The sequence below is a fragment of the Rattus rattus genome, chromosome 14 (genome assembly GCF_011064425.1).
Source record: "Rattus rattus isolate New Zealand chromosome 14, Rrattus_CSIRO_v1, whole genome shotgun sequence".
NCBI lineage: Eukaryota > Metazoa > Chordata > Mammalia > Rodentia > Muridae > Rattus > Rattus rattus.
The window spans coordinates 41,480,967-41,553,055 of record NC_046167.1 but is presented as its reverse complement, the minus strand read 5'-3'; the positions used below and the strand labels follow the sequence as shown (position 1 = coordinate 41,553,055).

General features: G+C 42.4%; 1 protein-coding gene and 3 non-coding genes across 4 annotated transcripts; 1 reads left to right on the top strand and 3 right to left on the bottom strand.

Annotated features, from left to right (window-relative positions):
* Positions 1 to 38,994: 38,994 nt before the first annotated feature.
* Positions 38,995 to 39,067, top strand: Trnam-cau. The gene has a single exon. It is a non-coding gene; the product is annotated as a tRNA-Met (tRNA).
* Positions 39,068 to 42,705: 3,638 nt separating this feature from the next.
* On the bottom strand, positions 42,706 to 42,779 carry Trnat-cgu. Its single transcript has one exon. It is a non-coding gene; the product is annotated as a tRNA-Thr (tRNA).
* A 2,849-nt stretch (positions 42,780 to 45,628) lies between these two features.
* On the bottom strand, positions 45,629 to 53,434 carry Gpx6 (glutathione peroxidase 6). The gene is made up of 5 exons (XM_032885009.1): positions 53,303 to 53,434; positions 51,723 to 51,876; positions 48,244 to 48,361; positions 47,678 to 47,777; positions 45,629 to 46,565 (listed from the first exon to the last, which is right to left on the bottom strand). Exons 1-5 carry the CDS (start codon positions 53,387 to 53,389, stop codon positions 46,359 to 46,361), a joined length of 666 nt encoding a protein of 221 aa, XP_032740900.1. The 5' UTR covers positions 53,390 to 53,434; the 3' UTR covers positions 45,629 to 46,358.
* Positions 53,435 to 70,723: 17,289 nt separating this feature from the next.
* On the bottom strand, positions 70,724 to 70,864 carry LOC116884067. The gene has a single exon (XR_004385815.1). It is a non-coding gene; the product is annotated as a small nucleolar RNA SNORA48 (small nucleolar RNA).
* Between the last annotated feature and the right edge of the window lie 1,225 nt (positions 70,865 to 72,089).

Below are 72,089 nucleotides of genomic sequence, written 5' to 3'. Positions count from 1 at the left end.
AGATCCACAGTGAAAGAGAGTGGGATCATTTCACAGTGATGCTCAATTGTAGATCCAGCCTGAAGAGAGAAGCAAACACTAACAGGAACCCACAAGTGAAGATACACAGTGAAGAGATCACCATCACTTCACAGTGAAGCTCAATTTTAGATAAAATGTGAAGAGAGCAGCCTCACTTAAATGTGAGGTTCAATTGTAGGTCCATGTTGAACAGTGCATCATCAATTAAAAGGAATGCCCAACTGTAGATCCACAGAGAAAGAGGCATGCAACACTTCAGAGTGAGGCTCAATAATAGATCCACTGCCAAGAAAGCAGCATTGCTTAACAGGAAGTCTTAGGTGTATGTCCAGGGTGAAACAGATCAAAATCTTGGCAGAGTGAATTTCAGCTGTAGATCTATGGTGTAAAGGAACAGCATTATGCCACACTGGGTCTCCTTTGTAGATGCAAAGTGAAAATGAACAGCTTTAGGTCACAAGGAGTCTAAATTATATATCCACAGTGAACAGATAAGTATCACTCTCAAGGGAAGCTCAATTGTAGATCCACTGTGAAGAAAGCAGCATCACTTAAATGGGAGGCTCAATTGTAGATCCAAGGTGAAGAGAGCAGCATCACTTAAATGTAAGGCTCAATTGTAGATCCATGGTGAAGAGAGCAGCATCACTTAACAGGAAGGCTCAGCTGTAGGTCCATGGTGATGGCAGAGAGCAGCATCAATTACCAGGAACACTCAACTGTAGATCTACAGGGAAGCAGAGCAGCATCACTTCACAGTGAGGCTCAATTATAGATCCACAGTGAAGAGTGCAGCATCACTTGAAAGTAACCCTCAACTGTAAATCCACAGTGAAACAGATCAGCATCACTTCACTATGTGGCTCAATTGTAGATCCAAGGTGAAGAGAGCAGCATCAATTAGCCGAAACCTTCAACTGTATATCCACAGTGAAACAGATCAGCATCACTTCACAGTATGGCTAAACTGTAGATCCATGGTGAGGAGAGCAGTATCACTTTAATGTGAGGCACAGTTGCAGATCCATGGTGAAGAGAGCAGCATCACTAGAAAGTAACATTCAACTGTAGATCCACAGTGAAACAAATCAGTATCACTTTACAGTGAGGCACAGTTATAGATCCAAAGTGAAGAGAACAGCACCTCTCAACAGGAACACTGAACTGCAGACAATAGTGAAACAGAGCAACATCACTTCACAGTGACACTCAATTGTAGATCCGTGGTGAAGAGAGCACCATCAATTAACAAACCTTCAACTGTATATCCACAGTGAAATATTCAGCATCACTACAGAGTAGGCTCAATTATAGATCCACTTTAAAAAAAAAAAAAAACAGGATCACTTAACAGGAACGCTCAACTGTAGATCCACAGTGAAACAGATTAGCATTACTTCACAGTAAACTGTAGATCCATGGTGAAGTGTGCAGCACCACATAACAGGAAACAACTGTAGATCCACAGTGAAAGAGATAAAACTACGTCTCAGAAAGGCTCAACTGTATCATTCATGGAAAAAGGGATTAACATCAGTTCACATTCAGACTCAATTGTAGATCCACAGTGAAACAGATCAGAATTTTTTCACAAGGAATCTAAACGGTTGATGCAGAGTTAAACAGACCAGTAAACCTTCACAGGAAGCCTGAATTGTAGATCAAGGGTGAAGAAAGGAGCATTACTTAACAGAAATGATCAACTACAGATCCAGAGTGAAATACATCAAAATCAAGGCAAAGGGATGTATAACTGTAGATCTAAGGTGAAGAAGACCAGCATTACATCACATGGGGCCTCAAATGTAAATCCTCAATGAACAAATCACCATCACTCCCCATAGAAGCTCAATTGTAGATACAGTGAGAAGAGAGCATCATCACTTAAAAGAGAGGCTCAATTGTACATCCATGACAAAGAGTGAAGCATCCATTAAGAGAAATGACCATTTTTAGATCCACAGAGAAACAACAGGCATCACTTCACAGTAAGGCTCAATTATACATCCACGGTGAAGAAAGCAGCATCGCTTAACAGGAAGGCTCAACTGCAGGTCCAGGGTGAAACAGATAAAAATCATGGCAAACTGATGTTCAACTATAGACCTATGGTTGAAAAGACGAGCATTACGCCACACTGGGGTTCAGTTGTTGATCCACAGTGAAAATGACCAGCATGATGACATGGGATTGCTCAATCACAGATCCACAGTGAACAGATATGCATCACTCCCCACTGAAGCTCTACTGTAGATCCATGACTAAGATAGCAGCATCACTTAAATGTGAGTTACAATTGTAGACCCACAGTGAAGAGACCAGCATCACTTAAAAGTGAGGTTCAATTATAGATGCATATTGAAGAGAACAGCAATACATGACAATAACACTCAATTGGAGATCCACAGTGAAAGAGAGTGGGATCATTTCACAGTGATGCTCAATTGTAGATCCAGCCTGAAGAGAGAAGCAAACACTAACAGGAACCCACAAGTGAAGATACACAGTGAAGAGATCACCATCACTTCACAGTGAAGCTCAATTTTAGATAAAATGTGAAGAGAGCAGCCTCACTTAAATGTGAGGTTCAATTGTAAGTCCATGTTGAACAGTGCATCATCAATTAAAAGGAATGCCCAACTGTAGATCCACAGAGAAAGAGGCATGCAACACTTCAGAGTGAGGCTCAATAATAGATCCACTGCCAAGAAAGCAGCATTGCTTAACAGGAAGTCTTAGGTGTATGTCCAGGGTGAAACAGATCAAAATCTTGGCAGAGTGAATTTCAGCTGATGATCTATGGTGAAAAGCAACAGCATTATGCCACACTGGGTCTCCTTTGTAGATGCAAAGTGAAAATGAACAGCTTTAGGTCACAAGAGGCTAAATTATATATCCACAGTGAACAGATAAGCATCACTCCACAGGGAAGCTCAATTGTAGATCCAAGGTGAAGAGAGCAGCATCACTTAAATGTGAGGCTCAATTACAGATCCATGGTGAAGAGAGCAGCATCAGCTAACAGGAAAACTCAACTGTAGATCCACAGTCACAAAGAACAGCATCACTTCAGAGTGAGGCTCAATTATAGATCCACAGTGAAGAGTGCTGCATCACTTGAAAGTAAACCTCAACTGTAGATCCACAGTGAAACAGATCAGCATCACTTCACAGTATGGCTAAACTGTAGATCCATGGTGAGGAGAGCAGTATCACTTTAATGTGAGGCACAGTTGCAGATCCATGGTGAAGAGAGCAGCATCACTAGAAAGTAACATTCAACTGTAGATCCACAGTGAAACAAATCAGTATCACTTTACAGTGAGGCACGGTTATAGATCCAAAGTGAAGAGAACAGCACCTCTCAACAGGAACACTGAACTACAGACAATAGTGAAACAGAGCAACATCACTTCACAGTGACACTCAATTGTAGATCCGTGGTGAAGAGAGCACCATCAATTAACAGAAACCTTCAACTGTATATCCACAGTGAAACAGATCAGCATCACTACAGAGTAGGCTCAATTATAGTTCCACATTAAAAGAGCAGGATCACTTAACAGGAATGCTCAACTGTAGATCCACAGTGAAATAGATCAATATCACTTTACAGTGTGGCTCAACTATAAATCCATGGTGAAGTGTGCAGCACCACATAACAGGAAACGACAACTGTAGATCCACAGTCAAAGAGATCAAAATTACTTCTCCGGAAGGCTCAACTGTATCATCCATGGAAAAAGGGATTAACATCACTTCACATTCAGACTCAATTGTAGATCCATAGTGAAACAGATCATAATTTTTTCACAAGGAGTCCAAACTGTTGATGCAGACTGAAACGGACCAGTAATTCTTCACAGGAAGCCTGAATTGTAGATCAAGTGTGAAGAGAGGAGCATCACTTAACAGGAAGGCTCAACTACAGATCCATAGTGAAATACATCAAAATCAAGGTAAAGGGATGCTCAACTGTAGATCCATGGTGATGAAGACTAGCATTACATAACAGGGTGTTCAAGTGTAGATCCACAATGAACAGATCACCATAACTCCCCAGTGAAGCTCAGTTATAGATAAATTGTGAAGAGAGCAGCATCAATTAAAGGTGAGGCTCGAGAAAGAAATTAGGTAAAGGACACCCTTCATAATAGTCCCAAGTAATATAAAATACCTCGGTGTGACTTTAACCAAGCAAGTGAAAGATCAGTATGATAAGAACTTCAAGCCTCTGAACAAAGAAATTGAAGATCTCAGAAGATGGAAAGATCTCCTATGCTCATGGATTAGCAGGATTAATATAGCAAAAATGGCCATTTTACCAAAAGCAATCTACAGTTTCAAGGCAATCCCCCATCAAAATACCAATCCAATTCTTCAGAGAGTTAGACAGAACTATTTCCAAATTCATTTTGAATAACAAACAATCCAGGATAGCTAAAACTATCCTCAACAATAAAAGGACTTCTGGGGGAATTACTATCCCTGAACTCAAGCAGTATTAAAGGGCAATAGTGATTAAAAAAAACTGCATGGTATTGGTACAGTGACAGATAGATAGACCAGTGGAATAGAATTGAAGACCCAGAAATGAACCCACACACCTATGGTCACTTGATTTTTGACAAAGGATCCAAAATCATCCAATGGGAAAAAGATAGCATTTTCAGCAAATGGTGCTGGTTCAACTGGAGGTCAGCATGTAGAAGAATGCAGATCAATCCATGCTTATCACCCTGTACAAAGCTTAAGTCCAAGTGGATCAAGGACCTCCACATCAAACCAGATACACTCAAACTAATAGAAGAAAAAGTGAGGAAGAGTCTCAAACACATGGGCACTGGAGAAAATTTCCTGGACAAAACAATGGCTTATGCTCTAAGACCAAGAATCGACAAATGGAATCTCATAAAACTGCAAAGCTTCTGTAAGGCAAAGGACACGGTTGTTAGGACAAAATGGCAACCAACAGATTGGGAAAAGATCTTTACCAAATGCAATATATACAAAGAACTCACAAAGTTAGACTGCAGGAAGACACATAACCCTATTAAAAAATGGGGTTCACAGCCAAACAAAGAATTCACAGTTGAGGAATGCCAAATGGCTGAGAAACACCTAAAGAAATGTTCAACATCTTTAGTCATAAAGGAAATACAAATCAGAACAACCCTGAGATTTCACCTCACAACAGTGAGAATGGCTAAGATCAAAAACTCAGGTGACAACAGATGCTGGCAAGGATGTGGAGAAAGAGGAACACTCCTCCATTGTTGGTTGGATTGCAGACTGGTACAACCATTCTGAAAATCAGTCTGGAGGTTCCTCAGAAAATTGGACATTGAACTACCTGAGGACCAAGCTATACCTCTCTTGGGCATATACCCAAAAGATGCCCCAACTTATCACAAAGAAACATGCTCCACTATGTTCATCGCAGCCTTATTTATAATAGCCAGAAGCTGGAAAGAACCCAGAAGCCCTTCAACAGAGGAATGGATACAGAAAATGTGGTACATCTACACAAAGGAATATTACTCAGCTATCAAAAACAAGGACTTTATGAAATTCATAGGCAAATGGATGGAACTGGAAAATATCATCCTGAGTGAGGTAACTCAATCACAGAAAAACACACATGGTATGCCCTCATTGATAAGTGGATATTAGCCCAAATGCTTGAATTGCTCTAGATGCACAGAACACATGAAACTCAAGAAGAATGACCAAAATGCAAATGCTTCATTCCTTCTTTAAAAGGGGAACAAGAATACCCTTGGGAGGGAAAAGGGAGGCAATGTTTAAAACAGAGGCAGAAGGAACACCCAATCAGAGCCTGCCCCACATGTGGCCCATACATATACAGCCACCAAACTACATAAGATGGATGAAGCAAAGAAGTGCAGGCTGACAGGAACTGGATGTAGATCTCTCCTGAGAGACACAGCCAGAATACAACAAATATATAGGCGAATGCCATCATTAAACCACTAAACTGAGAATGGGACCCCGTTGAAGGAATCTTGGAAAGGACTTGAAAGAGCTTGAGACCCCATATGAACAACAATGCCAACCAACCAGAGCTTCCAGGGACTAAGACACTACCCAAAGACTATACATGGACTGACCCTGGACTCCAACTGCATATGTAGCAATGAATAGCCTAGTAAGAGCACCAGTGGAAGGGGAAGCCCTTGGTCCTGCCAAGACTGAACACCTAGTGAATGTGATTGTTGTGGGGAGGGTGGTAATGGGGGGAGGATGGGGAAGGGAAGCCCATATAGAAGGGGAAGGCAAGATGTTAGGGGGATGTTGGCCCAGAAACTGGAAAGGGGAATAACAATCGAACTGTAAATAAGAAATACTCAAGTTAATAAAGATTAAAAAATTTAAAGAAATATAAATAATTAATTCTCAAGTTAATAAAGATGGAAAAAGAAAATTAAAGAAAAAAAAGGTGAGGCTCAATTGTACGTCCATGTTGAAGAATGCAGCATCCATTAAGAGGAACGCCCAACTGTAGATCCACAGAGAAACAGACAAGCATCACTCCACAGTGTGGCTCAATTATAGATGCACAGTGAAGAAAGCAGCATTGCTTAACAGGAAGGCTAAAGTGTACATACAGGGTAAAACAGATCAAAACCATGGCAGAGTGAAGATCGACTGTTGATCTATGGTGGAAAAGAACACAATTATGCCAGACTTCAGATCATTGTAGATCCACAGTGAAAATGAAGCACATTAGGTCACAAGGGGTTCAATTTTAGATACACAGTGAACAGATAATCATCACTACCCACTGAAGCTCAATTGTAGATACATGGTGGAGAGAGAAGCATCACTTAAAAGTGAGGTTCAGTTGTAGATCCATGGCGAAGAGAGCAGCATCAGTTAACAGGAACACTAAACTGTAGATCACAGTCACAGAGAGCAGAATCAATTCAGAGTGAGGCTCAGTTGTAGATCAAAAGTCTGGAGAGCAACATCACATAAAGGGAACCCTCAACTGTAGTTCCACAGTGAAACAGATCAGCATTACTTCACAGTTAAACTCAATATACATCCACAGTGAAGAGAGCAGGTCCACTTAACAGGAACCCTCAACTATCCACAGTGAAACAGATCAGCATCACTTCAGACTGAGGCTCAATTATAGATCCACATTTAGAGAGCAGGAACACTTTACAGGAGCACTCAACAGTGGATCCATGGTGAAACAGATCAGTATCACTTCAGAGTGAGGCTCAACTATAGATCCATGGTGAAGTGTGCAGCACCACATAACAGGAACCAACAACTGTAAATCCATAGTGAAAGAGACCAAAATTACAACTCAGGGAGGCTCAACTGTAGCAACCATGGCAAAAGTGATGAACATCACTTCACATTCAGAATGAATTGTAGATCCACAGTGAAACAGATAAGATTTTTTTCACAAAGAGCCTCAACTGATGATTCAGATTGATGCAGACCAGCAATACTTCACAGAATTGTAGATCAACAGTGAGGAGAGGAGCATCACTTAACAGGAAGACTCAATTATAGATCCAGAGTGAAATGCATCAAAAGCAAGGCAAAGTGATGCTCAACTGTGCACCCATGGTGAAGAAGACCAGCATTACATCACAGGGGTCTCAACTGCAGGTCCGCAGTGAACAGATCACCATCACTCCCCAGTGAGACTCAATTGTAGATACAATGTGAAGAGAGAAGAATCACTTAAAAGTGAGACTCAAATATAAGTCCATGATAAAGAGTGCAGCATGCATTAAGAGGAATGCCCAACCATAGATCCACAGAGAAGCAGACAAGCTTCACTTCACAATGAGGCTCAATTAAAGATCCACGGGGAAGCAAGCAGCATCACTTAACAGGAAGGCTCAGCTGTAGGTCAAAACAGATCAAAATCATGGCAAAAGGAAGTTCAATTATACATCTATGTTCAGCAAAACATCATTATGCCAAAGACGGGGTCTCAATTGTAGATCCACAGTGAAAATGACCAGCATTATGTCATGGTGGTATCAATTAGAGATCCATAGTGAACAGATCAGCATCACTTCCCACTGAAGCTCAATTGTAGATCCACAGTGAAGAGATCAGAATCCCTGAAAAATGAGGCTCAATAATACATGCATATTGAAGAGAGCAGCATTACTTAACAGGAACATTAAACGGTAGATCCATACATAGTGAAAGAGAATTCCATCATTACAAAGTGATGCTCAATTGTAGATCCAGGCTGAAGAGAGAAGCAAAAACTAACAGGAACCCACACGTGTAGATCCACAGTGAAGAGATAACCATCACTTCAGTGAAGCTCAATTGTACATACACTCTGAAGAGAGCAGCATCACTTAAAAGTGAGGCTCAATTTTAGATCCATGTTGAAGAGTGCAGCATCAATTAAGAGCAATGTCCAACTGTAGATCCACAGAGAAACAGAGAAACATCACTTCACAGTGAAGATCAATTACAGATGCACAGTGAAGAAAGCAGCACTGCTTAACAGGAAGGCTAAGGTTTAGGTTCACAGGGAAACAGATCAGAACCATGGAAGAGTAAAGTTCAACTGCATATATATGGTGAAAAAGAACAGCATTATGCCACACTGGGGCAGATTTGTAGTTCCACAGTAAAAATGAATAGCATTGAGTCACAAGGGGGCTCAATTATAGATCCACAGTGAAGAGATAACCATAGTTCTCAGTGAAGCTCAATTGTAGATCCACAGTGAAGAGAGCAGCATCACTAAAAAGTGAGGCTTACTTGTACATCCATGGTGAAGCGAGCAGAATCACTTAACAGAAACGCTCAACTATAGATCTACAGTCACAGAGAGCAGCATCAATTCAGAGTGAGGCTTAATTGTAGATCCAAGGTGAAGAGAGCAGCATCACTTATAAGGAACCCTCAACTGTAGATCCACAGTGAAACAGATCTGCATGAGTTCGCAGTGAGGCTCAATTATAGATCCAGAGTGAAGAGAGCAGCATCACTTAACAGGAGTCCTCAACTGTAGATCCACAGTGAAACAGATCTGCATGACTTCACAGTGAGGATCAATTATAGATCCACAGTGAAGAGAGCAGCACCACTTAACAGGAACCCTGAACTGGAGACACATAGTTAAACAGAGAAACATCACTTAAAAGTCAGGATCAAATGTAGATCCATGGTGAAGAGAGTATAATCGCCTAACAGAAACTGACAAGTATAGATCCACAGTGAAACAGAGCAGCATCACTTCAGAATGAGGCTCAATTATAGATCCACATGTAGAGAGCATGATCACTTAACAGGAATACTCAACCATAGATCCAGTCTCACAGAGAAGCATCACTTCAGAGTGAGGCTCAATAGTAGATCCAGGCTAAAGAGAGCAGCATCACTTAAAAGGAATCAGCAACTGTAGATCCATAGTGAAACAGACCAGCATCACTTCACAGTGAGGCACGCTTATAGATCCACAGTGAAGAGAGCAGCATAACTTAACAGGAACTCTCAACTGTAGATACACAGTGTAAAAGATCAGCATCACATCACAGTGACACTCAATTATAGATCCACAGTGATGAAAACAGCATCACTTAACAGGAAGGCTGAACTGTAGACACTTAGTGAAACAGAGCAACATCACTTCACAGTGAGGCTCAATTGTACATCCATGGTGAAGAGAGCAGCATCAATTAAAAGGAACACTCAATTGTGGATCCATAGTGAAACAGACCAGCATACATCACAGTGAAGCACAATTATAGATCCACAATGAAGAGAGCAACATCAATAACAGGGACTCTCAACTGTAGATCCACAGTGAAAAAGATCAGCATCACTTCACAGTGACACTCAATTATAGATCCACAATGAAGAGAGCATCAACACTTAACGGGAACACTGAATTGTACAAACATAGTGAAACAGAGCAACATCACTTCACAGTGATGCTCAATTGTAGATCCATGCTAAAGAGAGCAGCATCACTTAAAAGTGAGTTTCAATTGTAGATTCATGGTGAGGAGAGCAGCATCACTTAAGAGTCATGCTCAACTGTAGATCCACAGTCATGCGGAGCAGCATCACTTCAGGATGAGGCTCAATTGTAGATCCATGGTGAAGAGAGCAGCATCACTTAAAAGGAATCCTCACCTATAGATTCACAGTGAAACTAATCAGCATCACTTCACAGTGTTCCTCAATGATAAATCCATAGTGAATAGTGCTGCATCATTTAAGAGGGATCCTCAACTGTACATCCACAGTTAAAGAGATCAGCATCACTTCACAGTGAGGTTCAATTGTAGATCCATGCTGAAGAAAGCAGCATCACTTAACAGAAACCCTCAACTGTAGATCCACAGTGAAACAGATCAGCATCACTTCACAGTGAGGCTCAACTATAGATCAATGGTGAAGTGTGCAGCACCAGATAACAGTAACACACAACTGTAGATCCACAGTGAAACAGATCAAAATTACATCTCAGGGAGATTCAACTGTAGCGTCCATGGCAAAGGGATTTAGATCACTTCACATTCACACTCAATTGAAGATCCACAGTGAAACAGATCAGAATTTTTTTCATAAGGAGTCTCAAGTGATTATGCAGACTGAAAGAGACCAGCAATATTTCACTGGAAGGCTGAATTGTAGATAGTGGTGAAGAGAAGAGCATCACTTAACAGGAAGGCTCAATGATAGATCCAGAGTGAAATACATCACAATCAAGGCAAAGGGATGCTCATTGTAGATCCATGAGGAAGAAGAACAGCATTACATCACAGGGGGCTCAACTTTCGATCCACAGTGAACACATCACCATCACTCCTCAGTAAAGCTCAATAGTAGATACAGTGTGAAGAGAACAGTGTCTCTTAAAAGTGAAGCTCAATTGTAGATCCATGTTGAAGAGTGCAGAATCCATTAAGAGGAATGCACAAATATAAATCCACAGAAAAACAGACAAGAATCACATCATGGTGAAGCTCAATTATAGATCCACAGTGAAGAAAGCAGCATCACTTAACAGGAAGACTAAGGTGTAGGTCCAGGGTGAACCATAAAAAAATCATGGAAGAGTGAAGTTCAATTGTAGATCTATGGTGGAAAAGACCAGCCTTACACCACACTAGAGATCAATTGTAGATCCACAGTGAAAATGACCAGCATTAAGTCACAAGAAGGCTCAATTATAGATCCACAGTCAACAGATAAGCATCAATCTCCAGTGAAACTCAATTTTAGATCCACGGTGAAGAGAGAAGCATCACTTAAAATTGAGGTTCAATTGTAGATGCATGGAGAAGAGAGCAGGAACACTTAACAGGAATGCTCAACTGTAGATCCAGACTCACACAGAGCAACGTCGAATCAGTATGAGGAACAACTGTAGATCCATGGTGAAGAGAGCAGCATGACTTAAAAGGAACCCCCAACTATAAATACACAGTGAAACAGATCACAATCACTTCGTGGTGAGGCTCAGTTATACATCCACAGTGAAGAGAGAAGCATCACTTAACAGGAACACTGAACTGTAGACACATAGTGAAACAGAGCAACATCACTTCACAGCGATGCTCAATTGTAGATCCATGCTGAAGAGAGCAGCATCACTTAACAGAGACTCTCAACTGTAGATCCACAATGAAACAGATCAGCATCACTTCAGAGTGAGGCTCAATTATAGATCCACATTAAAAGAGCAGGATAGGTTAACAGGAACACTCCTCTGTAGATCCAAAGGGATACAGATCAGCATCACTTGACAGTGAGGCTCAACAATAGATCCATGGTGAAGTGTGCAGCACCACAAAACAGGAACACATGACTGTAGGTCCACAGTGAAAGAGATCAAAATTACCTCAGGGAGGCTGACCTGTAGCATCCATGGCAACATTGATTAACATCACTTCACATTCAGACTCAACTGCAGATCCACTTGGAAACACAGCAGAACTTTTTCACGAGGAGTCTCAACTGTTGATGAAGAGTGAAGCAGACCAGCAATAATTCACAGGAAGGCTGAATAGTAGATCAATGGTGAGGAGAGTATCATCTCTTAACAGGAAAGCCCAACTATAGATCCAGAGTGAAATACATCAAAATCAAGGAAAAGAATGCACAACTGTAGATCCCTGGTGAAGAAAACCAGCATTACATCACAGTTTGGTTACCTGTAGATCCACAGTAAACAGATCACTATTACTCCCTAGTGAAGCTCAATTGTAGATACAATATGAATAGAGCAGGAGAGCTTAAAAGTGAGGCTCAATTGTAAATCCATGGTGAAGAGAGCAGCATCATTTAACAGGAATGCTCGATTGTGTAGGACCCACAGTCACACAAAGCAGCATCAGTTCAGAGTGAGGCTCAATTGTAGATCCATGCTGAAGAGAGAAGCAAAAGCTAAAAGGAACCCACAAGTGTGGATACACAGTGAACAGATCACCATCACTTCACAGCGAAGCTAAAGTGTGGATCCAGGGTGAAGATAGCAGCATCACTTATATATGAGATTCAATTGGAGATCCACGTTGAAGTGACCAGCATCACATAAAAGTAAAAGTGGGGCTCAATTATAGATGCATGTTGAAGAGACTAGCAAAAAGTAACAGGAACGCTGACCTGTAGATCCACAGTGACAGAGAGTAGCTACATTTCACAGTGAGGATCAATTATAGATCCAGGCTGAAGAGAGAAGCAAAACCTAAGAGCAACCCACAGGTGTAGATGCAAAGTGAATAGATCACCATCACTTCACAGTGAACCTCAATTGTAGACACACTGTGAAGAGGGCAGCATCACTTAAAAGTGAGGCTCAATTGTAGATCCAGGTTGAAGAGTGCAGCATCAGTTAAAAGGAATACCCAACTGTGGACCCACAGAGAAACAGACAAGCATCACTTCACAGTGAGACTCAATTATAGATCCATGGTATAGAAAGCAGCATCGCTTAACACAAAGGCTAAGGTTTAGGTCCAGGGTGAAACACATCTAAATTGTGGCAGAGTGAAGTTCATCTGTAGATCTATGGTGAAAAAGAACAGCATTATACCATACTGGAGCTTATTTGTAGAACCACAGTGAAAATGAACAGCATTGGGTCACAAGTGGGCTCAATTATAAATTCACAGTGAACAGAAAAACATCACTCCCCAGTGAAGCTCAATTGTAGATCCATAGTGAAGAGAGCAGAATCACTTAACAGGAACGCTCAAATGAAGATCCACAGTAACACAGAGCAGCATCAGTTCAGAGTGAGGCTCAATTGTAGATCCATGGTGAAGAGAGCAGCATCACTTAAAAGTCACCCTCAACTGAAGATCCAGAGTGAAACACATCAGCATCACTTCACACAGAAGCTCAATTATAGATACACAGAGAAGAGAACAGCACAACGTAACAGGAATGCTGAATGGTAGACACATAGTGAAACAGAGCAACATCACTTAAACGTGAGGTTCAATTGTAGATCCATAGTGAAGAGAGCAACATCACTTAATAGGAACATTCAACTGTAGATCCACAGTGAAACAGGTCAGCCTCACTTCACAGTAACACTCAATTGTAGATCCACAGTGAAGAGAGCATCAACACTTAACACGAATGCTGAATTGTACACACACACTCAAACAGAGCAACATCACTTCACAGTGAAGCTCAATTGTAGATACACTGGGAAGAGAGCAGCATCACTTAAACGTGAGGCTCAATTGTAGATCCATGTTGAAGAGTACAGCATCAGTTAAAAGGAATACCCAACTGTGGACCCACAGAGAAACAGACAAGCATCACTTCACAGTGAGACTCACTTATAGATCCACGGTGTAGAAAGCAGCATCGCTTAACAGAAAGGCTAAGGTTTAGGTCCAGGGTGAAACACATCTAAATTGTAGCAGAGTGAAGTTCATCTGTAGATCTATGGTGAAAAAAAACAGCATTATACCATACTGGAGCTTATTTGTAGAACCACAGTGAAAATGAACAGCATTGGGTCACAAGTGGGCTCAATTATAAATCCACAGTGAACAGATAAGCATCACTCCCCAATGGGGCCAATTGTAGATCCACGGTGAAGAGAGCAGAATCACTTAAAAGAACCCTCAACTGTAGATTCACAGTAACACAGAGCAGCATCACTTTACAGTGAGGCTCAATTATAGATTCATAGTGAAGAGATCAGCATCACATAAAAGGAACCATCAAATGAAGATCTACACTGAAACAGACCAGCATCACTTCACAGCGAGGCTCAATTATATATCCACACTGAAGAGAGCACCACCACTTAACAGGAACGCTGAAATCTAGACCCATATTGAAACAGAGCAATATCAAATCACAGTGAGGCTCAATTGTAGATCCATGGTGAAGAGGACAGCCTCACTTAACAGAAACCCTGAACTGTAGATCCACACTGAAACAGATCAACATCACTTCAGAGGTGGGGCTCAAATATAGATCCACATTTAGAGACCAGGATCACTTAACACAAACACTCAATTGTAGATCCACAGTGAAACAGATCAGCATCACTTCACAGTGAGGCTCAACTGTAGATCCATGGTGAAGTGTGCAGCACCACATAACAGGAACCCACAACTGTAGATCCAGTGAAAGAGATCAAAATTACCTCTCAGCGAGGCTGACCTGTAGCATCCATGGCAAAATTGATTAACATCACTTCACATTCAGAATCAATTTTAGATCCACATGAAAACAGATCAGAACTTTTTCATGAGGAGTCTCAACTGTTGATGAAGAGTGAAACAGGCCAGCAATAATTCACAGGAAGGCTGAATAGTAGATCAATGGTGAAGAGAGGATCATCTCTAAAGAGAAAGACTCAACTATAGATTCAGAGTGAAATATATCAAAACCAAGGCCAAAATATGCACAACTGTAGATCCATGGTGAAGAAGACCAGCATTACATCACAGGGAGGTTACTTGTATATCCAGTGACTATTACTACTATTACTCTATAGATCCACAGAGAAAGAGAAAAGCATCACTTCACAGTGAAGCTCAATTGTAGATCCATGGTGAAGATAGCAACATCACTTAACAGGAACGCTCAACTGTAGGCCCACAGTCACACATAGCAGTATCAGTTCAGAGTGAGGCTCAATTGTAGATCCAGGCTGAAGAGAGGATCAAAACCTAACAGGAACCCACAAGTGTAGATACACAGTGAACAGATCACTATCATTTCACAGTGAAGCTCAAATTTGGATCCAGGGTGATGATAGCAGCATCAGTTAAATGTGAGATTCAATTGTAGACCCACATTGAAGAGACCAGCATCACATTAAAGTAAAAGTGAGGCTCGGTTATAGATGTATGGTGAAGAGAGCAGCATCACTTAACAGGTACACTCAACAGTAGATTGACTGTTACACAGAGCAACATCATTTCACAGTGAGGCTCAGTTGTAGATCCAGGCTGAAGAGAGAAGCAAAACCTAACAGGAACCCACAAGTGTACATACACTGTGAAGAGACCACCATCACTAAACAGGGAAGTTCAATTGTAGATAAAATGTGAAGAGAGCAGCATCACTTAAGTGTGAGGCTCAATTATAGATCCATGGTGGAGAGAGCAGCATCACATAACAGAAACCCTCAAGTGTAGATCCACATGGAAACAGATGAGCATCACTTCAGAGTGAGACTGAATTGGTGATCCATGGTGAAGAGAGCAGCATCACTTGAAAGGAACCCTAAACTGTAGATCCATAGTCACACAGAATAACATCAGTTTAGAGTGAGACTCAATTGTAGATCCGTGGTGAAGAGAGCAGCATCATTTAACAGAAACATTCAACTGTAGATCCACAGTGAAACAGATCAGCATCACTTCAGGGTGAGGCTCAATTGTAGACCCATATTTAGAGAGTAGGATCACTAAATAGGAATGCTGAACTGTAGATCTTCAGTGAAACACATCAGCATCACTGCACAGTGAGGCTCAACTGTAGATCCATGTTGAAGTGTGCAGCACCACGTAACAGAAACCCACAACTGTAGATCCACTTTAAAAGAGATAAAATTTACTTCTCAGGGATACTCAATGGTAGCATCCATGGCAAAAGTGATTAACATCACTTCACATTCAGACGCAATTATAGATGAACGGTTAAACAGATCAGAATTTTTTCACAAGGAATCTAAACTGTGGATGCAGAGTGAAGTAGGCCAGGAATACTTCACAGGAAGGCTGAATTGTAGATGAATGGTGAAGAGAGGAGCATCACTTAACAGGAAGGCTCAACTATAGATCCAGAGTGAAATACAACAAAATCAAGGCAAGGGACGCTCAACTGTGGATCCACAGAGAAGAAGACCATCATTACATCAGAGGGGAGCTGAACTGTAGATCCACAGTGAACAGATCACCATCACTCCCCAGAGAAACTCAATTGTAGATACAATGTGAAGAGAGCAGCATCACTTAAAAGTGAGGCTCAACTGTAAATCCATGATAAAGAGTGCAGCATCCATTAAGAGGTACGCCCAACTAACAATCCACAGTGAAACAGACAGGCATCACTTCAAACTGAGGCTCAACTGTACATCCACGGTAAAGAAAGCAGCATTGCTTAACAGGAGGGCTCAGCTGTAGGTTCAGGGTGAAACAGATCAAAATCATGGCAAAGTGAACTTCAACTATAGATGTATGGTGAAAAAGACCAGCATTATGCCTCACGGTGCTCAATTATAGATCCACAATGAAAATGACCAGCATTATATCATTGGTATACTCGATAGCTCCACAGTAAACAGATTATCATCACTCCCCATGGAAGCTCTATTGTAGATGCACGATGAAGAGATCAGCATCACTTATATGTGAGGCTCAAGTATAGATACATGTTGTAGAAAGCAGCAATGCTTAAGAGGTATGCTCAACTGTATATCACAGTGAGGATCAGAGAAGGTCATTTCACACTGAGGCTCAATTGTAGATCCAGGTTGAAGAGAGAAGCAAAAACTAAAGGGAACCCACAAGTGTAGATACACAGTGAACAGATCACCACCACTTCACAGTGAAGCTCAATTTTAGATACAATGTGAAGAGAGCAGCATCACTTAAAAGTGAGGCTCAATTGTAGATCCAGGTTGAAGAGTGCAGCATCAATTAAGAGGAATGTCAAACTGTAGATCCACAGAGAAGGAGACAGGTATCACTTCACAGTGAGGCTCAATTATAGATCGAGAGTGAAGAAAGCAGCATCTCATGACAAGAAGGCTCAGCACTATGTCCATGGTGAAACAGATTAAAATCATGGCAGAATGAATTTCAACTGTAGATCTATGATGAAAAAGAACAACATTATGCCAGACTGGGGCTCAATGAAAATGAACAGCATTAGGACACAATTACAGATCCACAGTGAACAGAATGCACCACTCCCCAGTGAAGCTCAATTGTAGATCCACAGTGAAGAGAGTAGAATCACTTAAAAGTGAGGCTCAATTGATCCATGGTAAAGAGAGCAGCATCACTTAACAGGTATGCTCAATGGTGGATCCACCATCACACAGAGCAGCATCAGTTCAGAGTGAGGCTCAATTGTAGATCTAGGCTGAAAAGAGAAGCAAAATCTAACAAGAACCCACAAGTGTAGATACACAGTGAACAGATCATCATCACTAAAGAGGGAAGCTCAATGTTAGATGAAATGTAAAGAGAGCAGCCTGGCTTAAAAGTGCTGCTCAATTGTAGATCCATGCTGAAGAGTGCAGCATCAATTAAAAGGAATGCCCAACTGTAGATCCACAGAGAAACAGACAAGCAACACTTGAGAGTGAGACTCAATTATAGATCCACGGTGAAGAAAGCAGCATCACTTAACAGGAAGGCTCAGCCCTATGTGCAGGGTGAAATAGATCAAAATCATGGCAGAGTGAATTTCAACTGTAGATCTATAGTGAAAAAGAAGAGCATTGTGCCAGACTGGGGCTCATTTGTAGATGAACAGTGAAAATGAACAGCATTAAGTCACAAGGGAGCTCGAGCATAGATCCACAGTGAACAGATCAACATCACTACCCAGTGAAACTCTCAATTGTAGCTCCACAGTGAAGAGAGCAGCATCTCTAAAAAGTGAGGTTCAATTATAGATCCATGGTAAAGACAGCAGCATCACTTAACAGGAACTCTCAACTGTAGATCCACAGTCACACAGAGCAGCATCAGTTCAGAGTGAGGCTCAATAGTTGATCAGTGGGGAAGAGAGCAGTATCACATAAAAGTAGCCCTCAACTGTAGATTCACAGTGAAACAGATCAGCATCACTTCACAGTGAGGCTCAATTATAGATGCACAATGAAGAGAGCAGCACCACTTAACAGGAATGCTGAACTGTAGTCACATACTGAAACGGAGCAACATCTCTTCCCAGTGAGGCTCAGTTGTATATCCCTGGTGAAGAGAGCAGCATCACTTAACAGAAACCCTCATATGTAGATCCACAGTAAATAGATCAGCAACACTTCAGAATGAGGCTCAATAATAGATCCAAATCAAAAGACCAGGATCAAATAACAGGAACGCTCAACTGTAGATCCACAGTGAAAGGGATCAATATTACTTCTCAGGTAGGCTCAACTGTAGCATCCATGGCAAAAGTGATTAATATCACTTCACATTCAGATTCAATTGGAGATTCACAGTGAAACAGATTATAATTTTTTCACAAGTAGGCTCAATTGTTGATGCAGAGTGAAACAGACCAACAATACTTCACAGGAAGCCTGAATTATAGATAAGATGTGAAGAGAGGAGCATCACTTAACAGGAAGGCTCAATTATAGATCCAGAGTGAAATACATCAAAATCAAGGCAAAAGGATTTTCAACTATAGATGCATGGTGAAGAAGGTCAGCATTACATAACATGGGGATAACTGTATATCCACAGTGAACAGATCACCTCACTCCCCAGAGAAGCTCAATTGTAGATACAATATGAAGAGAGCAACATCACTTAAAAGTGAGGCTCAATGATGAAGAGTACAGCATCAATTAAGTGGAATGTGCAACTGTAGATCCACAGAGAAACAGACAAGCATCACTTCACAGTGAGACTCAATTATAGATCCACAGAGAAGAAAGCAGCATTGCTTAACCGGAAGGCTAATATGTAGCTACAGGGTGAAACAGATATAAATCATGGCAGAGTGAAGTTCATCTGTAGATCTATGGTGAAAAAGAACAGCATTATACCACACTGGAGCTTATTTGTAGAACCACAGTGAAAATGAACAGAATTAGGTCACAAGGAGGCTCAATTATAGATCCACAGTGAACAGATAAGCATCACTCCTCAGTGAAACTCAATTGTAGATCCATGGTGAAGACAGCAGCATCACTTATCAGGAACGCTCAACTGGAGATCCACAGTCAAACAAGGCTGCATCAGTTCAGAGTGAGGCTCAATTGTAGATACACGGTAAAGACAACATCATCACTTAAAAGTAACCCTCAAAGAAGGAATTCAGTAGCGCTCCATATGTTTCAATTTTGTGAAATAGTTTGGATAGTATTAGTATGAGGCCTTCTATGAAGGTCTGATAGAATTCCACACTGAACCAATCTGGACCTGGGCTCTTTAAGTTAGACTGCAGGGAGACAAATAACCCTATTAAAAAATGGGGTTCACAGCTAAACAAAGAATTCACAGCTGAGGAATGCTGAATGGCTGAGAAACACCTAAAGAAATGTTCAACATCTTTAGTCATAAGGGAAATGCAAATCAAAACAACCCTGAGATTTCACCTCACACCAGTCAGAATGGCTAAGATCAAAAACTGAGGTGACAGCACATGCTGGTGAGGATGTGGAGAAAGAGGAACACTCCTCCATTGTTGGTGGGATTGCAGATTGGTACAACCATTCTAGAAATCAGTCTGAAGGTTCCTCAGAAAATTGGACATTGAACTACCTGAGGACCCAGCTATACCTCTCTTGGGCATATACCCAAAAGATGCCCCAACTTATCACAAAGACACATGCTCCTCTATGTTCATAGCAGCCTTATTTATAATAGCCAGAAGCTGGAAAGAACCCAGAAGCCCTTCAACAGAGGAATGGATACAGAAAATGTGGTACATCTACACAATGGAATATTACTCAGCTATCAAAATCAATGACTTTATGAAATTCATAGGCAAATGGAGGGAACTGGAAAATATCATCCTGAGTGAGGTAACCCAATCACAGAAAAACACACATGGTACGCACTCATTGATAAGAGGATATTAGTCCAAATGCTTGAATTACCCTAGATGCACAGAACACATGAAACTCAAGAAGGATGTCCAAAATGTGAATGCTTCACTCCTTCTTTAAAAGGAGAACAAGAATACCCTTGGGAGGGAAAGGGGAGGCAAAGTTTAAAACAGAGGCAGAAGGAACACCCATTCAGAGCCTGCCCCACATGTGGCCCATACATATACAGCCACCAAACTAGATAAGATGGATGAGGCAAAGAAGTGCAGGCTGACAGGAACCGGATGTAGATCTCTCCTGAGAGACACAGCCAGAATACAGCAAATACATAGGCGAATGCCATCATTAAACCACTGAACTGAGAATGGGACCCCCGTTGAAGGAATCTTAGAAAGGACTGGAAGAGCTTGAGACCCCATATGAACAACAATGCCAACCAACCAGAGCTTCCAGGGACTAAGCCACTACCCAAAGACTATACATGGACTGACCCTGGGCTCCAACCTCATACGTAGCAATGAAAAGCCTAGCAAGGGCACCAGTGGAAGGCCTTTGGTCCTGCCAAGACTGAAACCCCAGTGAACGTGATTGTTGGGGGGAGGATGTTCATGCTTGGAGGATGGGGAAGGGAACACCCATAGAGATGAGGAGTAGAAGGGATTAGGGGGATGTTGGCCCAAAAACTGGGAAAAGGAATAACAATCGAAATGTAAATAAGAAATACCCAATTTAATAAAGATGAAAAAAATTGAAAAAAAAAAGTAACCCTCAACTGAAGATCCACAGTGAAACACAACAGCATCACTTCACAGTGAAGCTCAATTATAGATCCACAATGAAGAGAGCACCAACACTTAACAGGAACCCTCAACTGTAGATCCACAGTGAAACAGATCAGCATCACTTCACAGTGAGGTTCAATTATAGATCCACAATGAAGAGAGCAGCACCACTTAACAGGAATGCTCAACTGTAGATCCACAGTGAAACAGATCAGCATCACTTCACAGTGAGGTTCAATTATAGATCCACAATGAAGAGAGCAGCATCACTTAACAGGAACACTGAACTGTAGACACTTAGAGAAACAGAGCAACATCCCTTCACAGTGAGGCTCAATTGTAGATTCCTGGTGGAGAGAGCAGCATCACTTAACAGAAAACCTCAACTGTAGATCCACAGTGAAACAGATGAGCATCACTTCAGAGTGAGACTCAATTGTTGATCCATGGTGGAGAGAGCAGCATCACTTGAAAGGAAACCTGAACTGTAGATCCACAGTCACACCAACCAGCATCAATTGAGAATGAGACTCTATTTTAGATCCATGGTAAAGGGAGCAGCATCACTTAACAGAAACACTCAACTATAGATCCACAGTGAAACAGACCAGCATCACTTCAGGGTGAGACTCAATTATAGATTCACATTTAGAGAGAAGGATCGCTTAACAGGAACACTCAATTGTAGATCCCCAGTGAAACAGATCAGCATCACTGCACAGTAAGGCTCAATGGTAGATCCATATTGAAGTGTGCAGCACCACATAACAGAAACCCACAACTGTAGATCCACATTGAAAGAGATCAAATTACTTCTCAGGGAGGCTCAATTGTAGTATCCATGGCAAAAGTGATTAACATCACATAACATTCAGACTCAATTGTAGATCCACAGTGAAACAGATCAGTTTTTTCACAAGAGGTCTAAACTGTTGATGCAGATGGACAGAGACCAGCAATACTTCACAGTAAGGCTGAATTGTATATCAATGGTGAAGAGAGGAGCATCACTTAACAGGAAGGTTCAACTGTAGATCCAGAGTGAAATACGTCAAAATCAAGGCAAAAGGATGCCCAACTGTAGATCTATGGTGAAGAAGACCAGCATTACATCAGAAGGGGGCTCAACTGTAGATCCACAGTGAACAGATCATCATCACTCCCCAGAGAAGCTCAATTGTAGATACAATGTGAAGAGAGCAGCATGACTTAAAAGTGAGGCTCAATTGTAGATCCATGAAAAAGAGTGCAGCATCAATTAAGAGGAATGCCCAACTATTGATCCATAGAGAAAGAGACAAGCATAACTTCACACTGATGCAAAATATAGATGCATGCTGAACAATGCACCATCGCTTAAAAGGAGGGCTCAGTTTTAGGTCCAGGGTGAAACACATCGAAATCATGACAAAGTGAACTTCAACTATATATGTATAGTGAAAAAGACGAGCATTATGCCACACTGGGGCTCAATTCTAGATCCACAGTGAAAATGATCAGCATTATGTCGTGGGGGTACTCAATTATAAATCCACACTAAACAGATCATCATCACTCCCCATGAGAGCTCTATTGTAGATGCACGATGAAGAGAACAGCATCACTTATACATGTATATCCACAGTGAAACAGATCAGAATCACTTCACAGGGAGGCTCAACTGTACCATTCTTGGCAAAACTGAATAACATCATTTCACCTTCAGCCTCAACTGTAGATCCACAGTGAAAGAGATCAGCAGCACTTCACAAGAAGGCTCAACTGATGATGCACAGTGAACCCAACCAGCGACACTTCACCTGTAGGATGAATTGTAGATTAATGGTAAAGATAGGAACATCACTTAACAGGAAGACTCAACTATAGCTTCAGATTGAAATAGATTAAAATCATGTAAAGGGAGGCTCAACTGTAGATCCATGGTGAAACAGATCAGCATTACTTCACAGGGTGACTCAACTGTATGGTGAAACAGATCATCAATATTTCACAGAGAGGCTCATCTGTAGGAACCATGGGGATATAGATCAACATAACTTCTTTGGGAGGCTCCACTGTAGATACATAGTGTACATATTGGCATCACCTCATAGAGAGGCTCAAGTCTAGATCCAGAGAAAACAGATCAGCATCACTTAACAAGGAAGCTCAACTGTAGATCCAACATGAAGCAGATCAGAATCACTTCACGGTGAACCTAAACTGTAGATCCATGTTGAAAGAGATCAGCATCATATCACAGGGAGGCTCAATTTATACATCCATGGTGAAGAGAGAAGCATCAGTTCACAAGGAATCTCAATTGTAGCATCCACTCTAATGGACATCATCATCCCTTCATGGTGAGACTCAACAACAGATCCATAGTGCAATAGATCACACCACTTTACACTGAGGCTCAAATGTAAATCCACAGTGAAAAGATTAGCATCACTTCACATGGGAGGCTCAACTGTAGATCTGTTGGGAAACATAACAACATCACCTCAGAGTGGCTCAAATGTAGATACATGGTGCAAAAGATCAGCATCACTTAACAGGGAGACTCAACTGTAAATCCGTAGTGAACAGATCAGCAGCACATCACAGGGAAGCTCAATTATAGATCCACAGTGAAGATCACAGCATCACTTCACAAGGATGCTCAACAGTAGGATCCACTGTAAAGGAGATCAGCACAGCTTCCTAGTGAGTGTCAACTGTAGATTCATGGTGCAATAAAATAGCATCACCCCACAGGAAGTCTCAAGTATAGATAAAGCTTGAAAAATTCCATCATCCCTTCAGAGGGAGGGTTAAATATAGGATCAACAGGAAACACATCCAGCATCACTTCAGCATTAGGCTCAACTCTAGATCCACAGAGAAACAGATCAACATCACTTCACAGGAAGGCTCAACTCTAGATTCACATTGAAACAGATCAGCATCACTTAACAGGAAGGTTCAACTCTAGATCCACATTGAAACAGATCAGCATCACTTAACAGGAAGGTTCAACTCTAGATCCACATTGAAACAGATCAGCATCACTTCACAATGAGGCTCAATGGTAGGTCCACAGTGAAGAGAACAGCATCACTTCATGGGGATGCTCAAATGTAGGATCCACTGTATCAGCATTGCTTCACAGTGAGACTCAACTATAGATCCATGGTGAAACAGATAAACATTACTTCACAGCATGACTCAAGTATCAATGCAGGGTGAAACAGATCAGCATCACGTCTCATGCATGCTCAACTGTATATCCATGTTGCAATAGATTATCACCATTTCATAGGGAGGCTCAACTGTAGGATTCATGGGAAACAGATTAGCACAACTTCTTTTGGAGGCTCAAATGTAGATCCATACTGAACATATTGGCATCAACTCACAGAGAGGCTCAACTGTAGATCCAGAGAAAGCAGATCAGCATCATTTAACATAAACACAGGGCTCAACTGTATATTCACAGGGAAACAGATCAGAATCACTTCACAGGGAGGTTCAACTGTAGATTCAGGGTGGAAAAGACCAGCACTACTTTACAGTGAGGCTCTACTCTAGATCCAGGGTGAAAGAGATCAGGATCTCTTCACAGGGATGCTCAACTGTAGGTTCACAGTGAACAGATCAGCATCACATCATAGGTAGTCTCAACTGTTGATCCACAGTGAAACAGATCACAATCACTTCACAGGAGGCTCAACTGTAGCATCCATGGGAAAAAGAAATCAGCATAACTTCACAATGAGACTCAGCTGTAGATCCACAGTGAACAGATCAGTATCACCTCCCAAGAAGGCTCAACTCTACATCCACAGGGAAACAGATCAGCATCACTTCACAGTGAAGCACAATTGTAGATCCATAGTAAAGAGAGCATCATGACTTAACAGGAACACTCAATTGTAGATCCACAGTGAAACATATCAGAATCACTCCACAGGGAGGCTCAACTGTGCCATCCTCAGCAAAAGTGATAAACATCATTTCACATTGAGCTCAACTGTAGATCCACAGTGAAAAGATCAGCAGCACATCACAGGGAGGCTCAATTGTAGATCCACGGTGAAGAGAGCAACATCACTTCACAGGGATGCTTGACTGTATAACCACAGTGAAACAGATCACAATCATTTCACAGAGAGGCTCACCTGTACCATCCATGGCAAAAGAGATCAATATCACTACACATTGAGGCTCAAGTATAGGTCCACAATGAGCAGATCAACATCACATCACAGGGAAGCTGAATTGAGGATCCATGGTGAAGAGAACAGCATCACTTCACAGGTATGCTCAACTGTAGGATTCACTGTAAAGAGATCAGTATCACTTCACAGTGAGACTCAACTGTAGATCCATGGTGAAACAGATCAGTCATACTTCATAGGGTGGGTCAACTGTAGATCCATGGTGAAACAGATCAGCATCACTTTATAGGAAGGCTCAACTGTAGATCCATAGTGAAACAGATCAGCTTCATTTCACAGGGAGTTTCAACTGTTGATTCAGGGTGGGAAAGACCAGCATTACTTCGCAGGGAGGCTCAACTCTAGATCCACTGTGAAAGAGATCAGCATCACTTCACAATGAGGCTTAATTTTAGATACACAGTAAAGAGAGCAGCATCACTTAAGCAGGAAGGCTCAACTATAGCTCCAGAGTGAAGCAGATCAGAAGCAATTCACAGGGAGGCTCAACTGTAACATCCATGGCAAAAGCGATCAACATCATTTCACATTGAAGCTCAAGTGTAGATCCACAGTGAACAGATCAGCATCACATCACAGGCAGGCTCAATTGTACATCCATGGTGAAGAAAACAACACCACTTCCCAGGGGTGCTTAACTGTAGGATCCACTGTAAAGACATCAGCATCACTTCACAGTGAGTTTCAACTGTAGATCCATGGTGAAACCGGTCAGAATCACTTCACAGTGAAGTTCAACTATAGATTCAGGGTGGAAAAGATGATGATTACGTCACAGTGAGGCTCAACTCAAGACCCATGGTGAAAAAGATTAGGATCACTTCACGGGGATGCTCAACTGTAAATTCACAGTGAAGAGATCAGCATCACTTCACACTGAAACTCAATTGTAGATACACCATGAAGAGACCAGCATCACTTATTAGGAAGGCTCAACTCTAGATCCATAGTGAAACAGATCAGCATCACTTCACAAGAAGGCTCAACAGTAGATTCATTGTGAAACAGATCATAATCACACAGATCCGTGGTGGGAAAGACCAGCATTACTTAACAGGAGGACTCAAGTGTAGATCCACAGTGAAAAGATCAGTATCACTTCACAGTGAAGATCAACTGTAGATCTACAGTGAAGAGAGCAGCATCACTAAACAGGAAGGCTCAACTCTAGATCCAGAGTGAAACAGATCAGAATCATGGCACAGGGAGGCTCAACTGTGGGATCCACTATAAAAGAGATCAGCATCACATCTCATGTAGACTCAACTGTAGATCCATGGTGAAAAAAATCAGCATTACTTCACAGCGTGGCTCAACTGTAGATCCATGATGAAACAGACCAGTATCACTTCACATGAGGCTCAACTGTAGATCCATGGTGCAATAATAGATCATCAACATTTTACAGGGAGGCTCAACTATAAGAAATATGGGGAAACAGATCTGCATAAATTCTTTGGGAGGCTCCACTGTAGATCCATAGTAAACATATTCGCATCACTTCACAGAGGGGCTCAACTGGAAATTCAGAGAAAACAGATCAGCATCACTTAACAGGGAGGTTCAACTGTAGATTCAGGGTGGAAAAGACCAGCACTACTTTACAGTGAGGCTCAACTCTAGATCAATGGTGAAAAAGATCAGGATCACTTCACAGGGAATGCTCAACTGTAGATCCACAGTGAACATATCAGCCTCACATTAGAGGGAGGCTCAATTGTATATCCATGGTGAAGAAAGCAGCATCACTTCACAGGGATGCTCCACTGTAGGATCCACTGTAACAGAGACCAGTATCACTTCACAGTGAGGCTGAACTGTAGATCCATGGTACAATAGATCAGCATAACTTCACAGGGAGGCTCAACTGTAAGTTCCACTGGGAAACAGATGAGAAAAACCTAAAGGAGGCTCAAATATAGATTCATGAGAAACAGATCATCATACCTTCATTGTGAGGTTAAGTATAGATCCATGGTGAAATAGACCAGCATCACTTCACAGGGAAGCTCAAGTGAAGATAAAAGTTGAAAAATACAATCACCCCTTCACAGGGAGGCTCAAATTTAGGATCCACAGGAAACACACCAGCATCACTTAACAGGGAGGTTCAATTATAGATCCATGGGGAAACAGATGAGCATCTCTTCTTAGTGAACATAAACTGTAGATCCATGGTGCAATAGAACAGCATCACCCCACAGGAAAGCTCAAGTGTAAATAAAACTTGAAAAATAGCATCTTCCATTCTGACAGAGGCTTAACAATAGGACCAACAGGAAACACATAAGCATTACTTCACAGGAAGGCTCAACTGTAGATCCACAGTGAAACAGATCAGCACCACTTCACAAGGAGGTTCAACTGAAGATCCACAGTGAAACAGATCAGCACCACTTCACAAGGAGGTTCAACTGAAGATCCACAGTGAAACAGATCAGCATCGCTTCACAGGGAGGCCCAACTGTAGATACATTCTGAAACAGAAAAACATCACGTCATATTCAGGCTCAACTGTAGATCCATGATTCAATAGATCATCAATATTTCACAGGTAGACTCAACTCTAGGATCCATAGGGAATCAGATCAGCATAACTTCTTTGGGTGGCTCAACTGTAGATCCATAGTGAATATATTGGCATCACCTCACAGAGAGGCTCCACTGTAGATCCAGAGAGAACAGACCTGCATCACTTATCAGCTAAGCTCAACTCTAGATCCACATTGAATCAGATCAAGATCCCTTCACAGGGAGACTCAAATGTAGCATCCACGTTAAAAGATATCAGGATAATGTCATATTGAGGTTCAACTAAGGATCCACAGTGAACAAATCAGCATCACATCACAGAAAGGTTCTCTTGTGGATTCATGTTGAAGTGGGCAGCATCACTTCATAGAGATGCTCAATTGTTGGATCCACTGTAATGTGATCAGCATCACTTCACAGTGAGGATCAACTCTACATCCAAGGTGAAACAGTTCAGCATTACTTCACAAGGTGGCGCAACTGTAGATCCACAGTAAAACTGATCAGCATCGCTTCACATACAGACTCAACTGTAGATCCATGGTGCAATAGATCATCAATATTTCACAGAGAGGCTCAACTGTTAGATCTATGGGGAAACAGATCAGCATAACTTCTTTGGAAGGCTCAACTGTAGATCCATGGTACATTAGATCAACATCACTCTAGAGGAGGTTCACATGTAGATCCACTGGGAAACAGATCTGCATCCCTTCACAACTTGGCTCATCTGTATATCCACTGTGATGCAGATCATTATCATATCACAGAGAGGCTCAACTGTAGATCCACACTGAGCAGATCAGGATCACTCCACAGGGAGGGTCAACTGGAGATTCATGGTGAAAAAGACGAGCATTACTCAACAGGGAGGCTCAACTCTAGATCCACATGGAACATATCAGCATCACCTGACAGGGAAGCTCAACTGTAGAATTCACAGGGAAACATATCAGCATCACTTTACTGGAAGACTCAACCATAGATCCATGGTGCAATAGATCAGCCTCACTTCTCAGGAAGGCTCAACTGTAGATTCAAGGTGAAACAGATCAGCATCACTTCACAGGGAGGCTCAATTTTAGATCCATAGTGAAATCAGCATCACTTCACAGTCAGGCTCAACTGCAGATCCACAGGGAAACACAACAACATCACTTCACAGTGAAGCTCAATTGTAGATACAAGTTGAAAAATACCATCCTCCCTTCACAGGAAGGCTCAACTGTAGGATTAATGGTGAAACAGATCAGCATCACTTCACATGGAAGCTCAACTGTTGATCCATGGTACAAGAGATGAGCATCATTTCAAAGGGAGGACCAACTGTAGTATTTATGGAGCAACAAATAGGTATAACTTCTTTAGAAGGCTCAACTGCAGATCCATATTGATCATATTAGCATCACTTCTCAGAGAGTCTCAACTGTAGATGCACAGTGTAGAGATAAGCATCACTTAACAGGGACACTCAACTTTACATTCAACAGAGAAACATCATCACTTCACAGGGAGGCTCAACTGTAGATCCATGATGCAATAGATCAGCCTCACTTCTCCATGAGGCTAAATTATAGATTCATGGTGAAGAGATCAACATCAATTCACAGGGAGGCTCAACTGTAGATCCATGGGGAAACAGATCAGTATCACTTCCAAATGAGGCTCAACTACAGATACACATGGAAAAAGATCAACAAGATTTCAAAGAAAAGCTCAAGTGTAGATACATGTTAAAAAATACCAGCATCACTTCACAGTGAGGCTCCACTGTAGTATCTATGAGTAAATGATCAGCATCATTTCACAGGGAGGCTCAACTGTAGATCCATGGGGAAACAGATCAGTATCACTTCCAAATGAGGCTCAACTGTAGGTCCATGGTGCAAAAAATCAGCATTGCTTCACAGGAACACTCACCTGTAGATACACAGGAAACATCAGCATCACTTCACAGGGAAGCTCAGCTGTAAGATCCGTTGGGAAACAGATCACCTCAAGGAGCCTCAACTATAGCTCCATAGTGAAAACGATCAGCAACACATCACAGGCAGGCTCAATTGTAGATCCATGGTGCAATAGATCAGTCTCACTTCTCAGAGAGGCTCGACTGTAGATCCACAGTGAAAAAGAACCGAATCATGCCAGAGGGAGACTAAATTGTAGATACATGTTTTAAAAGACCAGCATTTCTAAACAAGGAGGCTCAACTGTAGATCTACATTGACAGTTCAGCATCCCTTCACAGAAAAACTCAACTGTAGGATCCTAGGTAAAAGAGATCAGAATCACTTCACAATCAGGCTCAAGTTTCACAGGGAAACAGATCAACATCACTTCACAGTGAAGCTCAAGTGTAGTTACAAGTTAAAAAATACCATCACCCACGCTGAAGAGAGCAACATCAATTCACAGGGAGGTTCAACTGTAGGACCCACAGTAAAAGAGACCAGCATGACTTCACAGTGAGGCTCAACTGTAGATCCATAGTGAAAAGATCAGAATCATTTCATAGGGAGGCTCAATTGTAGATCCACTGTGCCACATAACACCATCACTTCACTGGGAGGTTGAACTGTAGGATGCTTGGGAAATACATCATCATCACTTCACAGGGAGGCTCAGCTGTAAAATCCATTGGGAAACAGATCAGCATCACCTCAGGGAGGCTCAAATGTATATCCATGGTGCAAGAGATCATCACCACTTAGCAGGGAGGCTCAACTGAAGATCCACTGTGAAACAGAAGAGCATCACTTCACAGGAAGATTGAACTGTAGGTTCCACAGGGGAAAACATCATCACATCAAGGGAGGCTCAACTATAAGATCCATTGTGAAACAGATCAGCACCATCTCAGGTAGGCTCAACTGTAAATCCATGGTGCAATAGGTCAGAATCACTTAACAGGGAGACTCAATTGTAGGTCCATGGTGCAATAGATCAGTATCACTTCACAGGGAGGCTCAACTGTAGATCCATGGTGAAAAAGACCAGCATCCCTTCACAGGGAGACTCAACTGTAGGATCCATATGGAAAGAGATCAGCAATACTTCACAGTGAGGCTCAACTGTAGGTACAATGGGCAATAGATTAGCATCATTTCTCAGGGACACTCAACTGCAGATCCATGGTGAAAAAGACCAGCATCCTTTCAAAGTGAGACTCATCTCTAGGATCAATGCAGAGAAAGATCAGCATCACTTCACAGGGAGGCTCAACTGTAGAACCATGGTGAAACAGATCAGCATTGCTTCATAGGGAAGTTCAACTGTAGGTCCACAGGGAAAAAGATCAGCATCTCTTCACAGCTTGACTCATCTCTAGATCAACTGTGAAGCAGACCAATATCACTTCATAGGGAGGCTCAACTGTATATACAAGGTGAAATAGACCAGCATCATCTCAAATGAGGCTAAACTACAGATCCACTGTGAAGAGATCAGCATCACTTCACATTGGGGCTCAACTATATATCCATGGGGGAGGATCAGCATCACTTCACCGTGTGGCTCAACTGTAGATCCACAGTGAAACAGAACAGCATCACCTCACAGTGAGGCTAAACTGTGGATCCATGTTGAACAGATCAGCATCACTCCATGGGGAGGGTCAACAGTAGATCTATGGTGAAAAAGACCAGTATTACTTCACAGGGAGGCTCAACTGTAGGATCCATGAAGAAACAGAAGACCATCACTTCCTAGTAAAAGAACTGTAGATCCACTGTACAATTGATCAGCAACACTTCACAGGGAGGCTCAACTGTAGTTGAACAGAAAAGAGATCAGCATCACTTCACAGGTAGGCTCAACTGTAAAATCCATTGAGAAACAGATCAACATCACCTCAGGGAGGCTCAATTGGAGATCCATGGTACAAGAGATCATCATCACTTAACAGGGCTCAAGTGTAGATCCACAGTGAAACAGATCAGCATGACATCAGAGGGAGGCTCAATGGTAGAACAACAGTGAAGAGATTAGCCTCACTTCACAGTGAGGCCCAACTATAGATGCAATGGGCAATAGATCAGCATCACTTCACAGAGAGGCTCAACTGTAGAACCATAGTGAAAAAGACCAGCATTCCTTCAAAGTGAGAATCAAACCTGGGATCCACGCAGAGAAAGATCAACATCACTTCACAGGGAGGCTCAACTGTAGTTGAACAGGAAAAGAACAGCATCACTTCACAAGGAAGCTCAACCTTAGATTCTCTGTGAATTAGATCAGCATCACTTCACAGGGAGGTCTAACTGTAGATCCACGCTGAAACAGATCAGCATTCCTTCCCAGGGAGGTGCAAGTGTACATCCATGGTGAAACAAAGCAGTATCACTTCCTAGTGAGGCTCAACTGTAGATCCATGGTGCAATTGGTCAGCATCAATTCCCAGGGAGGTCCACCTGTAGATCCACGGGGAAACATATCAGCATCACTTCACAGAGAGGCTCAACTGTAGATCCACAGGGAAACATCAGCATCACTTCCTAGTGAGGCTCAATTTTACATCCAGGGCGCAAAGATCAGCCTGACTTCACAGGGAGGCTCAACTGTAGGTTCAACTGTAAAAGACACCAGGAACCAGGATCACTTCATAGTTAAGCTCAACTATAGATCCATGCTGAACAGATCAGCATAACTTCACATGAAAGCTCAACTGTAGATCCACTGTAAATCAGATCAGCATCACCTCACAGAGAGGCTCAACTGTAAATCCATAGTGAACACATCAGCATCATGTCACTGGGAGGCGCAATTGTAGATCCAAGTTTAGGAGAGCAACGTCACTTGACAGGGATGGATGGTCAACTGTAGGATCCATGGTAGAAGAGATTAGCATCACTTCAGGGTGAGGCTCAGCTGTAGATGCATGGTTCAGTAGATCAACATGACTTCACAAGAATGTTGAACTGTAGGATCCATGGGGAAACACATCATCATCACTTCACAGGGAGGCTGAACTGTAAGATCCATTGGGAAACAGATCAGCATCACCTCAGGGAGGCTCAACTGTAGATCCATGGTAGAGATCCATCATCCCTTCACAGTCAGGTTCAGCTATAGGATCCATGGGAAACAGATCAGCATCACTTCCTAGGGAGGATCAACTATAGATCCACAGGGAAACAAATCAGCATCACTTCACACTGGGCTGAACTGTAGATCCACAGTGAAACAAATCAGTATCACTTCAGAGAGAGGCTCAACTCTAGATCTACAGTGAAACAGATCAGCATCACTTCAGAGGGAGGCTCACTTGCAGATCCAAGGTGAAAGGACCAGCATTACTTCACAGGGAGGCTCAACTGTAAATCAACAATCAACAGTTCAGCATCACATCTCAAGTGTAGATCCATGGTGAAGAGATCAGCAACACTTCACAGGAAGGCTCAACTGTAGAATCCATGGTAAAAAAAAAAAAAAAAAGATCAACATCACTTCACAGTGAGGCTCAACTGTATATCCACGGGGAAACAGATCAGCATCACTTCCTAGTGAGGCTCAACTAAAGATCCATCGTGCAATAGAGCAGCATCACTTCACAGGAAGGCTTACCTGTAGATCCACAGTGAACGGTTCAGCATCACTTCACAGGGAGCCTCAATTGTAGATCAATGGTGCAATAGATGAGCCTCACTTCTCAGAGAGGCTCCAATATAGATCCACAGTGAAACAGCTCAGCATCACTATGCAGTGAGGCTCAACTAGATCCACAGGGAAACAGATCAGCATCTCTTCATAGGGAGACTCAACCTTAGACCCACAGTGAACTGGATCAACATCACTATGCAATGAGGCTCAACTAGATCCACAGAAAAACAGAACAGCATGTCTTCACAGGGAGGATCGAATATAGACCCATGGTGCAATAGATCAGCATCACTTCACATGGGAGACTCAACTGTAGATCCATTGTGCAATAGATCAGCATCACTTCACAAGGAGGTTGAACTATAGGATGCATGGGGTAACAGATCAGCATCAGGTAACAGGGAAGCTCAAGTGTACATACAAGTTGAAAAATACCATCATCATTTCACAGGGAGGCTCAACTGTAGGGTGCATGGTGAAACACATCATCATCACTTCACACTCAGGCTCAACTGTAAGATCCATTGGGAGACAGATCAACATCACCTCAAGGAAGCTCAGCAGTAGGTCCACAGTGAAATAGATCAGCATCATATCAGAGGGAGGTTCGACAGTAGATCCACAGTGAACATATCAGCATCACTTCACAGGGAGGCTCAATTGTAGATCCATGGTGAAGAGATTAGCATCACTTCACAGGGAATCTCAACTGTAAAATCCACATGGAAACAGATCAGCATCACTATACAGTGAGGCTCAACTGTAGATACACAGCAAAACAGATCAGAATCACTTCACAGGGAGGCTCAATTGTAGATCCATACAGAAACAGATCAGCATCACTTCACCGGGTGGCTCAACTGTAGATCCATGGTGAAACAGATCAGCATTGCTTCACAGTGAGGCTCACCTGTATATCCACTGAGAAGCAGATCAGAGGTTCAATTGTAAGATCCACTGGGAAACACATCAGCATCACCTCAGAGAGGCTCAACTGTAGGTCCACAGTGAAACAGATCAGCATCACTTCACAAGAAGGTCCCACTTTTGATCCATGATGCAATAGATGAGCAGCACTTCGCAGCATGGTTCAAATGTAGATCCTCAGTAAAACAGATCAGCATCACTTCAAAAGGAGGCTCAACTGTAGATCTACGGTGAAACACATCAGCATCACTTCACAGGGAGTCTAAACCATAGATCAACAGTGAAATAGATCAGCATCAGTTCATAGGGAGGCTCAACTGTAGGATCCTTGAGGAAACACATCAGCATCACTTCACCAAGAGGCTCAACTGTAGGATCCATGGGGAAACAGATCAGCATCACTTCAAAAGGAGGCTCAACTGTAGATGTATGGTGCAATAGATCAGCATCACTTCACAAGGAGGTTCAAATGTAGGATCCACAGGGAAACAAATCAGCATCACTTCATGGGGAGCCTTAACTGTAGATCCATGTTGTAATAGGTCAGCATCACTTCTCAGGGTGGCTCGACTGTAGGATCCACAGGGAAACAGAGCTACATCCCTTCTTAGGGAGGCTCAACTACAGATCCATGGTGAATATATTAGCATCACTTCACAGAGAGACTAACTGTAGGATCCATGTTAAAAAGAGACCAGCATCACTTCACAGGTATGCTCAACTGTAGATCTTTGGTGAAACACATCATCATCACAGGAAGGCTCAACTAGATACATGGGGAAACAGCTCAGCATCACTTCATAAGGAGGGTCAACTGTAGATCCATGGTTAAACAGATCAGCATCTCTATATAGTGAAGCTCAACTGTAGATCCACAGTGAAACAGATCAGCATCACTTCACAGGTAGGTTCCTTTGTAGTATCCATGGGGAAACAGATCAGCATCACTTCACAAGGAGGCCCTACTCTTGATCCATGATGTAAAGAGCAGGAGCACTTCACAGAATGGCTCAAATGTAGATCCTCAGTGAAACATGTCAGCATCACTTCACAGGGAGGTTCAACCATAGATCAACAGTGAAACAGATCAGTATCACTTTATAGGAAGGTTCAACTGTAGGATCCATGGGGAAACGGATCTGCATCACTTCATAGAGAGGCTCTACTGTACATCTAGAGGGAACAGATCAGCATCACTTCACAGGGAGACTTAACTGTAGATCCTCAGTGAAACAGATCAGCGTCACTTTACTGGGAAGCTCAACTGTATATTCCTGATGAAGAGATCAGCATCACTTCACAGGGAGGCTCAACTGTAGATCCATGGTGAAATTAAAAACTGTAAGTATAGCTTTTCAAAGTAACTAGGAACATTAGTTCTCTGAACATTTCTCTAATTACTAGAAGTGAAGTCTTCCTTTTAAAATATTATTTATTTGTATTTTTACTTATATGCACCTTCTTTTATGTATCTTATGTTCCACATGCATAAAGGCCAAAGGTAAGCACAGTTCATTGTGGTGTGCGTCCTGCAAATCAAACAGGAACCATTAGTGTTGTGTTGTGTTTTGTTTTGTTTTGTTTCGTTTTGCTTTGGGACTGGATATCACTCTGTAACCTAGAAATGATTATGTCGCCTAGATTGGTTTCCAACTTCTGATGATTCTCCTCTCTCAGTTGTTCAAGTGCTGGGGTTGCAGGCATGAGCTATTATACTTGTGTCCACAAAGGTTATTTTCTTTTTTGGAGGCCAGAAATATAAAAAGCAAAATCAATGTGTTAGTCAAGCTCTGTAGAGCATACTGAATTTCCTCCGAGTGCTCCAGAGACTCAGTCCTTGATCACTGTGGTCCTTGATCATTCCGGTCCCTGTGCTTCAGCAGCATCCCCATGGCAACAGCAGCATTCTTCTCTTTGCTTCTAGAGTAATTTACCTTCTCTCTTCTGTTCCTGAATAATCTCCGTGCTCCCTATGCCTGTTGTATGAGGATGCTTGTGATAGACTTTAAGTTCCATGTGGAAAAATTGGAATTACTTTCTTCTGCAGGGACTCTTTCCTTTCCCCTTTTTCTTTTTTTTCCGGAGCTGGGGACCGAACCCAGGGCCTTGCGCTTGCTAGGGAAACACTCTACCACTGAGCTAAATCCCCAACCCCCCCTTTTTCTTTTATGTAAGGTAATATCCACAGGTTTGAGAGAGAGAGAAAGAGAGAATTTCATATTATATATATATATATATATATATATATATAGTAAGTGTGTGTGTGTATGTGTGTGTGTGTGTGTACAAAAATATCTGGCTTTTAGTAAACGCTGAATTGACAATTGTCATCACCATAACATATTTATCCACTGTACTTTTACAAGGGCCTAATATTGCATACTAATGCCATGTGGATTATTGTGTGATGCTCTCACCTTCTCACCTGATAGGGAATTGACACAAAAGTAAGGATAACCCTGAAGTACAATTTGGTGAACCAAAGAGTTTTATTCAGTTTCCTTAGGCTGACAGGTGAGGTGATACTTATGGGACTACACTACAACTAGCCATCTCAGCATGGGAATCAGTAAGTATCATGCTATACAATCCACAAAAAGCTCAACAGATTAGAAGCTGTCTCAAGCAGTCTGATCCCCTTCAGTGCATCGTGGCTAATCTCTGTTTTTTTCCAGGTGTCTCTGCTGATCTAGGACTCTTCTAGACAGTTTCTCTCAGAATCTCTCAAAAGTACTTATAGCTTACGTATGCTTGGGGAAGGAGGGATCTAGTGAATCTGGTCAGGGACTTCCTAAAGTCATTGAGTTATTCCTTTTGTGAGTTTAAGGGGCTTCAAAGCAGTATGTAATATTTATCTACCTTTAGAATCGCTCATTGTTTTGCCTCTCCCCTAATACCCTGAGGCCTAATAATGGTTCATCTGGGATAGGACATTGCTACACAACACGATATGTTGCTTATTTGTCACCTGGCCTGGCTAACATAGCTCCATAAAATTGACCATCACAGAGACACAACAAAGAAGGAAGAAACTCTGGTTTGGGAATCATGGCGACAATGGGAAATGAAGAAGGCAGCAGAACAGATCTGGAAAGTGTAAAATGTGGGGAAAGTAATAGGCTTTTGTCTGCCTGTGTAAGCAAAGACAATATAGATTGACTATAACCCTGAGCTCTGACGATAGAACAGCTCCAAAGCTCTCTGCTCACGAAGGGTTGGGTGGGAATGAGTGCTCACTGAAAGGCAATATCACCACGAAGTACTTATGACATTTGCTTATTTCTTTACAAAGATTTTAAAGAATCAAAAAGGATAGATTTGGAAATAGCATTTACACACACTTGTTGCAGAACAGTATGTATCTTTAAAGTGACCTAAAGTTGGAAGTCACTGTGCATGAACGCTTACAATAAAACTGTCAGGGGTGAGATTTGCAGTTACATCCCCAAATAACTGGAGTCTCAATCTAGTATCTTAGACCCCCGTAGCCACACTACCTCACAAGCAAACTTCTGGTACCGACCTTAATCATGTCAAAGAGACAAGCACGTTTTACTATTTTTTGTTACAACACTTTAAATATAAATTATTCTATAGATGGCCCAACTACCAATCATCTACAAATAGGCTTCTTCTTCTGCTTTGACACCCTGTCCACAGTTGCTGCAGCCTACTCAAAGATACCTTTAGTAGAAGCCGGTTGCTTTGCCTTCCTCAGAAAACAGGAGGCTCTCTCTTCAAATCCCAAATCTCATGCTCCAGATGGAGTTAGTTGTGATCTTTGCCAAAAGCAAAAATCTCTGAACCAAACAGCCAGGCCTTTGGAAGGTCGTGCTCAGCTCCCACAAGTTGTGGGGTGCAGGTTCTCCCCTAAAGAGCAGCCTCTCTTACCCACACACCATAGCACTTTTCTCGCAGTGAAGCAAAGAGGACAAAATGTACCAAAACTTTTGATAACAGTTTTATTTCTTAAATTCCAGAACTTGGGATGCTGAAGCCAGAAAATACTGAGACCCGGGATAGATTGGGCTACAGATTGAAATCCTATCTCAAAACAAAACCCCTAAGTGCAAAAGATTTCATTTCTAGAAAATACATAAAACGAGTTTCCGACTGACCGAAAAGTTTAGTGTCCTTATTTGTGTCTCTTATTAGTATTTCCTGACAACTTATTTATGACAAGTGAACAGTGCCCAAGATGATACGGTGAGGTGTTTTGTTATTCTGCGGATTACAGCGCTTTTAAGGAACTTACACGTACAAGAAAACTACGCGAATTATTTTCCCCTCCGGTCGTCCCCTCCGCCCATACTTTCTTTCATTCCCCCTGTATCCCGTCATCTTCATTACTCTGTTTTGGAGCCTCGACCGATAGAGGGCGCTCAGGTGCTGTGGTTAGGGAACGATCTTGGTTGTGGCTTCTGCAGTTTCTGCCTCTGTCCTCTTAAAAAGTTCACTCTCGCGAACTGCCTTTGACGCACAGAAGCAAACAAGATTTCAGTGTTTTAATTGGTTTACGGTTTTGATGGGCTGCATTGCAGCTGTCGGTGGTCTCCTGCGTAGCGGACGTGGCACACCTCTCTTTGATTTCTGTTGCGTGGAAGGAGGTGGTGAGAACAATCTGACTTCAAAAGTACAGAAATGTGAAAAAATTAGAATCAATAGTTTTACACAAAACCCGAAACTCAGTGCCTTTTTGGCACAGTAGGCAGCGCGTCAGTTTCATAATCTGAGGGTTCTGAGTTCGAGCCACAGAGAAGGCAAGTAATTTTGATTAAGAAGCGCCAGTGGCAGAGGGATTTTCAAACCTGTAGTTTTTTCATAGGACATCTCTATTCGAACAACTGATATACACCATGAGTGTAATGAGGCCGTAGCCCTTTGAGGTCTTTCTCCTTTTGCTTTAGTACCTCTACGAGACATTTTTTTTAATGCTTATCACGGTGCATTACATAAAGCTAAAACTGCCTGATATCATAAATCTGTCAGTTACCTGGTGACCCTCTAGAAAACTGACACAAATCTAAAGGCTTCAAAGAGTTCAGATATGGTATCTTGTTCTTCTGAACTCAGAGCCTCTGCTGGGATAAGTCTCAAGTCCCTGGGGACCTGGGGTTTGGTTCATGGTTGATTGACCAGGAATTGCAAACTTAGATGTCTACAGAAGGTGGCAGAGTTTGAGAAAATAAATCACAGAACCCTTCGATCTGTAGCCAACCAGAAAATTATCAGATCCTGAATTCCGTTAACTTCTTTCATTATTGGACTGAGTTGCTAGGAGTTTTATAGCTGTTTTGAATTTAAGACGTTTAAGAGCAGAACCCATTAAAGAGGGTGTGCTGGTGCAGGCCTGTAATCTCTGCATTGAGAAGCTGAGGAAGGATTGCCACAAGTTACAGGCTGAAACCTTGTCTCAACCAAACTGATAGACAGAGCTACCTACTATCAGTTCTATTTCACTGCCACAGTTGTGGGTTATAGGAAACCAAAGGACTCTACGTCATGACATAGCCATAGCTAGTCCAAGGAAACATCTATATTATGCCCTAAGAAAATTTTGTTTTCTTAGGGCATCCTAGGACCAGCTATCAATTAATTCAGTGACACTATAATGAATAAATAGACCCACCTCGCTAACCCACCATTGGATGATCAATAGCTCTCCGTGATCTTTTGATAGAATAAGGAAGTCTGCCTTCTGACCAATACTTCTGCTGTGTACAAAACCAAATCTTTGTTCAACAGTCAACAAGTCACAGCCATTTAGTGCACTTTTATAGAACACTACACAGAAACATCTCTTAAGAATGTAACAGCTGTTCTCAGGCACACAACCATCAAAAGCATAAGACCTCAATCTCTAGTATTCCATGACAGGACAGACTCCTAATGAGTAGTCACCAGCCACTAATAAACACAGCTAACCTAGTTAATCTCACTCACGCTTTAAAAAAAGAAAAAGAAAAAGAAGCCTTTGGATTTTTAATTTCTCTCTGAGCCCTAATCTCTCCCTCAATGACACATTTCAGCAGGGAGACTCCAGTTTGTATTTGTGCCTGTTCCCTGGGGACCCCCTGGAGAAGCTTCATCTAAAATGTGACCTGCCATGCTTGTTTAGCACATGCTTCTTGCCATTCCTTGGCTCTGACAAGTATCTGCAATCTGTCTCCGTCTTCACATGATCTTTCCCTTATGTGCTTATCCCTGAATTTAATCTTCCTCTTTACCCTTAGAAAAGCTCCAAGCACTAGATTGTGTCCACTTTAATACAGGAAGATCATTATCAAAACTCAGAGCTCGTTCTTTCTACTAGATGAAGCAAACTCACACTTCCTGCTAGGTGAAGCAGGATTTGCTAGGGAGGTGAAGGCATCAGGATCAGGGTCCAAGGTCACCCTGGGCTATAAGGAGCCCCGTTCCACAACAAAACAGAATAGAACAAGACAACAGCAAAAATTGATTACTTATGCAAAGAAAGAGTTTATTTCCAAACAAAGTCTCATTAATACCAGAGACAGGGGATTAAAAACTTATCTTTGAGGGGGTGGGGGAGTCAAAACTTAGAATGCTAACATCATGCTTAGAATGTTAAAATAAGGGACATCGTGCTTAAAATAAGGGACAAGCCAGGCAGTCATGGTATACAATTTTAGTTCCAACACTAGGTGGCAGAGGCAAGTGGATCTGAATTTGAGGCCACCCTGGTCTACAGAGTGAGTTCCAGGACAGCCAGGGCTACACAGAGAAACCTGTCTTAAAAAAAAAAAAAAAAAAAAAAAAAAAAAAAAAAAGGTATGTGGAGGGGGAGGCACTGAACTTTTGCACAAACAATTACTTTAAAGATTAGAACAATTACCTTACCACATACTGAACTTAATTAACCACTTATTTATGGGTCAGGTGTCCATTTCAAATCTCTTATGTGCATTTATCCTTCCACTCCAGTAAACTCTACTTGGTGAACTAGCAACTCCTGCCCATTAAGCTAAAGTAATTTGTCAGTGGTTCCTCAACCACCATGTGCAGCAGCTGAGGTTGAAAATGGAGACGGTTGCCTACTTCAACAGGGTCCCCAACAAAATGGCCAGAGGTGAGATCCAGTCACAGCTAAGGGCAATTTCTTGCTAGTTTACATTTGTTACTTATGGTACTTACCATGATATACTGTTAATACCACGACAGCTTACACTGGGTAAAAAAATTAAAAACAAGGCCAGTGAGGTGGCTCAAAGGGTATAGGCACCAGTCTGTATGACATCAGTCTGAGCCTGATGACATAGTTGTCCCTAGAATTCACATGGTGAGAGAATTGACTCCCACAAGTTGTCCTCTGACCTCCGTATGCCCACATGCATGCACACACATGCACACACACACAATAAATGTATAAAAACGGGGTTGGGGATTTAGCTCAGCGGTAGAGCGCTTGCCTAGGAAGCACAAGGCCCTGGGTTCGGTCCCCAGCTCCAAAAAAAAGAACCAAAAAAAAAAATGTATAAAAACATTAAGAACACTTGTCAGTGATTTTTATTTGACAGGATACTCTCTAAGTACCTGCCCCACCTCATACATAGTCTATATTCCTTCTTTAGTTCATCCCTCTGCCCCAGACTTCATCCGTAGCAGGCACTCATTGTATAGGTTTACATTTGTGTATATGCCACTCCTCCACTGGCATGTAAGATTCCCCAGAGTTTTCAGTTAGCTCTGTTCACAGGTATTTTTTTCCTCTTTGGAAATATGACTACCACATAAAAGACAAACAGCTAATGTTGGTTGAGTTAGTGGATGAGACATAAACATTTTATAAAGCACTCAGTGGACTGAGCTGGCTTAGATGTTTGTCACAGTTTTCCAAGCTGCTCTTTGCGCCCTGCTTCACTATCCTTTGCTCTAGGCACACTTGAGTCTAGGAAATTTTAACTTCCAATCATCTGTAATGCTTTCTGATTATTTCCTTGAAGGGTAACTGAGGTGTTCTTCCTGGTGTCCTCTTCACAAAATCAAAGGCAGAGCTGGCCAGGTAACTCAGTGGTCAAGTGCCTGCCTAGCATGTGGAAGCCCGGAGCTTCCTCACCTACAACATAACAAGGGAGGGGATGGTTGGATAGAGTGCCCAGCATCTCCCTCCAAACGTTCTAGTTTTCCTTTACAGTGGCTGAGTGCGCTGGAGATGTTTAGGATCTGGATCGATTTTGGCCCTAAAGCTTAGTACAGTTTAATGTACATTTATGAAAAAGTGGTTGAGGTCCTGTCAGTGCATTACTCTGACCGAGTCTTAAATCCTGTTTATCTCTATAAAAACTGTGTTGTTTTAAAAAGAATGAGGACCATGCCAGGTTATGTAAATATAGTAACTTTATAACAATTGCATTTCTACTGGTAAGATGATGAAAACAGAAGGCCCCACTGGGAGTCGAACCCAGGATCTCCTGTTTACGAGACAGGCGCTTTAACCAGCTAAGCCATGGAGCCACACGGTGATAGGTGGGGAAGACAGATGAATCTATCCCACTTTCTTTCTGTTCGGTGGGGGTAAAATTAGTGTGTATTATTTAGTGATGCTCAGTTTTTTGTTGTTGTTGTTGTTGTTGTTGTTTTTAAGAGAAGTGGTTGAAAAAAGAAGCTGCGTTTTTTCTGATCAGACTGAAGACATCACACACGACGGGAGTGAGGGTCAGATATTTTTCCTTTCATCGCAGAGACAGGCATATCAGGGAGAAAAGTACGGCTATGACCATCCATGGCAAAGTAGGTAAATGTATAGGTGCGGCGCGTGGGTGAGCTCCTGTGTGCTCCTCGTTGGCTAAGGACTTGCATAAAAAGTAAACCACTATTTGTAGTGCGCTTGCTTGCCAGATCTGCTGGCTACTGGGCAGGCGTAAAGGCGATCTTCAGTTACCGGTGTCTGCAGGGTTAAAGCTCTTTGAACCTCTTCAGACTGATTCCAAGAACCATGAAGACGTGCTCACTTGGATAATCTGGAGAGGGGTTATGGGAGGTTGGAGCCTGCACCCTGGACACTGGAGGGTTGTGCTTCAGCGGGAAAGCTGGCGGTGCTGGGAAGGCTGGAGAGGGATTTGGAATAGAGAAGGGGCTCTAGCAACCTGTTAGGCTACAGAGGTAGGGTAGGCAAAACCCATCTTCTTAGGCTGGGGAGGCTGGGGAGTGTGGCAGCAGAAGGCTGGTGTGAAGGGTGGGGAGACCTTTGTCTTCTAGCTGAGGTGGTGTACACATGCACCGCCAACACCCGGAAGGCTGAGGCAGAAGGATTGCCTTGAGTCTAAAGCCAGCCTTGTATACATAGCTGTTTTAAAAATAAACCCTAGAACAGAATGCCTTGCAATTTCCAGGGATTAAGTGAGTTTATTGTCCCAGAATCTGGTTCTGAGTAAGGACCCTCATTAACGATTCTGTCACCACACTCTTAGTGATGCTAACTTCCCATTGTTTGGAGGGTAATCACGGCTTATCTAATTACACAATAGGTTGTGGGGACTTTTGGCCTAAGGGAATTTCTCCAGCAACAATACTTATTGTGATGATAACTAAGAGATAATATTAATATTCAGAGTACTGCAACATGCTGGAGTGCCTAAGACACACCTAGCCAGTTTGCCCCTTTCTAGAAGGCTTTCTGTATAATTTTTCTTGAGAACTAAGATCAGTCATAAGAATTGGGTGAGGAGAGAAATGGGGAGGGGGGAGGTTGTTCCCTTTATAAAGGCTTTTTCCAATATTACAATTGTTGTTGTTGTCCTTTGGCCCCACACCCCAAACCTACATTCACATCTCAGAGCAAGGAAACTTGTTTCTTCTTCGCCTGGCTTTGGCTATCTTATGATTTGGATTTGACATGTCCATACAGACTTGCCTGTTTGAACACTTGATCCCCAGCTGGTGTCGGTTCTGGGGAGGTTGTGGTACCTTCAGGATATAGGTCACATCAGACAGGCCTATGGATTACAGTCCTGCTGAGCTCTCTGAAGTTACTTCATCCTTTTGCTGCCAGGGAAATACTACCAAGCTGTCAGAAAGATGATCAACTATGAACCAAAGAAAATCTCTTCCTCCCTTAAGTTGATTTTGTATATTTGGCCACATTGGCAAGAAAAACAGCTAAGGTAGTTTCCTCAGGATGGTGTTTATTTTCTCCCACTTGCTAGAAGAGTTTCAGGAAACCCCCAAGCCCTAGGAGTCAAGTGTCTCAAATTCCTAGGCCAGGGTGTTGTAATATTAGCTGCTGCAAGAACCAAGGGGTTTGACTACCCATGACTCAAAAGCTGTGACTCACACTATGGGACCTCAGTATTCAAGGCTTGGGAGCTGTAGCTCATACTGACTGCTACCACCAGCTCCAGATAAAAGCCAAAGATTACAATTGCTCCCACATGTAGACTGCCAACAAGCCAATCACAGAGTAATAAGCCCCAACCCTAAACACCTGGAACAGGAGTCTCTATTCTGTTAAATTCACAGTCATACTCCCGTAGTCCTTTGTCCTTGTAGCTATGATAAGCCCTAGAGCCTGTCACTAGAACTGCCCCTGTGACACTCAAGGACCAGAACTACAGACACAAGAAGAGCTACTTCTACTAAACACTCTATCAAAGTACCAGCTGACTGTTAACACTCTATCAAAGTACCAGCTGACTGTTAACACTCTATCAAAGTACCAGCTGACTGTTACCACTCTATCAAAGGACCAGCTGACTGTTATCACTCTATCAAAGGACTAGCCGACTGTTAACACTCTATCAAAGGACCAGCTGACTGTTAACACTCTATCAAAGTACCAGCTGACTGTTAACACTCTATCAAAGGACCAGCTGACTGTTAACACTCTATCAAAGGACCAGCTGACTGTTAACACTCTATCAAAGGACCAGCAGCAGTACTTCCCATAGGACTGTGGCACCTCTGATGAAGAGCAGGTTTTGTTGCTTTTTGACATGTTGCCCTATGGTTATGTGTTTTCAGATTTGAACAATAAGGATGAGTTAATTTGAGAGAGAGAGAGAGAGAGAGAGAGAGAGAGAGAGAGAGAGAGAGAGAGAGAGAACTGGGTATCACTGCAGTACCTGTAATCTAAGCTGCTTGAAATGCTGAGAATGGAGCATTGGAAACTCAGTGTCAGCCTGGGCTATACATCGGTCTGTGTTTTAGATCTGAGCAGCAATGTGTCTACTGTACAACCTGCTAAAAGCAGTACCAAGGAAAATTCTCGGACTCTTCTGAGAAAACCAGAATGTTGAAGATGTAAGTAGAGAGGTCCAGAAAGCACATATGTACTGAAAAATATCACTCAGAGTCCAGCTGCTGTGAGTTCTTTTGTTTATTAGATTATTATTATTATTATTATTATTATTATTATTATTATCACCATCATCATCATCATTATTAGAGACAGTGATAACAGGGATGAATTTAAAGTTGAGAAGACTCTAGGTGAGAGCAAACCACATCATTTGATGCACTAACAGAAAGGCACTCAGGAAGGCTCTGGTAGGGTCTGAGCCAGAGGGACCTTGGGACCAACTGTGGTAGAAATACCCCTTCCTCCATGTGAGGTGAGCTTTCTGCTCTTGGCCCTCAGAATTCCCTAAGATAACTATGGGTCAGTGTTGTACTAAGGAGCTAAACAGAAGGAGAGCTTGACAAAGCATGCCCCGCTTGGGAGGAGAAGATACTGGGACCCAGAGGATCTGGCCACCCATTCCCACTTCTTTTAACCCACCAGTGCTGTGAATGATAGATTAGGGTCTTGATAGATCACTTTTTAGATATATGGAATTGTCTGGATCATCATTGCCAAAATATGACTTTCTTTTGGACTAGATTAGGGAAACTAGATATATGAGAGTCAGATATCTGGGTGGATAATTGTTTGTTTGTTTGTTTGTTTTTTACTTAATTTCCAGTGCATGCATATGCCTACCACAGATAAACTTCTGTTTGTACACACATTAGTAAGGACACAGGTAGTTTTGCAGGCTTTGATCATATGGAGGCTGGTGAAGGAATGGAGCAAAGGCACTATTTGTAAAACACATCCTACTGGGTACGGGTTTGGTTTAGGTACTCCATGATGTCTGACTGGACAACTCTGACAGGAGTCTGGTGGAACCAGCGCATGACAGGGACTCCATCCGGTCCCACCAGGAACTTCTCAAAGTTCCAGCGAATGTCATGGACCTTCATGGGATCCCAGAAGAGATGTTCTGGAGAGCCAAGAAGTTCAGAGGTGGGAGGGCAGGAGCTCTGGAGCAGAGATATGAAAAATGGAAAGATCATCTCATTTCTGCTTCAGTCTTGTATGTTGTTCAGTCTCCTCTGCCCACCATCTTAATGTTTTAAACTCCTTCATGTGCTTCTGGTCTGTCACAGACATGTCAGTGTATTGCCACTAGCACTTCAAGGACATTCTAGCCAGGTTAGAAGGTGACCATGAAAAGGACCCTGCTTTCCTGCCTCTCCTCTAGTCTCTTGCTTTCAGTAAAAGAATAACTTCAGTTATTAAAGGTATGGTGGCTCACACCTTTAATCCCAGCACTTGGGAGGCAGAGGCAGGTGGTTCTTCAAATTAAAGGTCAGCCATTGGGAAAAAAATTATATTTCCTGAGTGCTGAGATTCAGGCAAGAGCCACCACACGGGATAGGACTTTTGAATATTACACAGCTCTGTATGGATAATATCACTGTTTTGTTTGTTTTGAGATAGGGCCTTGTTACATAGCTGTGACTCACAGCCATCCCCCTGCTTCTGCACCCCAAGTACTGGCATTCTAGGTATGAGCCACCATGTTTTGGCATTTTCTGTGCTACAAAAAACTGCTCATGTGGTATGGCCTAGCCACAACTTATTATTGAAGTAAGTGATTCTTTTATAGTTGGTAAGTTGATCTTTTATTTCAATTCACTGTGGACAAGTGAAGATATCCACAGGGACAGCTTTGTTCTACAGACTGTTTTCTTGGGACAAGTGACTAAGTGATCCTGCTGGGTCAGCGCCATCTTTCCTGGTGATTGTGGTTGGACTACTCTGTGATTCTTATCCTTTGACAGTCTCTCTTATCCTTGTCTATGTCATCTCCTGACCTTATAATAGATCCTTCGGGCAAGAGACTAACCTATTAATAAGTGTTAACTTGTATTTCACGGTTCCTTGAATAAAGTAGGGATTTGATAAATGATTATCATATACACAAGCCATTAGCATTCAACAGAGAAGGTTAGTCTGTGCCAGAGCTACCACATATGTTTCCTCTGCTTGAAACTAATGAATGCCTCATTTCCATATGAATCCTAGCTCATCCTCAATACCAGCCCCATTGGTTCCAGAGAAGTCTGCCTGGCCATGCTTGGTCACTTACCTTTAGGAAAGAAAAAACCTTTTGTTCATTGTCTCCGTTCACATCCCCCTTCTCAAAGAGCTGGAAATTGGGAACAAAGCCACCGCCTGGGCGAACATATCTGCAGTGAAACAAGGTGTTCTCAAGAGAATCCAAATTAAGTCGAGGAGGAATAGGATATGGTAGCAATGGTCTTCACAGAGGGACAGAAAGGACTGCAGAAAGAGTGAAAATGAAGAGAAGTCTCTGGGCTCAAGATCCCAAGTGGGCAGCTTTGTGGACTTGAAGAATCCCAAGACATTAGGGAGAGGATATTTTGACTTCAGATTTCCAGGTACTTCACCATTTGCTATATTTTCTTCTTTCCCCTGAATGTCTTTTCCTTAGATCTTCCCTATTCTTGCCCTCAAAGAAGCCAAATGTGGCAAGAATACCTGGAAGTTTCTGGCAGGGCTAGGTGGGATTCAAGGCGTCATGGTAACATTCTTCAGCCTATTGTTCTACCACATTCCCTAGAAGATTCCAGAATGGGAAGGTATCTAGGCAGATGAAGAAGGAGCATCTCTGGGGCCCCGCACAGCACTCACTTGAGTCCAAGGAGGATCTCTGAGTTCTTTCCAGGTTCTTGTTTTCCAAACTGGTTGCATGGAAAGCCCAAAACACTGACATTGAATGGTCTCAGCTCCTCCTGCAATGCGTTCAGTTCTGTAAGTAGAGGATGAACAGCATGACAGACTCCCTACTCAGGACTCAAGATGTGAAGGATCCACTGTGTTGACCCTCTTGTCATGTGAATACACTGAGGACTAGGAAAACCTGCAGACAGTAAGTAGGCAGAGTCAGTCATTACAACAAAGGTCTCTGGGGACTCATCACAATGGCTACTTGTTTTGTAGCACAGGATTTCCCCAGTAATTGCTCTTCACCTTGCACACAGAGTTTACTTAAAGGAAACAGACACAGACTAACTAGACTTATGAAAAGTAAGAAAGAAAAAGGCAAACAAAATGAATGTACTCCTCCTGCCCCCACATCAAGTCTCACAATGGCACCTCTGACACTCCCAGAAGACTCTGCTGTTGCATATTAGAAATGATAGAAACAGAAAATCATATGGGCTGCATATGGTGGTGCTTAGCTATAATCCAAGACAGAGGCAGGGGCATGGTCATAAGTTGTAGGTCTGCCTGATCCATATAAGTAAGTTTTAGACCAATTAAGTCTATATGGTGAGACAGCTTCTCACAAAAAAAAAAAAAAAAAAAACAAAGCCCGAAGCCTGGTTGCATAGCATTCTCCACCCCGAGGTCTCACATTTTCTGCTGTTCCGCATAAGATCAAGAGCCTCTTCACTGTGTGCTCACCCCAGCCATTCTTCTGTCTTCAGTTATTTTGTTTGGAGTTACGCCTCAGAACCAGACATGAGCCCATTCAGTCTCAGCTCTACTAGCTGGTGTCTGCACTAAGAACCTCTTCCCAGATAGAGAGTACCTTCAAGTTTCAATATATTTCCTATATATTTTATATAAAAATATATATTTAATAAATGTTATTTGAGGCTTATCTTTGAGACAGTATGTCATGTATGACTAGGATGACTTCCAACTCACTGTGTAGCCAAGGATGACCTTGAACTTCTGATCCTCTTGGCTTCCACCTTCCCAGTGCTGGGATTAGAGATCTGCATCAGCCTATTATCCTGAGATGACCACCAGACCAGCACTGTACAAGCCGTGTGTGTGTGTGTGTGTGTGTGTGTGTGTGTGTATTTGGAAGTTTGGAGGGGTAATATAACTATGGCTAAGTCAAGCATCTTACTCTAAACGAGAACTTCAAAATGCCAAAATTTGATGACACATGTGTCCTAGATGAGACATTGCATTATTCAAATTTAAATAGTATTAGAAAGGAGAAATTCCTGAAATTTGTAATTATTATAGTTCCATTAAAACAAACTGATAGAGCGTAATAACTTTCACAGACGTAATCCCAGCATTTGAGAGGCAGAGGCAGAAGGCTCATGACTTTGAAAGTGAGATCTGTTTCTGAACAGGGCCTGCTATTTTTCATTAGTCAAATATGTAACAATGTTAATATGTAGATTTTGTAAAAACTTGTTCCTGCATTACTTTGGTCCATTTGTCTGTGGCATTTGAGTCAATAAACTTTTGAAGTTATCTTGGACATTCCTAAAACAGCAAAGTTTTTAGCACATCAAAAATTTTTCATGTAGCAATTTATATGACCTTATTTGGTTCAACAATAATATAAAATCTTCTATGATGGACACAGTAGAGAGATAGGACATTCTCCCATATTTATCACTAGCTTCTAATAGCCTTCTCACCAGTTATGGCTGCTTGAATAAACACTTCATTCTCTTCTTCTCTGTCCTTTGGGGTCACCTCCTGAAATAGAAGCTCTGTCTTCTTTCCTGTTGCTGGTGGTGGCAGTGGTAGTGGCAGTGGAAGTTTTGGGGTTGGGGGGCTGTGTGTGTGACTGTATATATGAGTGTATACACATGCACATGTATGTGTGTGTGTACATGTGTGTGTGTGTGTGTGTGTGTGTGTGTGTGTGTGGTACATGTGTGGAGACTGAAGGTAGATGTCAATGTTTTCCTCTATTGATTCCCACCTTATATTTTATATTTAGTATTTTAGCCTTTTTTGTAAAAAAGAATTGTTTCTTTTATGTATATGAGTACATTATAACTTTCTTCAGACACACCAGAAGAGGGGATTGAACCCCATTACAGATGGTTGTGAACCACCATGTAGTTGCTGGTAATTGAACTCAAGACCTCTAGAAGAGCAGTCAATGCTCTTAACCACTGAGCCATCTCTCCGTTTTTCTACCTTATGATAGATAAGATATTTTTTGAGTTCTAGTCTCTCACTGAACAAGGAGACCACTATTTTGCCTGGACTGGCTAGCCAGACAGACCCAAGAATCCAAATGTCTCCTCTCTTCTTGTCTCCAAGTTCTAGGCTTACAGGCATGTGCCTCTACCGTGTTTGGATTTTTGAAAGTTCTAGAGAACAGACTGCAGGTCTTCGTGTGTTTTTAGGAAGCCCTTTATGCATCAAGCCACCTCCTTAGTCTGATGGTGTTTGTTTTTGTTTTGATACAGGGTCTTAAAACATAGTCCAATGGCTGAGATCTAACTTGAGATCCTTCTGCCTCCAGCTCACAAAGGCTGAGATGACAGGTTTGTGCACAGTTGTTCAATGTTGAGGACCAAACCCAGGGCTTTGTGTGTGCTAGGTAAGCACTGTACCAACTGAGCCATATCTCCAGCCACATAACCTGTATTATAACTCCCATTTTTTTACTCTTGACTTAATGCAAACCAATCTCCACTGTAGCCTAGGAGAGGAATAACAGGAAGGGTTTGGTGTTCTATCAACTACACAGAATATCAACATCACAGTACACAACGATTGTCAACCATGACAAATCAGACTGCTCCACAATCATGTCTAAACACACACACACACACACACACACACACACACACACACACAAAATGACCACATATTACCCTGTTAATACAAATGACTACTGGGTTATCACTTACAGCTTCAGCCTTTCTGTTTCTTTCACCATAGAGATAGTATTTCTAAAGATAACCAATTACATAATTGCCCCCTTCTTTGTTTCCTGACAGGACAGCTCTTAATCCAGAGCAACAGCCCAGTGCCTTGAATCCTTCCCCGCACTACCTGATGCCAGTTCACATGGCTTAAGTGGTTTTTTTCCTTTTCTAAGAAGCTTCCTTGTTCTCTGTGGTAACTGAGCAGCAATGCCCACTTGTTCAACCACAGATGTGTTGTTTTTAATGGTTGCCCAAGAAATCTTGGGACAAACTTGAGAGGTCACGGATGCAGACAATTCTGGCACTAAATGTGAAGAATGGGAAGAGTTAAGCTTCCCATTCGTTCCCATCTCATAGAGTCATTGCTTGCTCGTCCCTCGGTCCCAGCAACACAGAAAACCTTCTCCAGCTGTAATATGGTGATGTGGCAAGCTAGTGCTGACAGAGAATTGAAATTTGAGTTTTTACCAGGGTACGTAGCTGTCAGGCCACAGAAGGACGCCACGTTGACAAAGAGGATGTGCTTTCCTGCATACTGCTGGAACCGGACATACTCCCCACCATCTAAGGTGTTGGCTCCGTACTCATAGATGGTGCCAGCCACCCCTTTGTTGCAATCCACCTGTAATAAAACACAGTTACTGTAATGGTATGACCGAACAGACAGGAATCCTCAACGCCTGTCAACATTCTCAAAGCACCTGAAGATGTTTCATGCAATATCTTAAAATCCTAAGAACTGTGGAGTTTCTGTTGGATGAATTCCACACCCAAGCAGGCATCAGTGATGAATAGACCTGGGTGCCCATACATGGTGTCCTCTCAAGCGAGCTGTAACCTCACTTGATAGTAAATAACCTAAAATTTTACAGCTGCCAATGAGTACTTTACATGTATTCTTACCCTTCACATGCCCAAAAAAAGAGGCCAAAGCTCGAAGGCCAGACTTAAGGATGTATACAAGCATCATGAGAGAATCTTATAAATACTAGGCCCCGAGAAGACATACTGGATCAAAAGCTCTACAAGTGGGACCCAGTCACCTATGGGCTCTCTGTTTAGCTAAGGCCTGGGAATCAGTGTGCTCTGTGATGAAACCATCCCTGGCCTTTTACAGAAGGGAGCTGCAATTGGCAAAAGACGCATACATAGTGTAAAGTTACAAGTGAGATTGAGGTTTTCAACACGTTTCTCTGATTTTAAATTTAAATATATATATATATATATATATATCAGTTTCTCAAATCATCTGCTTTAGCCCTATTTTGCCTTCTAAGATTTATGTATGCATTTTTCACAGGTATAGTTACTGACTCCTCCTGTGGATAGTTTTGGACACCAATCCCTCCTCCTGACTCCTTGTGAAGCCACAGTGTGGTGATTGTCCAGCTCCTTGGAGCAGCACCAAAATCTGAGGAGAAGACTTTATACTGAGCCAAGCACCATCTTTACTTCCCATATTCCCTCTCCCCCACCCTCACTCCCTGAATCCACTCTTTGTGTCTTAGTAGTTACTAAAGAAAAGGTCCGCTTTCCCTAAGCCCCAAGTCCTCAGAACCCAGTCCAGTGCCCACTTCTCTACTCATTCCTTCCAGGTTTGGTTCACTTGGTTTGAGAATAATCAGCCTTCCTCCCAACTCACTTGCTATTTACCTGTTTCCTAGGAGCCATGGGGCTGTTCAAAGTTACAGATCAGCATGGGATAGGGCACGTTCTAAGTTGTCAGACAGCCATCTATGGGGACTAACAAAAGCAGATGGGGACTTTTACAAAGATCTACTAGGAGCAGAGAAGCAGATAAGGTGCATGGAAAACACAATAAAGCACAATGCATAGAGGTAGGAGAGCTGCCACAGCAGAGGGCATCAGAGGCAGAAGTGTGCAATGGAAGGCTGTTAGGCAGCTCTCTCCCTTCAAGAACAGGACAGACCCCTGAAACTCACAGTAGACAAGTTACTTATCAGGTGTTTGAAATCAGTTTAGGTCCACTGGTGGGGGAGAGGAGGGGAGCCGTGTGTGTGTGGGGGGGGTGTGTGGTGTGCACTTACCTTTGATTTTTGAGGATCCAGTGTCTCCTGAGCCAATGCAGCCATAAACAATGAGAAAAGACAGGGACCCCAGAACTGCTGGGTCATGGTTGTACAAAGAAGACTGGATGAGTCTCACACCTCAGGAACTGTGATCCCTTTTGATCCCCAGCAGGTACCAGTTTGAAGATGCACAGCCAATCACAGTGCTGCTCTCACTCCCCACCTCTCTCCTTTCTCTCCTCCTCATTCTTGCTCTCCTGATACAGGAGACAGGTGGGTAGGCACATGATCTGACAGGTGAAGGTGACATGAAGGTGGATACCTTTCCTGTCTGCAACCTGAGATGCTGTGCCTCCCTCTCCCAGTGACTGGAGTAACTCAAGCCACTCAATCACAACCTATTTTCCACAAAATATTCATGAGATTTGCATGGAAACTAAAGTTTCAAAAAGCATTGGCCCAGGTTGTCAACATTTTGCCCGGTCAGGAGACATAGGTTCTTGAAGTCTGAGAAACTCTCTTCTCCCTGAGGGACCTCTACTCAGGTAAAGGCAAATCCTTGCCTATGCCCCAGAAAAGAAGTTCATGACCAGACAGAACAAAGCAGTTTGTGAATTCATCAGGTATTTAGACAAAGAGACCCATAGGAAGAAGCAGTGCACAAGCCCAAGGCACAGCCGTGCGTGCTGCTATACTCTTCCAGGCCAATTTTCAAAGCTCCTAATTTAGGTAAGGTTTAAAAGTTTAAAAATGCATGTTCTGGTTTAGCTTGTAAAGATTTAAATGCTAATCTTGAATTCTGTGTATGTTGCGTGGGTATGCATGTGGAAGTCACAGGGCAATTCTGTGGGACTGGCTGGTTCTCTTCTTCTACCTTCCATGGGCTCCAGAGATTAAACACAGGTCAACAGGCTTGTAAGGCTAAATAACCAGTATGAATGGAGTTTTCTTGCTACCCATGGTTGGACATTTTAAGGCAAGATTCCATGTCTAGAAGAAGCCCCAAGGCTGTCTTCTAATTGATTATGCAGCTGATGATGCATACCTGCTCTTCATGTCTGGGTTTATAGAGATGTTTGCCATACATCTGCTGTTCTGTGACACTGAGTATTAAACCTAGGGCTTCCTGTATACTGAGAGAGTGTCTACAAACAGCATTATACCCTCCCAGCCTTGATGTTTTAGGATTTCTATTGCTGTAAACAAAGCGACTTGGGGAGGAAAGACTTTATTCGGCTTATATTCTCACATCACTGTTCACTGAACGAAGTCCGAAGATAAACTCAAACAGCATAGGAACCTGGAGGCAGGAGCTGATGCAGAAGCCATGGGGGGCTTCTTAGCTTGCTTCTGATACCCCTTGCTCAGACTGCTTTCCTACAGAATTCAGGACAAGCAGCCAAGAGATGCACCACACACAATGGGCTGGGTTCTCCACTACCAACCGTTAATTAAGAAATACAATCTTACGAAGGTTCCCTCGTCTCTAATGACTCCAGCCTGTGTCACGTTGGCATTAAACTAGCCAGCACACCATGTACTTCTCTTGCTTGCTTGCTTTCTCCCCTTCTTTCTTTCTTTCTCTCTTTCTTGCTTTTTTCTTTCTTTCTCCCTCCCTCCTTCCTTTCTTTATTTTATAAGTGTTTTGTCTGAATGTATATCTGTGCGCCGCATGCATGCCTGGTGCCTGCCAAGAGTAGAATTGGGCATTAGATCCCCTGGGACTAGAGTTACAGGCAGTTGTGAGCTGCCATAGGAATGCTAAGAATCAAACTTCTAGAAGAGCAGTCAGTGCTTTTAACTGCTAAGCCATCTTTCCAGCCCCATCCTTTTCTTAAAGAAGTTTCCCCTCCCCACATTTAAAAGTGAAATTACAAAACTGTTTAAGGAGAATTACAGTTTATAAGGAGTCCTAACACAGTAAAGCTCAGAGTTACAAACATTCTGATGCTAGGTAAGTATAACCTAACAGTTGTTTTTAACATCCTCCTTTGAAACTCAAGAAGTTAGACTCCAGAGAATTAAATAATTTTTAAAAATGGGCTACAGAGCTAAACAAAGAATTCTCAGCTGAGGAATATCGAATGGCTGAGAAGTACCTAAAGAAATGTTCAATTTTCTTAGTCATCAGGGAAATGCAAATCAAAACAACCCTGAGATTCCATTTCACACCAGTCAGAATGGCTAAGATCTAAAACTAAAGTGACGGGCTGGAGAGATGGCTCAGTGGTTAAGAGCCCTGACTGCTCTTCCAGAGGTCCTGAGTTCAATTCCCAGCAACCACATGGTGGCTCACAACCATCTGTAAAGAGATCCGATGCCCTCTTCTGATGTGTCTGAAGACAGCTATAATGTACTTATATATAATAAATAAATAAATCTTTAAAAAGAAAAACTAAAGTGACAGCAGATGTTGGAGAGGATATGGAGAAAAAGGAACGCTCCTCCATTGTTGGTGGGATTGCAATCTGGAAATCAGTCTGGAGGTTCCTCAGGAAATTGGACAAAGTACTACCTGAGAACCCAGCTATACCACTTCTGTGCCGAAAGATGCTTTGACATGTAACAAGAACACATGCTCCACTATGTTCATAGAAGTCTTATTTATCAAAGCCAGAAGCTGGAAAGAACCGAGATGTCCTTCAACAGAAAAATGGAGTACTACAGAGCTATTAAAAACAGTGACTTCATGAAATTCTTAGACAAATGAATGGAACTTAAAAATATAATCCTGAGTGAGGTTACCCAATCACGAAAGAATGCACATGGTATACATTCACTGATAAGTGTATATTAGCCCCAAAGTTTGGAATACCCAAAATACAATTCACAGATCCTTCCAAGAAGAAGGAAGACCAAAATGTGGATGCATCGATCCTTCTTAGGAGGAACAAATACTCACAGGAGGAAATACAGGGACTAAGAGTGGAGCAGAAACTGAAGGAGAGCCCATCCAGAGCCTGTCCCACTTGGCAGTCCTTCACATATGCAGCCACCAAACCCAGTCACTATGGCAGATGCCAAGAAGTACATGCTGACAAGAACCTGATTTAGCTGTCTCCTGAGAGGCTCTGCCAGAGACTGACAAACACAGAGACAGGTGTTCACACACCCAACCAATGCACTGCAAATGGAGTCCCCAATGGAGGAGTTAGAGAAAGGACTAAAGGAGCTTAAGGGGTTTACAACCCCATAAGAAGAACAACAATATCAACCAACCAGACACCTCAGAGCTCCCAGGAACTAAACCACCATCCTAAGACTACAAAGGGATGAACCTATGGCTGCAGCCCCATATGTAGCAGAGGATGGCTTTGTCAGGCATCGGTGGGAGGAGAGGCCCTTGGTCCTGTCAAGGCTCAATGCCCCAGTATATGAGAATGTCAGGCAGGTGGGAGAGTGGGTGGATGGTGAGGGAGCACCTTCATAGAAGCAGGGGAAGAGGAGAAGGGATACTGGGTTTCTGGAGGGAAAACTGGGAAAGGGGATAACATTTGAAATGTAAATAAAAATTATCCAATAAAAGAAAAAATTCTTCTATGAAATATTTCTACAAAAACACAAATTACTTCTGCAGACAATTTTGGCTTGATCTGATGTGTGGCCATTTCTTCACTTTCAGGCACCAAAAAGGGCAAACCGGATCCCAAGGTAAGGGCTTCTTAATTTTCTCATCTTTTTGTTCTGTCTCAGAATGACTATCATTTGTTCTGTCCCTTCACATTTCACCAACTAGACAAAAAAGAAAGTCAAGTTTTTAATATATGAAGCCAGACTGTTGATGCTAAACCTCTCAAGCACTGGCCCCTAAACTCAGTCTGGCCCCTGGAGGAAGTTCCTTAATGGAGGAGAAACAAAATGAAGGGCGTGCATTCATAGAGCAAAGTTATCACAGACAAGGCTTTGGACTGTGAGTCAGGAATGGCCGTGCTTTTGTCTCCCCTTCAGCAGACACTTGCAGTAATCTTTGCAGGTTCCTACTCTGCAACCTTAGTATTGCAGCTTATCAGACTGCAACTTACTGTAAAGTCCAGGCTGTTCTCACAGCATTCTTCTGCTTCAGTGTCCCAGTTTCTGGGATCACAGGCATGAACCTCCTGATATCATGGTGGTACATTTGCTCTAGCTTTCCTTTATTTACATTTTTGTGCATGTTTTGCCTTGTACTACCTCATGTTTGAGGAAAACTCAGATCCAGGCTGGCTGTGGCTTTCATCCTGAGCTTTCATGACAGCCACTGGCCCTAACTTAAAGTCCTCCTGAGGCTCTGTTATCATTTACCAGAAATCCTACCTTCATCTGCTTCAGGAATAGTTCTAGTAGTACAGAATGGACCCTGTAAAGATGTGCCTTCCTGAGGGCTGCTCATGTCCACTGCAATGTACCTCAGCGGCCCCACCATGTGCACACATGACCAACAGCATCTGAAACACTGCAGCTGCCCAGGATTGAGATGTTCTAAACATGTGACTAAAAGGATTGAAATGTCCTCCCTAGAGTCCTGTGCTAGAGTCCCATGAAGCCCAGCTATCATCCAGAGGAAGAACTTTACTCCCAAGGAGAGATGTCACACAATACTGACAGCTTGACAGATTAGAGTTGAGACAATAATGAGTCAGGGAGGGATGTAACCACACATTGATCAGGACTTGTTTGGCACATCCCTTGCCCTCTATGTGAACCTAAAGATGCTCCTGGGGAGTCATTAGATCTCTTCACTTGTTCCTCTTCCCATGTGGCCACAATGAATAAATTCTGTTTTCACTTCTTTTCACTGTTGTCTCTTTAATTGGCCAGCCAGGGGTAGGTGGCTGAATCTATTTATTGGGACTACCAGGGCCCAGGTTTTGACACTAACAACTCCAGTAACAACGTCCATAGTGCCTGTCATAACCTCTATTAGTTTCTGCTTTACATTTTTGCCCCTTAGTTTCCCATATATGGTAACATACACTCTATAGGCGTGGTCTATGTTATGAGGTCATTACAGAATCATACCTGAGCACATCAGAACTGCTTATACTAAGTAGAATATTTTTTTCCTGAGAGAGTCTTTACCCACCACTAAGTTTGTGGCAATTTGTCACAGGAGAGTAACACAGACTTTAGTAGAAAGTGAGGTACAACTGTAACAGATTCATAAGTAAAGTCTTTAAAACTGGGAAATGGGCAAAGAGGGGAAAAAAATGTGAGAAACATGATAGAAAAAAGTGTAGTTTGCCTGACTTATGATAGACATATGGATGTTACTATGGTTCTGGGGAGGGGTTGGCAAGAAATGAGGGAAATACTATTAAAAACTGAAGGAATAAATTAAATTACCGAATAGATATTTCTCAAAAGAAGACAGATAAGGTGCAAACACGTAATCCCAGCAGTTAGGAGGTCAAGGCAGAATGATTGTTGAGTTTGAGGCTAGCCTGGGCTACACATAGAGACCTTGTCCTTAAAGGGGGACAGGAGGGGAGTAGAGAAGCTATAAGTGACCAATATGAAAAAAATCAATATGACTGATTAAGATCTAATTTCAAATTAAAAGCACAGTGAGACGTCCCTTCATACCTATTAGGACGAATATGTAGAAAAGACTGAAAAAGCATTGGAGGGGATGCATGTTTTTGTGGAAACTAGCATAGCCTTCACCGCCTGAACCTCTCCAGTCTGTATAGAAAATGTCCCTCTGCCCCATCAAGGATACATGTGGCTGCATTTAGGGATAATCCAGATACTTCAGAGTAACCCCTCCATCTCTAAATCCTTATCAAAATCCTTATCTTAATTGCTTTTCCAAAAATAGTTGCCCTATAAGAACATTTACAGATCCCAGAGACTAAACCCCTCTTTGTCCCTTGCCCAATTACCCCAAACACACAGACACAGACACAGACACACACACACACACACACACACACACACACACACACACACACACACACACACACACATTGCTTATATCTTTCTCTTTTGCTCATCCCATACATGGGTTGGAGAGAACAGAGGAACAGAGACATGTCTCTGACAAAGACTAAGAGCTAAGGGACTAGCAGTGCTAACTCCGAGATAGTAAGAGTAAAACATGCACTCTGCTCTCTCAGCTCACAGATGACACATCCATTTAAAGGCTCCCTGTAGCTAAGAGGAGTAAGTGAATCAGCAGACATAAGCTTGGATTTTTTTGTATGGTTACTTGATTGGTTTGGGATTTTTTGGTTTTTTCCTCCAGATCTTATAGACTAAAGGCTTATTGCTGTGATATTCTCCTGTTTTAGGAGGTAGTCTTAAGACCCAAGAAGACCACCTCTATTTCTGATCAAACAGCAATAAATTTTGGGCCCCTACAATATCCTCAATGGTGTTAATGCTTTCTTTAACTAACTCACAGAACTCAAGAAGACACTTCATCCAAATTGACTGGTCTATTATAAAAGATGCAACTGAGGAACAGCCAAATGAAAAGAATGTATAGGGCAGGATCTGGGTTAGGTAGATGCAAGCTTCAACATCTTTTTGTGTGTGAACATTTCTCTCAGCACCCTGAGAGTTTACCACTTCAGAAGCTCTGTGTGCTGTTGTTCGGGGAATTTTACAGAGACTTCATTTCCTGGATATTACTAATTAAATTGGTCATTGATGGTTGAATTCAATCTCAAATCACTATCCCTTCCTTGGAAGAGGGTAGAAATGAAGGCACTAAGTTTCTAATCAATCGTGCCTTGATTTTTCTAGCAACTGGCACCATTTTGAAGGGATACCTGAGTGTCACATTAGCAAATAGAAGACACACCTGTCACTTGGGCAATTCAGAGGAGTTTTAAACCTTTGTATTAGGAAGAAGGACAAAGACTACATACTTGCTAATGTACTTTAGACATGCTCTCACCAAGTATCTGAGTTTGGCCTCAATCCCTCATTCTCCTGCTGCACCCTCTCAAGTGTTTGATCACATGTGTGTGCCATCACACCAAATATTTATTTGCTTTTAAAAAATTTAAAAACCTGTATTGTAGAGATAAAAATAAAAAGTGGGGCTGGAGAGATGGCTCAGTGGTTGAGAGCACTGACTGCTCTTCCAGAGGTCCTGAGTTCAAACCCCAGCAACCACATGGTGACTCACAACCATCTGTAATGAGATCTGATGCCCTCTTCTGGTGTGTCTGAAGACAGCTAATAAATAAATCTTTAAAAAAAATTAAAAAAAAAAAAGCAAGGGCAAAAATCCCCATACTTTATTTAGACTCAAACTGGCCGTACTGGCCCAGTGACTTGTGTGCTTTGCAAACATTCAGAACCCATTTCCAGTGACTCACTGCCTGACTCTAAATTGCTAATCTCAACAAAAACAAAAATTTACTATATAATATGATATAAAAATTTAAAATTTTTTAAATTCTCTCACTGGACTCCTTTTTCAGCTAGGCTCTCTACCAGCCAGTGAACTCTCGGGCTCTGCTTTTTTCTGCCTCCCAATCCTGGAGCTGTAGCTATTTGCAGTCATTGTCCATGGGCTCTGGAAATTCAAGCTTAACTCATCACACGTGCAGAAAAGCAGGTGTTTTCACACACCACTTTTAAGTGAAGTTCTTCACACTTATCCCAAAGCAGTCACATTGCATAATGGATCTTGTGGCTCCTCCTGGTGACCTCTTCTTTTGCTCGGTCTCCCCTAAATAGCTTTGTGTTTCTCCATTTTTCATTCATAAGTGCAATATCACCAACATGCCCTACAAAAGCAACAATAATCACTTAATGTTATTTAGGACCCAACACAGGCTCAAACATCCTGAATTATATCAATGTTGCTGATTCTTAAGCAAAAACATTTGATGAATACTCGAAACATAAAGCATACTCAGATAGTCACTGAAAAATTACATGGTGATAACTTATACACGTGGCAATTTGTTTATTCATCCTCCTTGATGAAAGCTGTTTGATTTACTTCCATTTACACTTTTGTGGATAAGACTGGTATGAACATTCTTATTCAAGCTTTTCTGTAAACATTTTAATTTTTTCTTGAGTACTTAGGAATAGTATGGTTGAGTCCTTGTTTCTATGTGTTTAACTCTACAAAAAATACTAATAATTCCCCCAAAGTGGTTTCACTGACTTAGCTCTTCAAGGGTCATAGTTTTCATCTTCTCCTCCCGCAGCATATCCATACACATGTCTAAGCACATGGGATCCTAAGATTTTTCTCTGCTTTAAGCAGTCTTCACCAGTAGAATTGTCAAAGGTCAATATTTTGTTTTAGATTTACGTATTGTGTTTGCTAGTTGACATAAGCTACAGATCTTTCAAGGAAGAGAAACCCTGAATTGAGGAAACGACCCTATCATATTGATCTCTAAATAAGCCTGTGATGCCTTTTCTTAATGGATGATTGATATAGAAGGTCCAGCCCACTGTGGGCGGGGCCATCTCTGAGAAGGTCATCCTGGGTGCTATAAGGAAACAGACTGAGCAAGCCATGAAAAACAATCCAGTAAGCATCTCTCCTCCCCTTGGCCTCTGCCTTGACCTCCTGCCCTGACTTCCTGTGACTTGGCAGTTATAAGATGTCCTTTCTTCCCCTGGTTGCTTTGGACCACGTTGTTTCATCACAGCAATACAAACCCTAACTAAGACACAAGTTGCAAACAAAAGCAAATTGAATGAAGCCCAGGATGACCATAAATCCTAAGAGGTAGGAAGTGGGAATAGGACATTCTGTGTCCTGTGGGTGTGCAGAGGTGCTAGGAGGCAGCCACTGGGGTAGGGTCAGTTAAAAAGGACATTCAGGCCACAGAGTGTGGGACACCAAAGTTAAAGACAAAGGAGCCAGGATTACCAACTATGGTTCATGCCTGCAATCCCAGTACTCAAGGGACTGAGGAAAGAGGGTTACTGTGAGTGCAAGTCTGGCCTCAGCCACAAGGTGAAACTGTCTCAAAAACAAACACTGAAACAGCAGCCAACAAAAGGCCCCCCCTCGATGCTATGAGAAGAATAAGCCACCCTAAGAGTGTTGTTTTAATAAAGGGATTTGGATGGCAGATTTGGGATAAACAAGGAAATAAGATAAAGTTTTCCTCATCCTGATCCCATTTGTTAAGTAAGCTCATAATCATATACTGTTGTGAAATACAATCCTAGCGGATTCCAGCTTGTCTCTGCACCATGGCACAGCCAGTGGCTATTGTTCAGACTGTCTTATGAAGAGTGTTTCTACAGCAAATAACACTGGGGGGAAAAAGTCATATCCCCTTCAGGAAGGGAAAGTTGGCCTGCACCCTGAGGGTAGATTTCATCTCTACTTCACAAAGAAAAGGCATGCATGCCCACTGCCCTTTACGACACACCGGAGTCCCCACTGACTCAGGATACCGCTCCTGAAATGTAAGCCATCATAAGGCAGGTGTAGTTTCACCCTCTATGGTCATTCTTCTGAGACCTGGGAACTCATCCTACATAATGCTATAAACTGCCTGCTCTGGCATCCCCAACTGCCTGCTCTGATGTTCTAACCTATACACTCTACCCTGGCAACCATGTGTCTTCCTAGACCATGATATCTTAGAAAGCTGACTTTTAGCTTGTGATTGGGACAAAAGTTTTCTGACTTTACAGTTCTTTCTAGTTACACATGATGTCCTCAATGGCTGTAAAACACCTTTCTCTCCACAGTTCCACATCCTAATTTGCCAACAAGCGGAATTCCTCCTAACACCAAGGGATTAAAAGTCAAACAAATAAAAACCACAGGGGTTTGATTATAGAGATACCTCAAAAAACTAGAAATAGATGTACTCCATAGACCCAGAGAAACCAATATGCCTGAAAGACTCTCTATTCTACTGCAGATTTGTGTGCTTGTCAGTGTTCCTTGCTGCTCTATTCACAATCTCTACAAAACAGAAACAACCTGAATATCCACCAACTGAAAAGGGGGCAAAGAAAACATGATACATACACACAATGGAATTTCACTCAGCTACAAAGAAATATGAAATGTCCCTGTAAATGAATGAACCTGGGAAAATTATGCTAAGTAGGGTAACCCAGGCCTAGAAAGACAAACACTACATATTCTCTTTCATATGTAGGTCCCAGTTTCTAATGATCAGTGTTTGACCTACAGTACCTGTAGAAGCAAGAAAACTAGAAAAGTGGGGAGAGAAAGTGCCCAGAGAGGGGGATAGTGGAGCACACAGGTGTGTGAGGGGTAAGAGAGAATCATGGGTGGTAGTGAGGATGGGGAGGGAAGAGTATAGCAGAGGAAAGGGTAGAGAAAGGTTAACTGACATTAAGGATGTTTGGAAAAAAATATAGAGACCTACTATTTTATAAGCTTCCTAAAAATATATTTTAAAGAGCTTAATTGGAATTCCCTGCATGGGGACTATTCTCATAGAATCCATAGGTTATTAACAAAAAACCCAGCGCCAGGTGGAGTTGTTGGTTGGTAAGGTTCCAGAAAGCTATTGTCATTCTTCTTCACTGTCCACAAGAATTTGACAAAATTCCTTATTGGCAAAGACACTGTACATTTTTCTCATTGTGTCATGGATTTATAAACTTCGGGGCTCTGGGGCAAGCATCTTCTTGTGTTTTTTAGAAAGTTATTTTGCCAGAACATGGTGGGAGAAGGTAAACCCTTTGCTCCAGGAAACAATTCAACGAAACACCTGTCAGATCCTGAGAAACAAAAAATACCAAATTCAGTCGGAGCTCCCTAAATCAGCAGTGATGTCCAAAAGCCAGTTACAGCATTGGCCTCTTTGCAAATCTTTCTCCCTCCCTCTAGCCTTCTCTTGCATATGAATCACAATGGTGTGGGTCACTTGAATTCCTGAGTTTGGCATGGACACAGCATTCTCCCACACCCTCCTCCAGCCCACTAAATCCAGTGTACTGGACAGGAAGAAGGCCTCAGGGAGGACACTTTATTCCTCTCACCACCGCCCTATCTCAGCCTCTGAGGAGCAGACTTTCTTTTGGAGCCAGGCAGAGGAGGGATACTTGGCATAAATGACAGACCCATCAGGAAGTCCGTACCAAGCCAGCTGTTTCAGTGAAGACTCAAGTTAAGCCACAGTTTGGCCATATTGCCCCAACGTTTATCACAACAGGCACGGAGGTGGGGAAGTTCAGAAAACTTAGAGTGCATGAAGCTGAAAATTAAATTTAAAAGGACCATTAGTGAGATTCCTGCATTTTCCAGCATGTATTATGGGGAGTGTCCACCAGGTTTGAAGGAACAAGTTAGATTTGAATAAGAATTCAAGTCTATGGTCTGGATCTGCACCATTGTGAGACTTCAGGAAAGACATTTTGCCTTTCTGAACTTGGCTTTTCTAATTTTGAGCTAATCTGAGCCAATGATGTCTGCTTCATTTCTGTCACTGGTTGATTATAAAGCTCAGTGAGACTATTGGAGTACAGAATATTCATAAACTATACATTTTATGTAAACATAGGTGGCATTCCCTTACAGTGACAGAGTTGGAGCATATCCTGTGCTCCACTCTTGCCACCCAGGAACAGAAAGATCCTCAGTGGGAATCCACATAAAACAGCAGAAGGATCTAGTTCAGAACAGCCAAGAAAAAAAATGGACAAAAGTGTCTGAGTTGGATATGGGTAGTTACAGAAGATAGATAGCAGTCGAATCAGAGATTGAGAAGTATACTGGGTCTCAAAAGGTCATATGCTCCCTTTGAGTTCAGAGGAACCCAAAACCAAAAACGTAGTGCTGAACATCAGGTGGGATTATGTCATGAACGAAGACTAAAATCCAAAGTGTCCCTCCCTCACTGGCTGTGTGACCTTGAGCAAATCGTCTAGCCTCATATGAATCCCACACTCACAAAGACCAGTCTGACTGGGGAAACAGACCAAGGTTGGAATCTGATTCTTCCCACTCTGGTCTCCCACCACATTTAAGATGACAGGAGTTTTAAAGTCAGGAAGTTTTTAAAGATTTTCAAGACATAGTTCAGCTTAGTGTTGGATTAGCTTTTGTAGACTTGATATAAGGCACATGTCCAGTCATTTGCAGCTAAAATCTTACTTGTTAAAATTATATTCATTGTCATTTTAGTGGAAACTTCTGGTCCCTTCAAATATTTGTGTGCATAGACACCCATTCATGCAACCATATAAGATTTTCTCCATCAGCGATGGACCATCTCTGTGGCAGTGTTATCGGGCAGCTGGCTATGAGTCTTTGCCCTACCCAGATAGAACTGGTAGGGAGGTCAAGGACACATTCAGTGGCTCTTCTCCAGCAGCTTGTTTCTCTCAGTGCTCTGGAGCAGCAGGTGACAGCAATGGGTGGCGGTGGGTGGTACCTTCTAGTGCTGTGGTTACCTGCCAGGTCTTGGATGTAAGACTTAAGGACTAGGGCCTCTTAGTCTGTATCACTGGCCATGATTGCTGCCCTTGGCCTGGGGTCTGAGACCCTTGTCCTTAAACTTAACAGCTCTCTAGAGCCTCCTGGCACCCAGGGCCTGCAGCTTCTCCTCTCTGGCTCTTTGTAGCTTTTACAGATCTTCACTCTCAGCTCTCCTTTGCCATCTCTCCACGCTTCCACATTCCACATCTAAACCATTCAGTTCCTATTTCAGTTGTCAAATGTCTCCTCGGCAAGATGCTGACAGGAGTTTTTGCTGCCTTCACCCAGCTAGTTTCCTCTCTGCTAGCAGCTCAGCCCTCAATACAAATATCTACAAGAATGAGCACTCAAGAGAAGCCTTTTATAAGGCCTAATGCTACCCCACCCAGAGAGGCAGTGTGCTGTTTGGGAGAATGTCTCCCGCCTGCTCACTGAGCTCAACTAAAGCCCAGGAAGGAAACTCTGGACCAATCATAACAACTTGTTTGGACAATATTGTTGGGGACCAATCACAAGCCCTGTCTTTTTATCATCAGGCACAGGAGTTCTTCTGCTAGGCCACCAGGGAAATTGCCCTTCTAACATAGACAGAAATGATTGCAGGGTCATCTAGAGTTCAAGGCTTGTCATATCAGAAAGTCTGGTACACACTGTTTCAAAGATATCCTGGCTGGGGATATGACTTCAAGGGCTGGGACAATCGGTTGCAATGATTGATAACTACATCATGTTTCCAAGGTGTCTATAAAGTCTTTCAGGTACCTGACGTCGGTAAGGATCATCTGACTAGCTATTTTGACCCATAGTCTTTTAGTTCACAGCCACCATGGTGGCATGGCAGAGTCCAACAGCTGCTAGTGAGGGAGTGAGATGGCCTCATGGCCACCTCTTTGCTTAAATTCAGGAAGATGAACATCAAAAAGAGTGTCACAAGAACTTACAATAAATAATCATCGTAATTTTAGGGTATTTTGCCAAGCATTTTAATAGTGTTTAATACTTGTCTAGTACACCATAGGTTCCTTCTCAACTGTCAATAGTGGCCCATAAGATTTATAGTGTAAGGGCTGAAGAGATGGCTCCGTGGTTGAGAGCACTTCCAAAGAACCAGGGTTCAAACCAGGGTTCACCTACACGGCAGTTCACAACTGTCTGTAACTCCTGGACACCTTCGCACAGACAACACAGACATACATGGAGGCAGAATACCAATGAGTATTAAAAAATAAAATCCATAGCCATCTTTGTATAAATACATAAGCACATACAACTCTGTGCTCAAGAACAACAATCTTAGGTCCAAAGTTTTGGGACCTTCTAAGGAAGGAAGCTGAAAGCTAGCCCCACACTGGAGTGTCCATTTGGATTTGAAAGCATGCCTGGTTTTCAGATTTCCACTATGCACTAGGTATAGGAAAAGGAAGAAAAAGAACCCAAAAGAAAGAAGATGATTTCACCATCTGGAAAGAGCTAATAAAGACTTGACACCAGTCCTGGTGGAAGGTGGAAGAGAAGCAGTAAGCAGCTGAGATTCACACTCGGCTGGCAGTAGGCAGTGCCCTGGCCTGAGCCTCCTGCTGAGTCCCAGCTCCCAAGAAACATTTTGGCCTCTAGAGAAGAACCCAAAACTTTAGTCGAATCATGTTTTTCTGCTTAAGGCTTACTTTCTTCAGCGTAATCGAAGTCTGTTAACTTAGCAACCTGAGAATCTGTTTATTTCAGGCTAGAGTTTGAATAAACCACGTGTCTCCTCTATTTTTAAAATTAACCACTAATGCTGGTTAAGTTTTGTCAGCCTGAAAAATCAGTCACCTGGGAAAAGGTAGGCTTGACTGAGGGACAAACTCCATCACATTGAGCATGGGCATGTTGATGAATAGTTGATGTGGGAGGAACCAGACCACTGTGGGTAGCACCAGCCCCAGGGGAGTTCTGAGCTGTATAAAGAAGCAAGCTGAGCAAGCCAGTGAGCAGTGTTTCTCCCTGAGCTCTTTTGTTCCTTGGCTTCTCTCAGTAATGAACTTGAAGCCAAATAAACCCTTTTCTCCCCAAGTTGCTTTGGTCAAGGTGTTTTATCTCAGCAACACTGAAGCAAGAGCTAACACACTACATAAAGTTTATATTTCTCCAGGTAGTCAGATGAGGTCCACAGCCCAGAACACAATTTAATCAAAGTCTAGGTGATCAGGAAAGACTAAGAAACCAAAGTGTGCTGTTCCAGGATTTATTATTCTAATCTTTAGGATTATCTGAGCCAAGACAAAGATGGAGGGCCAGACAGCCAGTATCTTTAGGCAGGCAGTGGGGTGACTTAAAGAATTGAGGAGCTGTGTAGCTGGATGAGCCTATCCTTGTTTTAGGCTCCTCCTCAGAGATTAGAGGCCTCCAAGAAAGAAATGAGAGGTCTGACAGGAGGAAAGGCTTTGGGTTCCCAGATAAGTCATGAATGCTCAGACTCACAGACAGGGAGAATAATTCCCACTCAGATTTCACACTGAAATAAGAGGCGGTTGCTTTGATATGAACTTGAGAGAGGAGAGCTACAGAGGGGGCAAAAAAGCTTAGAGCTGGCGAAGTGTTGGTTCTCATTCTGGTAACCATACTCCAAGGTCTCTGACGCTGAGCTGGCCATGTGGATCCTATGGGTGGAGGGGCCAGAGTTCAGTGTGGGAAAGAGGGGAAATATGAGAGTCTTTTGCTAATCTAAATGTTTTTCAGTATCCTTTTGTTAGTTATGTCACCGGAACCAGGTTAGTTGCTGAATTTGCTTCCTCCTTATAATTCTAAAGCATTAAGAACAGTTAGCACAGAGCAACATCCACCCTTATTTTTATATCTTCCCTTCACCTCAGTCTATGTAAGCATCAGTTTTTACCAAATCTCTTGTTGTAGCATAAGCAAGATTGTTATCTTTCCAGCCCGTTGTCTCTGCTTTCTTGGTGCTTTTACTCTCTGAAAGTAGGCATGGACTGGAGATAAATATTTTTATAAATAATACAGTAATGTGATGCTGATGGAACCAGACCAAAGGTCACACTTCCAGAAATGAGTGCCCCAGGACCCCATTAGCCATGTCACTTCCTGGGCTGCCCTTGAGCTCCCAGGCTTTAACTACCTCTGTGGATCTACTACATCTAGGATAGGAGCAAAAGGCTGTGCCTTAGCCTCTCCGATGTCGGTGGGGACTTGAAAAAAGGCAGTGTGCTCCACAGAAGGCAAATCAGGGGCCTCTGCCACTGCAGCTGCTCTAATAAAGCACAGGAAACTTCTTCAGAACCAAGACTCCCCCAAAAGTGGTGCTGGAGACTAAGCCCTTCAAGAGCAGGCTGCTTAATCTCCAAATAAAACCATAGAAATGTCCAAACTGACTGAGATGCAAGTTGCATCACCGAAACAAATGTGAAATACCAAGGCAACACAACTCTAAAAGACCATAAATTTCAACTGCTGCATTAAGAGAAACCAAAAGAGGCAAAATGCTGGATGAGGATTACAAAGTTTACCAGTAAAAAGTGTCAGTTGCCTAAAAGAAACTAGAAACTACCAGATGAATTCTGCCAAGGGCCTGGAAGAAACACAGAAGGAAATTCAACAAAATAGATGAGGAAATCAACATAGATTAAAAATGGATGTAATGTGGAAGGAAATTTTACTAAGAAAATTGAGATTTGGGGGAAAACACAAATAAATAAAAATGTTAGAAATAAAAAATTCAATGAACCAAATAAAACCACAGTGGAAATCATGACTTATAGACTCAACCCATCAGAAGAAAGAGCATCAGGGCTAGAGGACAATGCCAATGAAACACTACATTTAAATATCAATTAGGAAGTATTGCGGGGTGGTGGAGCATGCTTGTTACCCCAGCACTCGGGAGGCAGAGGCAGATCTCTGAGTTTGAGACCAGCCTGGTCTACAGAGTGAATTTTGGGCCAACCAGGGCTACATGCAGAAACCCTGATCTGAAAACTCCCAAAATATAAAATGAATGAACAGAGTGACAGCTTTCAAGATATCTAGGATTCAATTAAAAGACCAAATCTACAAATTCATGGGATAGAAGGATTAAAAACCAATAGCAAAGAGAATTATGCAATAAAATTATAGCAGAAAAATTCTCAAATTTAGAGAAATGGACGTTCCTACAGTTACATTTTGTTGCCATGAGAAAATACCATGACCAAGGGCAACTTAAGAAAGACCCTTTAACATTTGAAATGTAAGTAAAGAAATATATCTAATAAAAAATTTAAAAAAGAAAAGAAAAGAAAGACCCTTTATTTTGGCTTATGGCTCCAGAAGAAAAGTTCATAGTGGTGTGAAAGGCGGAAAGACAACCAGAGCAGGAAGCTGAGACCACATCTCCAGCTGCATGATGGTTGCACAAAGAGCAAACTGAAGTGAGGCAGGGCCTGCTCTTCTGCTCTCCCAAGTTCTGTCGCTGGTAAGAGATGGGACATGTTCTCCAGAGCACTGAAACCAGGGAAGGGCAGGGCCTGGATATTCTCTACTGGTAAAATGAGCCTCAGACATCGATACCTCCCGCTGCATAGTCATGGACCCAGACATAGTCCTCAGAGGCAGCTGCAACTGGGACCTCACCATGGCTCCAGGTGGCAGGGCTGGCCACTCACAGCAGGCTGCTCCTCTCTATCCTTGAATCTCCACCTCTCTCCATAACGCCCAAGCTGCTCCACCTTTCTTTCTCTCCCATCTCTCCACCCCATACTAGCACATTGTGGTGGTTCCTGCTTCAGGCTGGCCGCGTGGCTGGCAGACCCCAGAATGACATCTTAGCTTGTGCTGCATGGTGTGGCAACAAACGGGCTTGCCTGTGCTGTGTGCCAGAGGCCAGGTCTGTGGGTGGTAGCAGGTCTCTGACTTTCTCCTTCTTCAGTGCTCTTCGTGGGGTCCTATGTGTCTATGGCCCACCTATACTGTGGGGCAGAGAGCAGGTCTGAGAGCATCTTCCCCTGCCTGTACAGTATGGCCTGGCGAAGCACCGGTCTCTGTTTTCCTCCTCTCTTGCTGCACTGCTTGGATTTGATTTGATTTGATTTTTATGTGTCCTAGGCATAAAACAGTTTTTGCCACCAAGTCAGGCATCAAGCTGGGATGAATGAAGGACCGCCAACTGCTCTTCCCTTGACTGATAAAAGAATACCACCAACAAGCTGTCTCTTTGCCCATTGCCAGGGGTACCTAAGTCCAACTCTTTTCTCTAAGAAGCATATCTCAGTGGTAAAGACACTCAGACAGTCTCAAAAGATGCTGGACAGACTCCTGAATGAAAGAAAGATGAAGAACAAAACTTGGTCTGGGGTCAGGTAAAGTAAAATTCAAGCTACATTTAGTAAGAGGAGATAAGGGAACCATTGCATATTAATAAAGGGAACAATTCATCAAGAAGACAAAACAACAGTAAGTATATATGGATTAAACATTGACATGCTGAATTTCATAAAATGAATATAAGAGAATGAAATATCTGGCAGGTCTTGATTCAATAACAGTGCAAGACGTCAACACTGCACTCTCATCCTTACGGGCATCATCCAAACTAAAATTCAGAGAGCAACTGTTCAAATTAAACTACAGCACAGATCAAGCGAAGTCATCTGGCTCACCCAGACTACTCCACTGAAGGAAATGAGAGTGCACTTCCTTTTCAGACACCTTGGGAACCAGCTCTAAAATAGAGCCTAGGTCACAAGGTTCTTAAAAAAAAAAAAGTGAAAACATACACAAAATAACAATGGAGTTCACAAATTAGTAACACCATAATAATAGAATTTTATATCGTTTCAAACACAAGAAAAGGGGAGCATTTTCAGTTACAAAAATCCTTACAATTTTTTAAAACTTTCTAAGTGGGCCAATATAATAAATATATTCAGTGATCCATCATGTCTAATTCTTTTTTTTTAACTTTGTAATTATATTTATGTACAGAAAACTTAAGTGTACATTTAACCCAGCTTAGTGGCGAGTTCTTTAGCCTTTGCCTTTTCCAGCTTGGCAACGCAAGCCACAGACTTAGGACCCAGGACGTTGCCTCCCCAGTGGCAGCGGATCTCGTCATATCTGTCATTATAATTGGTCCTAATAGCTTCCACCAGCTTAGCCAGAGCACCCTTATCTTCCGAGTTAACCTGTGTGAAGGCAACAGTGGTGCACGTCTTCCTGTGGACCAGGCGCCCCAGCCGGGCCTTCCCCTTGATGATGCAGTAGGGCACCCCCATCTTTCGACACAGGGCAGGCAGGAAAACCACCAGCTCAGTGGGGTCTACATCATGGGCAATCACCACCAGCTGAGCCTTCTTGTTCTCCACCAAGGTGGTGACTGTATTGACCCCTGCTCGGAGGACAGGTGGTCTCTTAGTTGGGACGTCCCCTTTGCCAGCAGCTTTCTTCTCAGCACGGGCC

Coding starts and splice junctions, on each gene's coding strand:
- Gpx6 (XM_032885009.1), bottom strand. CDS start 53,389: ATGACCCAGCAGTTCTGGGGTCCCTGTCTTTTCTCATTGTTTATGGCT. Junction 48,362..51,722: donor CCTGACAGCTACGTACCCTG/GTAAAAACTCAA, acceptor CTCTACTTACAG/AACTGAACGCATTGCAGGAG. Junction 46,566..47,677: donor AGGTTTTTTCTTTCCTAAAG/GTAAGTGACCAA, acceptor TCTCTGCTCCAG/AGCTCCTGCCCTCCCACCTC.